Below are 51,348 nucleotides of genomic sequence, written 5' to 3' on the forward strand. Positions count from 1 at the left end.
ACCATTCAATTTATATATTAACGAAGCGTTATTGTATATATTAATGAACTGTATTGTATCAGTAACCGATCGTTTTTGAGTCACGAATAACGGTCCGTACATGCGACATCGAAGCTTACTAAACTTTTTTATAGCAACGCTTTTGTTTTACGTTTTGTAGATTGTACGTTTTGGTTGCATCGGATTAGTGGTATAAGGCCGCAGACCCCAACATCGTGACTTAAAATCCCAGGTCAGGTCAATAAAAAGTTGTTTAGTTTTTTCTGTAAGAAATTCTCAGTAGCAGCCCGGAGTCCAGAAGTTGGAAGTGTATACACTTTTTGAAATACTAACTAAGAACCTATTTTTAGTACAATTCATATTGATAAAATAATACAACTTAAAACAAATGACTTCCTTGCGAATTTGCGACAAATCGTTAGTACAATTGTTGGTGTTTGCTCTATCACTTATCACTAAATTGTCACAAATTAATTGCATTCTTAGAGACACTTGACCCTATTATTACATAATCGTTATATATAATAGTTTATTTATTTACTGATAGTATGAACTATATATAGACAATAATTACGTTATAAAAATATATATAGTTCAATTATTAATCATTTAATAACCAAGAGAAGTAAAGGTCAACTAGTTATAACACTAATTTTCCGATTCCGCAATGTCAATAAAGTATCTTTCCTGGCGCAAGGTTCTAGTCAAGTCTATTTATTACCTGCCTTACTTGTTGGCTTTTTTACACTCATCAGATATTCTTTCGCAAAACTTAAATTACTGTAGGTAGAGTTTTGTGCAAGCTCGTCTGAGTAGGTACCACCCACTCATCAGATATTCTACCGGAAAACAGCAGTACTTGGTATTTTTGTGTTCCGGTTTGAAGGGTGAGTGAGCCAGTGTAATTACAGGCACAAGAAACATAACATCTTAGTTCTCCAGGTTGGTGGCGCATTGGTAATGTAAGCTATGGTTAATATTTCTTACAATGCCAATGTCAATGGACGTTGACCATTTACCCTCAGGTGGTATGCTCGTCCACCTTCCTATTCTATATAATAAAATAGCTACACTTAGTACTGTTGTTTCGGTTTTTAGGGTGCACTCACCCTGAAAACCGAAAGCAAGCAAGTGTAACGGCATATAATATCTTAGTTCCCAAGCTTATCTTAGTTGATAGCGCATTGGCAATGTAATGTAAGGAATGGTTAGTATTTTTTCCAGCGCCAATATAGCAGTGACCACTTACCGCCCATTTGCTAGTCCACTAATATATTTACTAAATAAGGCAAAAATAAAAAAAACAAATAATTAAAACAAAACGCAAAAGCACGCACCTAACTAAGGTATATATAAACAAAGATCAACAAATCTGTTCTTTTACAATAATACCTAATAAATTTATCAACAAAAATCTATCCAAAGGGTGTCAATCTTGTAATCATTTAAGTATTTAATTTATATTTCATAATATCCTATCGATTAATTAAAATATTACAATTTTTATACGATTATAAGTTTTCCATTGCACGGTGACGTCACGTGATAGTCTCACGATGCGACCACGATTTAGGGTTGTGACGACCACGTGTCTGTCACTACGTGACCGATAACGGGTCGACTGTTATCAATGAGAGAAAGCAATTGATTTCTAATTGATGGATTATTGTATCCAAGTTACTATTCTATTTGATTATTAGTATAACTGTAATAATCACTATAAAAACATTGTGACATACTTGGCACTTTGTTTCAATGTGTGTTTGTGTGTAACGATCAAAATATTTTTTTTCTTGGATAAACTCGATCGATCGTCATGAAATTTTGCATACATGTTGTTAGGGCAACAGAAAAGTACATTAGGTACCAAAACTCCCCCTCCTTTCAGATGCCGCGTGCAGAAACTAGTTAAGTAATAGAAACAACAACGAGTTATTAAAAAACAAAATAAGCAATGATAGAACTGGTACGAGCCTGGATTCGCGACTTGAGAGTCCAGGTTACGAGAAACCATGAGTTCCAAGTGTTGGTTGCCTGGAAGAAATCACTATGTATCGATATGCTAATTATTAGATTGTATACATGTGTCATGGTTTTTTTTAAATCTTTGAACAAGAATATTCTATCTATTATGTATCTATCTGGCAACTGGTACATAATTCCTAATTGCATGCTAACCTTAACAAAATATCGTAGTTATTGTATGTTTTTTTGTTATTAAAGTGTTTCAGAGACTTCAGTCTCTTACAAAAATGACACGATATTTTGTATCGATAAAGATTAGAATAATAATTATTTTCATTGCCCTTGACAGTTTTCAAGGGCAGATTATCATCGTTTCGAGAAAGCACATGACAGTAGGTAATTTTTATCATCAAATAAAGGCTAATCACTTACATATTTTTACTGTTCATATGGGAACAAATAAAAGCTATGAAGTAGTGTCTCTTCAAATTATTGATTATTCACTTCCCGTCCCAGCTTCGCACCGGTAGAGTAAGAGGCTACGTGAAATGTTTATGTCATAATGCAACTATTAACTTACGAGCGCACGCGAGTCAGGCTCCCAGACGGCATGATCCTAAGCGACATCTTTATTTCAGACTACTTACGCAAAACCATAACGATTTATACATCTTAACCATACTTAGAAATACCTCTGTCCATTGGTGATATCCGTATGAAAATCATTTCGCTAGGTTTTGAGTTTATCACGTTCAAATAGACAGATAGATACGATAGGTAAACTTTTTTTTATATGGGATTTGATTAGATCTTTGACAGTACTCCAAAAGGCTATGGTAAAAGAGTAGGGTTTATGCCAGTTATCCTTATAGTAATTAAATCGTAATTAATTAAAATATATGCAAAACTATAGACTAATTGTAATAATAATACATATACGCTAGAAAACAACATCATTAGACTTTGGTCTAGAGGGCTTAATTACCAATTACCAACTTCAAATCCGTACTCGACCAAGATTTACCTCTATTTGTCCCATCGCTGGACTTAGACCTCCTTTCAACGTTCGTTGGCGAAAACATTTTTGATAGAATTTTATCCAACATCAGCGATTTTGTTATGATATTTTCCTACACCATCGAGAACGAAATGAATTCTGAGGACATGAAAAAACAATGGTGTCCAGCGTGTCCACACATTTCATAGTTTGTTTGTCCTGTCTACGCACAGCCAAAACCACTGAGTCTAGAAAGCTGAATTTGGAACCTTTTATTTTGTAATGTAAGCATCCGTTTAGAAAATATTTTTGGATCAACCAACTTTAAAGAGGGTAATGGCAGGGGTAACTTTGTATGATTTTTAACTGTACAAATTCAAAACAGACAGCGAGTTATAGTATATATATATTCAGAAAATGTTTGCGGGTAATTTGAAATTCAAATGTTATACAAATCTGACGTCAATTTTATTAAAACAAACATTTAAATTAATAAAAGACTGCAATACAAAATAACCTTATCTCCTTGAATACAAAATTCATTTCATTTTACAGATTAAATGTTCAGAGAATTTGTTCAATTGAATTTGAACTCTAAAACTCTATTGTAAAGTTGTTTTTTATTATAAGTATTTTATTGGACAGTTATCAATGCAACGCGTAAGGAAGTGCAGTGATAAAGTATACAGGCACATTGCAAATAAATTAGAGGTCATACATGAACACTTTTGATATTTTACTAAATAACAACTAATAAAATATTCCAATGGCAGAAGGAGTAGACATAAACAAGCTTTATATTTACATATTCCATTAATTTTATTAAAATATCTTCATTGACAATATAACACTTTTCCATTTAACTACACATAATTTCATTTTACTTGCAAAGTTTTAATAAAAACTTTTCTATGTCATTTCAAGTTCAAAATTGCTTATTTACATTAACTTTTACTATTTCAATGGACTATATCGCAATTTTTTTTATAGTATATGTTCGCGGACAAGCAAATAGGCCACCTGATGGTAAGTGGTCACCAACGCCCATAGACATTGGCATTGTAAGAAGTGTCAACCATCGCTTACATCGCCAATACGCCACCAACTTTGGGAACTAAAATGTTATGTCCCTAGTGCCTGTAATTACTCTGTCTCACTCACCCTTCAAACTGGAACACAACAATACCAAGTACTGCTGTTTTGCGGTAGAATATCTGATGAGTGGGTGGTACCTACCCGGACGAGCTTGCACAAAGCCCTACAATCAGTAGATAGTTATAGTAAGTGTTTAAAAACATTGTCATTTTAATTAATTTAAAATATAATTCAGCTTGAAAACGTTTATGAAATGAGAAAAAGTGATATGTGACATTCACAGTAATAATCATAACATTTCAAGAATACACGCATCAAAATAGTTTATTATGATAATATTCATTACTAGCTGTGCCCGCGGTTTCACCCGCGTATACAGTAACAGCCTGTGAATGTCCCACTGCTGGGCTAAGGCCTCCTCTCCCTTTTTTGAGGAGAAGGTTTGGAGCTTATTCCACCACGCTGCTCCAGTGTGGGTTGGTAGAATACACATGTGGCAGAATTTCGATGAAATTAGACACATGCAGGTTTCCTCACGATGTTTTCCTTCACCGAAAAGCACGAGATGATTTATAAACAGAAATTAAGCACATGTAAATTCAGAGGTGCTTGCCCGGGTTTGAACCCACGTTCATCGGTTAAGATTCACGCGTTCTTACCACTGGGCCATCTCGACTTGCACCCGCGTATATATTAAATAAATCTCTAAGAGCAGACTTATAATATTTCAATATATACAACATTTTTAGTTTTATTTTCGTGAGATATCAGTATTCTATTATCTATTTCGAAATACTTGAATCTTTTTCCCTGTGGTTTATTTATTGTAACTGCAAACGATACCTTCACAGGAAATCGTTTCCTTTTAAAACTAAAACGTAAATCTGTTTTTTTTAATAAGGACTTATTACCAACTAACTGATTAACTGGTTCATTTTTCGCCCAGAAAATCGGAACTGTGATTCAAAGGGGAAAGGGTACTAGCATTCTTGCCACCGTTCCACGCGGTCCCGATTTGTACAGAAACTATTTTTGATTTTTATTTATATATATTTAAGGATTTACTTCACTTGTCAAACTAACCGACTACGTATAAATTTAAATGAAAAACCATGAAAAAATATACATGCGACAACGAATTTAAATACCTACCTAACCTTTAAACTTTAACTTACAAAGTTATTTACAAACCGAAAATAAATACGTATGATGTATGAGTATTTTCAAACAACCTACTCAACTACCCGTTGAAATAATATGCCAAAACTATAAAAACTACTTAAAACTGTCTATGGTCTTATCTCGATATCTTTTATAAGAATTAATATTTTATAAAAACGACTGCAAATAATGCATTATTTAGAACAAATTTAATTACAATACAAAAGATTATAGTCAACCTTAAAAGAAAGACACATCTACGCATGGGCGAGTTAACCGACATATACCAGTGTAAGCTGAACCCTATTACGTTGATAAAAGCCCGAGGTAATAGTTTTACTCATATATCTTCCATGTACAGACAGCGATCAGTTACAGATTTATTATATGTATAGATGTAAGGTTACATTTCAACATTTTACGGGTACATAATGAAATGAGTTCTCACACTACTGAAGACATCGCCTCGGCTTTAGTAACTGGGGATCCCACAGAGATCAATTCTTGATCCGTTTCATTTTGTAATTTAAATTTAAATTGGCGTCATCATATATTTACAACAATATTATGTACAGCGCTATTGCGCTGATACCGAACGTTATTACGTTGATTGTTTTGATAGAATTAGTGACAACTATTATATAAACACGAGTAAGTAAATATAAACATTTAACACCAAGTTTCCGAACTTGTCAAAGTAAAGTAAGTAAATTTCCTCGGAATTATGTATATTTTTAATTTTACCAATTTATATTGTTAACAAATCAATAATAAAAAAAGCCACTTACTCAATTTTATCTACAGCTTAAATTACGTTTCAGATACGTTTAGAAATTACGTTCATTCTTTGTATTTTTAGTTTGTTAGACAAATTAACAAGTAACAAAGTGCATGTAAGGGTGAGTAAAACATCATCATATCAGCCGGAAGACGTCCACTGCTGGACAAAGGCCTCCTTCAAGGACTTCCACGTTGGCCGGTCTTGCGCTGCCCGCATATCGCGACTCGTTCTATGTCGTCGGTCCACCTTTTAGGGGGCCTGCCCAAAAGCAGGGCTGCCGGGGACAAGGGGCCGTGGTTTAGTTGTACGAATCATTGGGAGGATATGCCATAATCGCCACGCTTGCCAGACGGGTTGGCAATCGCAGTAAGTTGGTCATAGTACTCAGAGAGACGCTGCTTCCCGTTTTCTGGTGTATATATTCCGTCGGGTCGACTTCAACGCACCCCACGGGATGAGATGGAGTGGTGATATTCGTTGCCGTCACCACACGGCAGTGTAAAACATAGTCAGGTAGAAATCCCCAGCCAAAGCCTCAACCAAGAATAATAATTAGAAATGAGATAATATAAAACTAGAAAAAGCTTACATTTACAACCATCAGCGTATTATATTTGGAGATCTATCTTTCCCTTGTAAGTATGTATGTAACTAAAGCAAAAACTCTTACAAAATAGTTGTTAAATAATGATAACTTATTAAAATAATAATAAAAAGGTGCTAAGGGATTTGTCACTAGTTTTGTGTATATAATTTTTCAAATTATTACACAACTATTATTATTGTTACAAAAGATAATTATGTAAATTTGCTTAATGACTTTTTTTTTCTTTTTTTAATTTAAAAAAAAAGATTGTTTCATATATTAAAAGTGATTTTTAATTTTTTGTGGACATTTACAAAGTCATCGCCATGAACAAAAGAAATTATCATCAAATTTTATTTTTAGTATGTGTTATATACTTATATTCTGTACTGTTTATATACAAAGGTGCCCCCCGCGACCTGTTATCATAATCTTGTAATAATTATCTTATCTGTTATTGTTAACTCCTACTTCAAAACACATTATTGATGTTTTCAAAGCAATGCGATTATATCATATAATAGAGAATCCATTTTAAAATAAATATTCGAATTAAAATATAGTTCTTATATAATTTAAAAACAAATATATATATATTAAGATTTTAAATATAGAATGAGAGAGGGGGACAGTGGTTCGCTTAAATCAATAACATCATATTTTTCATATTAATATAACTTCAAACTTAGCAATACTTAGTTTTGTTACCAAGAAACACGGCATTGTATCCTCCGTGGTCCTTACTCTGACCTATTAGTGAAAAATTTTCGGTAGGAAAACCTTCGATATTGCAACGATCTAGAATTAATATCATCCCTCATATTGGGATAATTTTCGAAACTCATAATCTGTAAAATCAAAACCCTGTATTTAATGTGGTTATAAAAAGGGAAGAACTCGGTCTTCATCTAATAATGATTAAAAAAACAGGGGTTTCACCCCACCACTATAAGTGGATCGGGGTTACGTTGGGGTGGTGAGTGAGCCCTACATGTATACTACTCGTGTTATGATGCCCTCACATCCTCTCGTGCTGTAGCTGTAGAGCGTCATGCCTCTTTAAGCACCCAAAATGGTTTTGCCTCTTATGCTGAGTTGTTTAAGTGCCTGGCGAGCCGTTGTTGGTACTTTTTTTTAAAGGCAGCTATGATTTCTTCCTTCAATATCATTTGTAAGTCGGCATGAATTTTGTGTTTGTTATAAACTAAGGAACATCGGTAATGATGCGCAAAATGGCATTTTGTGTCCTTTCCATGATGGCTAATATATAGCCATGTTAAAAAAAATATTATTACGCTAAAATCATTTGTGGATTTTGGGATCAAGAAGAAGAACTTAGTATTCAATTTAACATTTAATATCAAAATCCTAAAACAATATTTTACATACAACTTATAAAAAATTGATATAAGACATTCTAAGAATATTACTAAATCATGGTAACTAGCACAAATATATATATTATATGTGTCTATGTATAAAGATGACGTTGATTAATTATTTCCTTTAATAAATTTTTATCTACCTGTATTAAAAATCGCCAAACAACACATTATACCCACAATGTTTCGATTACTTTAAAGCCTTATGATACGATCAGCTATCAACACTATAAAACGATTATTACAATTTACATGGTCATAGTGGCAACTATACTGTCAAGTCAGAAAATATACAGAACCAAAGCTAGAGATTGATTAAAAAACACCAGCAAAAAAAAATGTTTTTTTTTTTAACGAATAGGAAGGCAGACGAAGCATATGGGTAACCTGATAGTATGTGGTCACCAACGCTCATAGACATTGTCATTGTAAGAAATGTTAACCATCGCTTACATCACCAATGCGCCACCAACCTTGGGTATTAAGATGTTATGTCTCTTGTGCCTATAATTACACTGGCTCACTCATCCTTCAAACCGGAACACAACAATACCGAGTACTTCTGTTTTGCGGTAGACTATCTGATGAGTGGGTGGTACCTACCCAGACGAGTTTGCACAAAGCTCTACCACCAGTAATAGTGCTACGACTTTGAACAAACTCGTCTTGATAAGTTCAATTCACTTATCAGCTATACTACCGCCAAATACTTTTATGTATTTGAAGAGATATAACATTTTAGTTCCCTTGATTAGCGATGCCCATATGCTCGTCCGCCTTTCATATTATAAATTGATATATCCCTAAATAAGTCCTGTTAAAAAAATTGACATATTAAATACTAATGGTAATCAAGCGCTTTGACCCTTAGCTAGCTTAGCCAGACTTTTCTATAATATAATGCTACACTATATCAAGCAATAGTACCTACCTATTGGTCCGGAAGGTAGCGTTGCATATAGCGTTACAAGTTCATGCGACCAGCTGATGCATAACCCCCCCTTCACGATGCAGCTGATGATTATTTTCCAGCTCAGTATGATGTTAACTAGTCATGAGAAAAACAGGCGTACTATTACCTTTTTTTTCTTTTTTTACCATTTACCCGTTACATAATTAACATCAATAAGTTATACAAGACATGGAAATTTGATAATCGGATGCATTCGGAAATACAAAGATTTTTGAGACCCTTTACTAAATTAGTACCTAACACTAGTAATTCTTAATCGTTAAGCATTACTACATTTTAAATCGGAGAAAATTCTGCCACAAATTAGAGCAGCATGGAAGGCTACAAACTTCCCACTCCGTACCGGACTTCTCGACAAGGGAGACTTTTGTCCAATTTGACATATACTTTTTGATAACAATTTGTTCTAAAAATATTCGTCATCATATTTATTCACATCCATCCTTCAAAATATTATAATATTATGAGTTAATTTCTTACATAGTATTTCTTTATAATATTTTTTATGAATCTGTGAGAAGTATAAAGCTTTCATAACACATAACGAGACAGTTATAATATGTATTTAATTGAACGATTAAATAATATTTCAGTTTAGGAAAACTGGGTTTCATGATTATGATACTTTTGGGAGGGTTTAAAGCTCAGTGTTATTCCGCCTGTGTAAAAAAAGGCACTATCAATACTAATATATATTATAAATGCAAAAGTAAATCTATGTCTGTTACGCATTCACGTCGAAACCACTAATCCGGTTTTGATGAAATTTGATAGGTATAGAGCAAGCTTGGTCCCTTGTAACGCCAAGGAAACCCTTAGGCTACTTTTTATCTACTACCTGCCTTCCTCCCCCTATCGCGCGAACCAGGCTGCGCGCAAAAACTGGTGCTAAATTAAATGTAATTAATATATTCAAATTTAAATTAGGCACTTTCAAGCAAAGTGTTGTAGAAATTTCGATTTTATTACAGTAATAATATCATGGTAAAAATATCACCGAGGTCAGGACTGATCGTAAAAATTATATTTGACACATAAAAGGCAGTATTATGACTCATAATTTTGAAATTACACGAATGTGTTATATTTTTGACACATTGTATACATCTCAATCCATAAATACCTGCATAGATTATATAAACAGTTTAAAAAGTAATGTCTTAATTTTTTTTTAACTTTACTTTTTATATGAGTTCTGCTAAATACATATATTGAGTAATACAAAAACGTGGAATTAGTATTCGTCGATTTTCATACAGGATAAATAATAACTCAATTGTATATAACCTTTACCTAAATATTTTTTTAACTATCAGAAAACTAGTAACTACTGACTTTCTTGTTGGTTCTTCTCAGTAGAATCTACATTCTAAACTGGTGGTAAATTTAAATTAATCTTGTAAAATGATGATTCAATATTGCTCATAAGAGCCTTGTTGTTACTCTTTATTTATTAAGTTTTTTTATGACCAATTATATTATCTACAAAAACAAAACACATTTTTCAGTAAGATACATCTTTAATTTAACACATTAACATATCAACTATTAATTATCTATTAATTTTCTACGACTCTAATACCAGTACGACTTGGCAGGCACTCTGTCTTCTTTAATGCCCATCGATTCCATTATATCCATTTCAAAGGTGCATAGCTTTGGTTGAAATGTAATCTGAAAGAAATATACATATATAAAACCTAATAACTTCATCATTCTGACTTGGAAGTTGGATTGGTAACCAGAAAATCATGTGCAAGCTCGTCCTATACACACAAAAATATAATTTTGGATTCACAAGGTCTGTTAAGTTAAACTAATATATTTAATGTAGAAATTTTATATAATAATAAGGTAACATTGAGAAATTTAAAATTTCATCTTTTCTAATATCTCAGCCGGTGAGAATAAAATTATATAGATTTACAAATAGATAAAAACTTTAGAGTCAACTTTAATTTAAATAATAACTTTGATTGTAATGTTATTAAATCAACAATCAATTATATAAATTTTAATGTGTCAGTGTCTAAAAACCGCCAACATTTCAACTAACATTCAATATATTTATATCTCAAGTCTTAAAAATTCCGGTTTATTTTTATTAGTTCAGAATACAACATGCATGAATATTGGAATACCCATATCCATTCAATGTGAAAAATATTATGAAGAATAATTCCAATGCTACCAACATTATAAAATAATAGTTTGACAGTATTACACTGTATTGAATATTTTACTTTTTAGAGCATACCTTTGTAGCCTCTGCAGCTACTGTGTCCTTCGCTGGGTTTTCTACATACAGTTCCTTGCTCTTATAGTCGATGGTTTCCTCGGCTGCCTTTGGTAAGGGTATTATCCGACTACTACTTAAAGAAACACGAACCTTTGAAAATAAAAATAATTTTAATTACAATAATGGACATGAACAATGACAATGTTTCGTAAGAGATATAGACCTCTAATAATTTTTCAAATAAGTCAAATTCTATAACTTCATTTTTTCAATTAAATTGTTATACAATATCAGCAATGTAAGAGAAATATGCCTAAAAATAAATTACCTTCTCCCCTTCTTCCGTGTACCTCCATTCCACTTCTGTTGGCTTCAAGGTTTCAGGATCGACGAGCTTAACTCCCGTTGTGACCAGCAACGGTGCTTCCGATTGTATTGTTATTCCTGGAAAATCCTTATCCTTGCCCACCTATAATTTATAACAGTAAAGTTAGTTGTTCTGTGCCAATGACTATGGGTAGTGATGATCATTTACCATCAGGTTGCCTAGAAAATAATTAAAAATATATATATTTGAATCAAGTCTATAAAACAGAAAAATTTAAGTTATTGCCCTCAATCTTGGCCAATAAAACAAAAGCTATTTTCTTTATTTCACTAAAATTTAATGAACTGGTTTTTACCAGATTTCTTTCACTTGACGAATCATTTTTTAATTGTGTGTATTTAATTATTCTTTAAATAACTTCAAAACTTATGAAGCAGATCATGAAAATAAAATTGATAATGGAATTAAGCAAATTATACAACAAACAAAAGGATAGCAATAAATAAGAAAAAAACAATTTATAGTCTTCAATTTTTTAATAGTCTTTAATAAGTTCTTCAAATTTATTTATAGTCTCCAAATGCTGGTAGGATTCACCTATTATGGGTTTAATCCTAACAGGAGAAAATGTTACTAAGCTGTATAATTTTTACCTATTTGCATATTTATATATTAATTTTCTAACCATGATTTTATGTGAATTCGTTTATGTAAGATCATTCTATTTACCTAGTAAAAAAATAGTTTTTACAAAAGAAAAATACCATCTTACCACTCTCAAGTGTGTGTTCAGCCCTTCCACTATAACCCAGTTCCGTTCTTGTATGACCTGGCTCACAATACCCTGTTTTCCCTTGTCCTTACCAACCATTATTTCTACTCTATCCCCTCTGTAATAGAAAATATTATGATATTTATTAAAACAGTAGTAGTAGTTTTTAAATTAAGAAAGTTTTTCAATAATAAATAAACATAAATGGATAGTAATCTATAATAATATTCATCAATTTTACTTACTTGAAAAAGCTCCATTCTCCGACAGGTTCCAAAAAGACTTTTTTATTTAGTTTAGTGCGTTCATTTTGCCTGGCAAATTGCATAGTCCATGGCCTATTTGTTGTAAAACGGAACTTTTTACGAGCTACTTGTGCAGCGGAATATTGAGGATAACCCTTCGGATTCTTCCAATATACCTTTGAAAAAAAATATAATAATTGTAGGTTATGTTTTATTGTGTTCTTAAAATGAAATAAAAACTGCACCCACCTGCTCATAACTGCGTTTAATATACGATTCAGGTAAATTAGAATATTTAACAGTTAAGTCGCCTACTTTTTTGCATAAAAAGTTGTATAATCGCATTTTTATTTACTATTGAATTAACTTCGCAGAAACTTCAAAATAATTACATAGGTGTTAGGAAAAAATGACATACAATCAAGTTGACAACCTGAAAAATAAAACGTAGTGTTTGTGTATTCTGTGAAATAAAAAGAAAGACACAGATGACATAAGTCTAATAAAACGATATTTTTTTAAGATAATATTAAATGAAATAGACATATAATAATATTTATTGATGTTTAAAATATTTAACTATTTTCGAAACATTTAAAAATATGACTTAAATTTTAATATTATTTTTAATAGAAGCATTGCAACTGGCCTTCATAAATATTGACACACAAGAAAGTCATTAATTTTCATTTTTGATTAGCTTTAATGAAAGATTATCTTTTGTAAAGGAAATATTGTAAAAATAAAATTAAGTATACACAAGTATCATGAGGGTTTCTTAATTCAGTTTTAATTAACTGAATAATATCAATAAATTGAATACCATGTTCTTATAAAAGTTACCATTTCAAAACGCCATAGACAATTGACGTAAATCAGCTGTCCGTGTTCAATATTATTTGTTGTAGATGGCAGCACAGCATCAACCATCACGTGAATTTTCATGGCGGTGTTGTAGGGCTAGTCCCGTTTCGTCTTGTGATTTCACCAAAAAATTGCTGTTTCGAATATTTCTTGTTAAACAGCATTAAATTTTAAATACCGGGTAAGCATTATGACTTATTATGGCTGTATACGAGCGCCTTTATTGTGAAAGATGCTTTTGCGCGCGATTGTAAATTGTCAAAATTGTTGGTAAGGGTGCATAAGGGTGAATAGGGGTGTATTTTTGGGTGAGACGAATCGGGCGCCAGGATGTCTGACGTCCGAGCGAGCGCCGTTGGCCTGGACTCGATATTGATTCACTGCATCGTACTTATAGTGGGAAAATAACGTTAAAAATATCATACAGCGTCTTGCATCCATGGATGAAGGACTCGCAAAATCGATTATTCGAACAAGACATAGTTTTATTATTTTAATAGATATGTAAAGAGCGTGGTAGATACTTTAATTAGTCATAATTAGGACAAATATTTTTTATTAGTGGTTTTTAATGATAAAATTATGATATTTTAGTGATCAAGATGAGTGAATATTGGCTGATAAGTGCCCCTGGCGACAAGACCTGCCAGCAGACCTGGGACACCTTGAACAATGCCACCAAATCAGGCAACCTTAGTGCCAACTATAAATTTCCAATACCTGACCTAAAGGTAAGTAATTTAATTAAAGTTTTACAGTTTAAAGTATAAAAATAAAATACTAGATGTATTAGTTAAGATTTGGATTACTTTTTTTTTCCAATTGGAGACAAAATTTTCCTAAACATGAGAATACAAATCAGATCAATGACCTGTTCACACATTATAATTTATATTTTATAGCTCAGAAAATGTTAACTGTACAATAAAAAATAATAATTTATATTGGTTTTGTTTAATTATTATAATGCAACTTTTTCCTAGCTTAGTCCTTGGATTATTCAATTACATATAAATAATCTTCAGTGCTTTTTTTTTCTTGAAACTTCAGTTTGAACAAAATGTAATTAAAATACCTACAATTGGTAAATCACTTATTGCTATGATGTAAAAAAATGTACTAAAATTTATTGCTAAATGTGTATTGAACTAAATCTTTACTTCATAATATGGCATACAAAATGGGGGTACATAAAAAAAATTAATGAGTAAACCAACTCTATCAACTCTCGATTTAAATTTATTATCAAGAATCATTTCTTTTGACAAAAAATATCCATTTGGCAGTTAAAATTTAAGAAAACTACATATATTTATGCCAACCCATTGAAGTGCAAGATCTTTAACTTGCACTACAATAATTTGGCACAAATATATGGCCAGAGAACTGATCTCTTCATTGAATATTTGGTATTTATTTAGTTAAAGTGCCTTTTACATTTTATTTTGTCAAATAAATGTCTCCTATTATGTTTTCATTTAACTCTGAGCATGAAATGAATTCTTAAAATGAATAAAACACATGAAATTTCACACAATTTCCTATTTAAACCCTGAGTCATCCATTAAGGTTCACATTTCATATTTATGAAGCCTGGAATTATAAAAGACTTATTATTGATTGTCTAATAAATAAATGACCATAGTATTTCAAATAAAAATGTCACTTAATAGTTTTTTCTTAAAATATTTATGTATTTAATATATGAATCGAGACAGTATCAATTTGCACTTTTTCATACACTAATGTGATGGATGAGGAAGGTGAATGAGTCTGTATTGGTTTTGACATGTATATGTTAAATGCATGGATTTTAAATGTACTGTAGTGTAAAAATTTCTTTAAAAGTTTTTACATACACATTATGTAATGATGGACAACCAATTCTATGTTCATGATTCATAACTAACATTTGTTATAATGCATACTTTAAATGAAAATGTATTCATTTAAAGTGAAATTTCATAAATCAATGACAATATTACGACCTAGAAAAAAAGATTTGGTTCATATTTTAAAACTGTATTGGAATCTGGAAATTAATGTACAGTTTCCGGCTATAAAGGTTAAGATGATCTAATGCATCACCTATCCTTATTTTTAAGATTGCTGATGTGGTTTGTGGAACTCGCTGGTGTTTAAGATGCCTAATGCGCCCCAAACACCGGAATATCGACTAAAAAACCAGCAGTACCTCAGACATGTATCACCTCACCTGCCCTGCCTAAGCCATTGACAAAAATTATTTTTGATTTACAGTTCGAATGCAGAATGTTATTTTTGCATATTCATCATAACTTTCTGTCCTTCAGGTTGGTACACTGGATCAGTTGGTTGGGTTGTCAGATGATCTTGGCAAGCTCGACACCTTCGTCGAGGGTGTTACTAGGAAAGTCGCTCAGTACCTTGGCGAGGTGGGTTTTTGAGAATTATGCAACTTTTTCCTAGCTTAGTCGTTGGATTATTCAATTATATATAAATAATCTTCATAGTGTTATAGTGAAATTATGACAAGTCAACATGAACTAGAATTCTTTTTGAAGAAACTTTTGGTATTTAAATATTCGTTTAAACGTTTTTAATTGAAGTTATATTCACTTATTTACAAGTATTAATCATTTTAGGCATAACAGGAAAACTGATTAATTATAATTTTTTTAATCTATTATTAATGTAATATAAAAAAGTTTTACTAATAAATTTATTTCACCTTTAAAAATAATCGTTTAAAACTGTACAAACACTCGGTGATCTGTGATTAATTACCACCCACCATAATTATATACCGAATTTATTTTATTCATTATAAATTTTTAAGCATCAATTTTACTTTCGGCATTCGGTATTTACGTTTACAATTTTCAACAACTTTAGAATTTACGATCTTAATAATAAACAGGTAGCTGTAAATTTCAAACACTTAAACAACAGATTATAAATAGATGTTATTTAAAATGAAATCCTGTCCAGGAAGTCTTTAAACAAATAAATTTTTACTAATAAATTTAACCTTATTTGTTTTTTTTTTTTTACCAGGTACTCGAAGACCAACGCGACAAACTGCACGAAAATCTAATGGCGAACAACAGTAAGTCAATTTTTTTTATTTTTGTTTGAGATTATAAACTTGTGGCACTAAACATTTCATCATTTAATTATTATTTTTTTTCATTCACGTTCTCTCAAATATTTTGTTTAGTGCCATTTACGTCATGTTTGATGAAATAGTTAAATAAAATACATCATAGAGTTTAGTGTTAAAACTATTTTGAGAATTTTAAAATGCATGAGATTATTACAAATTATATACAGAATATAATCAGAAGCATGTTTGGGGAGATTAGAAAAAAATATATAAAGCAGTGGTTTATTACACGAAATGATGTTGCCAGCATGAAAACTATATTAATATAGAGATATGATGGATTTAAGGTAGAGGAATAATTCTTAAAAGCACAGAGTAGTGCGAAAAATATTAGCATGACGCTGAATTTCGGTGGTCGTTTTTATTTTATTTTTCTTATTTTTATTTCATTTTTATTTTTATTTTATAAGTTTAATTTATTTTATTATATACTTTGCATGTTTTATATTAATTTATTAATTACTTTAAAAAAATATTTATGAATTTATCGAAATATTTTTTTTATAAAATTCCCGTTTTATATTTATATATTATATATATCTGTAAATTTATTTGCAATTACACAAATTGCACTTGTATCAAATTAAATCTTTTAATTTTGTATGTACATACATATACTTTTAATTTAATGTCAAGCATCACACATTAACACATAACATTTTACTAGTAGACCTGATCACGTAATTAATTATCAGCATATATAATTATGTAATCAAACAATTGTAAAAAAAATCAGCGAATCCGGAAAATAGCCAATGAGGTAAATATACTATTTCAATATATTTTTTACTGGACTGTTTTAACTTTGAAAAAAGGTTTTAATATTAATGATTGTAAACAAGAAAATAATAAAGATTCGTTGATTTAAATTCGAGTTTAAGCTAAGAATGTTTAGTGGACAGTGTTCGTTTTTTTTTTTTTTTACTATTTGGTAACTGAAATTATTTTTAATATCGTGTGGTATGTAATTTTCATCTAAATGTTCGATTATAGTTTATTTACGTCAACACACATTATACGTCCATTGATTCCTTGAAATATTAGTCGTATCACGATACTTAGTATTGAATTTATAATAATTAAATATATAAAGCAATTTGATAGCACTTTGTATTGCATTATAGTAAATGATTACTATGTAATTCTCTCGAAATATTACTGTACATAATTATATTATTAAAGATATTTCATATATGTAATATATATATATTATATATATTTTTTTATTTTCATAGCTTTTTATGCATTTCACGGGCTGTTCTTATCACGTGTATTTTAGATGATATGATTATACACTTAGATTTTGTGAATGTTAGTTTTTGGAATTGCATTTCAGTGTCTGAAAAATGGAAAAAAGTTTGCGGAAGTGAGTAATTATTTGTATTGTATGTATTGGAGTGTATTATGTAATTCGCTTTTACGTAATAGAGCTTTGAAGATAAGTTCTTATTAATATATTATGTGTCTTATATTATAAAACATGCTATTCAGCCAGACATGTTAATTAAAAAATATATTAAAAATAATTATTATATTGCTTCTTATTATAGCTTTTTATTTTAGTATTATTATAATTTGTCTCATTTTACGCTAGATAATATTTGAATTATCTACCAGTTATAATGGGGCAATGTCATAGAGTTTACAAATAAGATTATAAATAAGGTAATTTTCTTTTTATATTCATAACAAATTGAGTGTAAAATTTATATCATGGACAGCGAAAAGACAGCAATTTGAATATGTAAAAAAAAAACCTGTGTACAGATTATTTCCAGCATAAGATAACTGATCGAACTAATCTTTTATCTGACATTGAATTGCGTAATTTAGTTACCGAATGTATGAACGTCGTTACAAAGAAATGTTTAATGTGTTAGTATATATTACTATGTTATATGATCACACACGATATGCGTCAATATTAATTTAAGCTCGTCGAACAAAACACCCATATTTATCGTTATAAATAGTATTGTAAGATATGCACAGGTTACTGGAATTTCATAATCATAGTGTAAAACAATGTGGAAATATTGACGTTGGCAACATTTTGTCTTAGTTTCCATTTTGTTTTAATTTTGAACACTCACGTCCGGTTACTATATTTATGAAACGATTCGTTTTGCTATACGGTAATAATTCAGAAGTTACTTACGGATACGAAGGCTACGAATAACGGAGGGTTGGGTGAATTTATGAATATGACAAAATGTCAATTAGGCAATTTGTAAGCAATGCGAATCGTTTTCTTTTATTATTAATATAGTAACAGGGCTTAAGGAATTATATTATATTGCAATTGTTTATTGATTATTATATAATATTAAACTTTTGCAAGAATTGGATGAATGAAGATTGTTTATTTTCGTACGATAGATCATCGCAATCACTGCCTCACATACATTCGTAGCTTAGTCATATGAAGCTTACATATTGTCCATGCTTTTCGCTTCTTATCTTTTTTATTTTTGTAATTAAGGTTTAGTTTATATTTATTTATTTTTATTATTTTATTTTCTTCGCTCCTTTCCTTTACTAATATCCTGTATATATTTTTGGTTTAATCCTAAGTTAATAAAAGCGAGAGGCGTTAACGATAGGGAAGCGTAAAGATTTAACATTTTGATGGATCATTTCGTGAATTACGATTCTAAATACGATACTTACGCGCAAGGATGGGCGTTTGAAATAACTTTATGGCCGATATTAAAACGGGATTTCGTGACGTGTAAGTTTAAATACGAACGTAATATTTTGCAGAGTTGGTAGAGAACTCGCAAAATCGAAGTTCGAAACGGCACGATCAATACAAAGTCGGCCAGATTTTTAATATCACTAAGTCAAAAATAAAGGAGGCTGCTCGATCAGCCTGTATGCCAACACCAACTCTGCCGAATCCAGGCATCGACTCTTACGCGGACCCCGGCGGGGGCGAGCCTCCCCCCACGCCGACGTCTCCGGTCTGCGACTCCGCTTACTCGGAACACCACGGCTGTTGGCCTTGCGAACATCGAGAACACTCCGATTGCGAGGCGTCTCACCCCTCGCAACCTTCCAGTGGGCGCAGCTCGCCGCGATGGGATGATGACGAGGAAGAAGACCGTCCGCATCACATCCTGACGCAAGGTTCAGGATCGAAAATCCACCCCTAACCCGTAATCCCTTGTCCTATTTGACCGGGATTTGAGGCTTTGCTTTAATCGAGCTTGAAGTTAACACTAACGCTACTATAAAATTGGTACATACATAAATCATTTGAGTCTCAAATACTGTTCAAAATGCTTATTAGACAATCGGTATGTCGTATGTTGGCTAGTTGTAAAGAGGTTTTGAGAATTAGCGCTAGCGCTACCTGTCTAGTATGTTTAATAGATCGAAATATATATTTTTGGTATTTAAAAATCGTGAGAGCAGTGGTTGCGAATTTGATAATTTTAGTAAACAAACATTTATTTTTTTTTACATTCCTACAGGTGGCGCTGGACGTTGTTCATTTTGAAAGCGCCATCCTGAATTTTATTTTCTCATACATTTGTGTTTTGAGAATTCATTAATTTGTTATAAAAATTGGAGTATCCGATGAAATAAACTATGTCTAAAGTTTAGGGTGACGCTCTGACGTAAATATTTAGGAAATCTTAATAAACAAAGAATTTTTGTGACGCACATCACTTTGTGAATGTTGCTTTTAACGGCTATCAAATTATAATATCGTTTATAAATACAAAGAGTTTAGAAAAATTATGCGATTGTGACTGTTTAAATGTTTAAAACATCGCGAAACGTGAATACGTTAATCCTAGTTGTCACTTACAAGTACATTTGAATCGACATTTTACAAGATACCACCACAATTTAGAACAAGCGGCAAGAACCGCCCTGATTCACTCTATTGAACCATAACCAAACATATGTTTGTTAATAAGATACAATTAAATTAATGTATATTACGTCTAAAAATGTCGGGTTAAGTGCTCATGATGAATGGTATTTCAATGCTTGTTTTGAGTTCGAAGATGTCAAACGAAATACACATCGTTCGTATTGTTTTTATGATAAAACGTATTCACGTCGAACAAAACGTTTTGTATTTATAAACTATTGTATAAATATGAATGTAATATCATTAATAACTTTGAGATTATTTACTTTCTCAGTATATGTGGTATAACTGTTAGGTTAACACGTGTTAAAAATATATATATATATTTTGGCTGTAGTATCCGTTTTAATTTTCAGTTGCAATGTTTGTACTATATTTTCGTTGCGTTTTATTTTTTTACAACACGATTGAAACTAAAAAAATTGTCTTATACCACTTTGCCGTATGCAGTGACCTCGATAATGTTCGCGTGTTTGTTTCCGATGTTTTATTTATTACATATCGTTCTCTCGCGAGCGTTTACATTTATCATATTTACACAAAACTAACTTACATCTTTGAAGTCCTTTTTTATTCTCACTATTATGTCAATAATTACGAATTTTCTTAAGATTATATCAGTTATGTCACGTGACCTCATCTCCGTCACCGGATAAAGTCCAATCTATTAAAAAAAAAAAGTAATTTTTTTTTTACCTTTTTTTTATAAATATTTTTCAAACCAAATGTTGCGATATTTTAAAGTGTTTTATATATAATTATTATTAATAAATTAATATTGATGTATGTCATTATTGAGCTTAGCGTACATTAGATTATGTTATTGATTTAATTTACTTATAAAATTTTATATATATATATGTGCATGATTTCTTACTGTATTATATGCATGCTTATATAATATATAAACAGCATCTGTCAAATTTATAAATCGTAGTACACATTCTCAAAATTAACGTGTAATTTTATGGATAATGCAAACGGAACCTAAATCTGAGTCTCCGCTGAATTTAGCAACTTTTATAATCTTTCGTTCTTCTTTTTAATTACCTTAAGTTGTTTCTTGACGAAAGTTACGTTTTAATCGATTTTCTGTTCAGATAAAAATGTCGGATAGAACACACGTGTTTGCAGGTATTTAGCGCTCTCGTTTCGTGATCACATTGAAATGGGAAATCATCTTTTTGCTGAAACCGCCAAGGCTTATTTTCAATTGGACAAATTGGAGACAAAGGTTACTTTCTGAAGAGGAAAGGTTGGAAATACGGAAGTTGCCAATTATTAAAAACGCAACTTCAGCTCGCAGACTATGGAATGTTATAATATATTTGACGGATGGTGTACATGTAGTGTAATGATAGTTCAAAGTGCCGTAATATAATGTCTGATGTGTACTTGCATGCGTGTGCGCATAGGATTAGTTACGTTAAGGTTATATTTAATCGTATGAATATTTGTTGGCTTCTTTTATTTTTTGTCAATTTTTGTTTCAGCACTTGTACAACAAAAAAAAAAAAATACTTTATGGTTAAATTAAAAAGTTAAAGAAAATTGTTTTTTCTTTTTTTTTATGTTTTGTATGTAAAATGTTTTCGCGATAACAGGTTTTATCACATCTCATAGATTTTTTTATTAACAAAATTTTAAAATTTGTTAAAGATTTTTAAAAAAATAAATTATTTTTATCGTTGTTTATGAGATGGAATAAAATTACTATGAAAAAATCATATTTTTTTATACTTTGTTGTTAACTCGTGTCATCTGGAGACACAGGGAGACCAATATAATTACAAAATAATAAATTATTTTACCGGTAATGCAATGTCGGTCTTCAAAACAATAATTATATAATAAAAAATATTAATCAAATATCGGTGTAACTTCACAGGTGACCTGCCCACATATTTGACTCGGTTCCAATGGGACATGGCGAAGTATCCCATCAAGCAGAGCCTCCGCAACATCGCCGATATCATCAGTAAACAGGTACATTCAAAAAATTACGTTTCTATTATACTAAATTTTTCGAATAACGATTATGACTTTCTTCTTAATTCAATTAATTCTATGTAGCATAAAAATTTACTATTTTTTTGTTATAAAGCCCGATACGTTTTTGAGTAAGAAAATGTTGCCATGTAAACAACAGATAAAAAAAAGTTCATTAATCTTGACAGCACCGATCAATAACCTACGTGTCTTCTCCAATCTTTGTGGAATTGACGATATAATCTGTGCTCTGCTGGCAAACCAAATACCCAAGCTTATGGATTGGATTCTTTTTTACTACTATATTTATTGATTGATTGACATTTTATCGCATGTTATAAAATGTGATGGGACAATTTAGCTGACCACCCGTCATCTAAATTGTCCATGTAGGCACAGCATCCACGTGTACGATAGCGGATCCAGATCATTGTAATAGTTTGATTGTTTATGTAATGCAGACTTGCATAAAAAAAACCAAAAATGGCTGATAGCCAAAAAAATATCAATGAATAGAAACTGAGACCATCACAATTGTCTTTATGTCGTTAATTACTAGTCACCCTCGCCAGTATTATTTATACTTTATATATATTGACGATATGTACTTTAATGTTCTAAACTGCAAAGCGTTATCGTTGTCGCTCAGGTGGGCCAGATCGACGCGGACCTGAAAGTGAAATCATCAGCTTACAATGCTCTCAAGGGTAACCTACAGAATTTGGAGAAGAAACAGACGTTAGTATGATCTCAACTCAACTTTATTTGCATTCATTGATTAGTATATATGGCCCTAGCAGTTGTCGAGGGTAGCCGAGGTCTATTAGTCTTTGTCATAAAATATTAGTAATTATATTATATGTATATTTTTATTTGGTGGTAGCGATTTGTGCGTGTCTGGATATTTACCACCCACTCATCAGATATTCTACCGCTAAACAGTAATGCTTATACTATTTTTGTGTTCCGGTTTGAAGGGTAAGCGAGCTGATAGCATCTTTGTTTCCAAGATTGGTGGCGCATTGGTGATGTAAGGAATATGTCTTACATCGCCAACATCTATTGGTGATCACTTAACATCAGGTGGCCCATTTGTCTGTCCGCCTACCTATAATATAAATATATATATATATAATTGAAACGAAAAGTAACTTGAAATTGAAGGTAAATTGTCCTTTCAGCGGAAGTCTCTTGACACGTAACTTGGCCGATTTGGTCAAGAAGGAGCATTTCATTTTGGACAGCGAATACTTAACGACGCTGCTCGTCATTGTGCCAAAGTGAGTTTTGTTATATACTTGCACACAGGCTTAGAATGTCCTCGAATACTTAAATGTTTTTTTGTTCACCAGTTTTTGTCAATAAGTAAATGTAACGCTTCTACATTGAATAAAGATGTTTGATTTTGAACCTCACATATAGGAATTAGTTTATTAAGAAACATAAAAGGTTGATACATATATTAAATTATATCTATTATAAATCCTGAACACTGAATTGATTAAATGCATGAAATATCAGTATTTTCAATGCTATTTAGTATCAAATAGACTCGAATCTCCTAACAAAACATAGTAGAACTTGTGAAGACATTTTTACATCTAGAATGTTCTCAATAGATCGATGTTCAACGATTGGAACGCAAATTACGAGAAGATCACGAACATGATCGTGCCTCGTTCAACTCAGCTGATCCACCAGGACAGCGACTACGGTCTCTTCAGCGTGACTCTCTTCAAGAAGGTAAGTTTAGACCATTGATAATGTTAAGATATTTTTTACAGAGTGTCCTATACTATGGGGAAGTATGGATACCGAAAAAATGTCTTCCGAAATCGATGAAATAGGGCTCCAAGTCTATCTTTCTCCCTCTAATTCTGTTCCACTCCACCAAGTGTCGGCGCGTTCTTTCAAGTTTCACCCTCTCGATCGAGTCATGTCACCTATATTTCATATATTTTGATGAACACTTTTCTACACTATCTTCTTCTTGTAAAAATGAAAAATGTTTATTACCAAAAAAACAACATTTACAAGTTTGTAATGCTACCGATGGTACCCACACTGGATATTCCCGTGCCGCAGGTGGTGGACGAGTTCAAGCTGCACGCTCGCGAGCGCAAATTCATCGTGCGCGAGTTCTCCTACAACGAGGCTGACCTCGCCGCCGGCAAGAACGAGATCACCAAGCTCGTCACCGACAAGAAGAAGCAGTTCGTGAGTACACTGCACGCACACACAGACACACACACAGCATACACACACACAGCATACACACTCATACACACACACAGCATACACACACATACAGACACACACCACTGCCCATAGACGCCGGCACTGTCAGATATATTAACGTCGCCAATGCGCCCCCAACCTTGGGAACAAAGATGTTGTCCCTTGTGTCTATAGTTACACTGACTCACTCACCCTTCAAACCGGAACACAATAATACCAAGTACTGCTGTTTTGTGGTAGAATATCTGATGAGTGGGTGGTGCCTACTCATACAGGCTTGCACAAAGCCTTACCACCAAGTGTCACCACTTAAGGATTTGTATAGTTCTCTTTTTGGGCGGCTTTATTAATTTTTTGCCATTCAGTTCTTTTCTTGTCAGGACAGGGTTTTAATTTACAAGTTATTGAATATATGAACATATTTATATCGTATTTTATCTCATTCCAGGGTCCCTTGGTGCGATGGTTAAAAGTGAACTTCTCCGAATGTTTCTGCGCCTGGATACACGTTAAGGCTTTAAGAGTGTTCGTCGAATCAGTTCTTAGGTAAGGTCGGCTTATTATTATTACATTGGTTCGACTAAATATTTCAATAACTAAATAATATTTAATATAAAACATACTTTTAACATGTGAATTTGATATACCTTATATTTGTAATTCCTAAGATTTGAATGGAATACAAAATCGAATTATAATGTATTAACGATACGAAATGTACATTTCGAAATGATAATCTCGTTTAGAACTCGAAAGCTTTCTAAAATTATTTAATTTAAACACTAATAAAAATATTTTTATTAGTCACTTGATAATTTCTATGACAGTATGATATGAAAAGTTAATATAATTTTTCATTTTATAGTGTATTTTATTGTACTGCTATGTTTCCAGATACGGTCTGCCGGTGAACTTCCAGGCCGTGGTCATGGTCCCCACGCGCAAGAGTATGAAGAAGCTGCGCGACGTGCTGCAGCAGCTCTACGCGCACCTCGACCACTCCGCCCAGACGCACGGCCAGAACGCGCAGGACGTGCGTACACACACGCACACACACACACAAAACATGCACGCACACTCACATCACATACACGCACGCACGCACACATTACATTCGCGCACGCACACATAGAAAATATACACGCAGACGCACCTACATACGCACGATTTGCACGAACTTAAACAAAATTACACGAGTACATTGACACACACACTAAACAAATGATTCATCATGTCCAGTTACTCAATTGAATGATTCACATTTCAAATTTGCTTTAATTATTACATAGCCACGTGAACTATATTCTATGTACTCGTATAGTGTATGTATACTTGCGTTAAACAAGATTTGAATTGCTGCCAATTATTTCATAAAGCTAACACAGTAATCATTTAACACATTGAACATCAGGACATCGTTTCATTATTCTGTCATATGAAAATGTGTTCTATGTTAATGGTCTTATGACATAAATTATGTATTTATATTCTGACAGACTGCGGAGTTAGCGGGTCTCGGGTTCGGTCAGTCCGAATACTTCCCGTACGTTTTCTATAAGATCAACATCGACATGGTGGAGAAAGCCTAAGATACCGTCAGCATTACAATTATTTATAGGTAAAAATGTTTATATGATTATAAATGAATATTTCTTTTTACACTATTTATTATATTTCACTTGATCATGGTGGGTGAACGCGTTCAAGAGCTATGTGCATATTAGCCATGATCAATAGACCGCGCAGAAAAAAAAAATGCTTAAAATTTCTGCGCCTCATTTTGTGGTCACTATCACTTTTAGGTATCTTTAATTGACTAGCATACAAATTTTTAAGTTTCTAAGTCAATGCGTTAAACCGTTATATAAGCAACAAAGTAGTACAGACTCGTAGAAAAGTTTAAGCTCAGGAATGTCATCTGTCGGCTAGTTCCAGCGACGTCACAAAACCAGCACATTGTAAAATTCTAAAGTGTATTTTTCTTATTCGTGTTAGCCTGTAAGTAACGAATATTTTAGCTCATACTTATATACTTTATTAAAAATTGCCATATTCAGTTTTAATAATATTTTTATCCTTAAATTCTTTGGTTGTTCAAAGTAACGTTGTACATTCAATTATGAAACTCAATCAGTCGAATCAATTCTCACAGCGGTTGGACATTAGCTAATGCCTGCCTTTTAATGACCCTTTAAGTATTTTTGTATACTGACGCGATACTTTATAATTGAAAGAAACCTTTGAGCAAATGCCAATATTAGTGATTTAGTACATCTAAATGCTTTCGTAGAAAAAGCTGTTACTAATAGTATTATTATTTTTTCCAGGTAATGTTACCAGGCGCTGCTGTATGTTTGTCCGAATAAGAGCTAGCAAGCAATAGTTACAATTATTCTTTAAAATTTTTAATAAACCTCTTTGGTTCTATATATAAATCAAGACGATAAATATTTCTACAATTTTATTTTTCTGTGTACAGTTTATTAATGAATTTTTGTGTGTTATAATAGATGCATGTTGATGCTGTACTATTTATATATTTAATTAATACTAAATATAACTATTTATGATGCCATTATAGAAGAAAAAAAAATTAAGAGCTTTGCCGCGTATTCCGTGTGACGGATGGGAATTTATTTTCGTAAACGCAACAATTTTATTTTCAGTATTAAAGTTGCGTTGTTATAGAGTAGCCTTATCTTTTTGCGACACTATAAAATAAATTGTTCAATAAATTATATTGGAGTTTATGAAAATGCTATGTAAATAAGAACATTCCTCATTATAACTTGTGTAGTACATAATAAAATATTATTCAAGTTACTGTTTCTGCTTGTTTTATTCAACCAAAATGTTTTATTTATTTAGTTTCAATTAAATATTAACTATCGACTTTTTGTTTTTTTTCGAGTAATGTCTTTTTTTTGTTTCCTAAAAGACTAGTCTCACACTCAACTGACTCCATAGTCCTGCATTTTGATCATGACGTCTGGAGACAAGCCACTGGAGATATTTAATCTTGCTAGAAATTTATGGTTTAAACTTCATAAATTTAAGCTAGATATATATATTTTTTCTAGCAAAGCAGTAACTATAATGGTAAGGGTCTTACGAGGTAATTTATAGTTATGGTTATAAAGAAAGAACGTGACCTGCAAGATTGTAGAATACTAATCTCTACCATACAATACCACCCTATAAGAATTACCATATTGCCAACGAAATAAATGGTAAGGAATTAAAAGGCCCTATTAGAATAACTCTGTCGAGCCTGGTAAAGGATATAGTGTCAACTTTGATACCAGATAATGAATGTTCCAATTTATTAATACTCACCAACCATAATAATATCTATGACAACAGTGCAATCAACCTTCATTCACCATGAACTTCATAGGCTTCAGGAAGTCCTTGTGGCTTTAATGATGACTGAAGTGTGACTGAAGAGGGAGACAATAGTAACACTTCGTCCCTAATCAAGTCTGCTTGCTAATAAAGAAAATAAAGATATGATGGCAATTATCAAAGCAATGCGAAACCAAGAGATATAGTACATTGAAAGTTTTTCATGGATTGAGTTGAAAAATAATGTGATATTTAGAATAGTCTGCACTAGCTCGCCTTTCTGGCCCTCACTATAGAAGTAGCGCTATAGAATCATTATGTTCTCACAAGAAGCACCCCGCTGGAGTAAATGAACCTAAGTATGAGCTTATTGTTTACAGAGTTAATTATAGAAACTAAAACTGTAGTGATAATGACACATATTAAAAAGTATCTAAAACTTATGTATGAGTCAAACTTTTATAATTGACAACATATTATTAGAAACAAAAACCATCACTTAATTATTGTTACAAATACTTTATTATAATATAGTATAAAAAGTCAGTAAATTTTGCAGTATTATTTAATCTTTCCACTCGTCACTGTCTTCTTCGTTATTATCCGGTTCTAACATTTTTTCCAGTACAGAATTACCGCCTTCGTTCATCCTGTTTAGAAGCGATGTTAATAACTTCTTATTTAAGTGATCAGTCTGACTTATTTCTCTTGTTGTTTGTTCCTGTATTTGTTCTTGTTTATTATCAACGATTTCCTCTGGAGCAGGCATGGTTTATATATCTCTAGATATTATAGTAATTCTATTTCCTTTATTAGTATCGACGTAGGTAACAATAAAAACAAGTTGTGAATCAGTTTTAAAATATGATATTATGATCTGACCGAATGAACTAGCGGCTTTAATACTGTCAATGCTATATATGATTATTATGTCGTTATTACAGATACCTAACTACTTTTTACTTTCGTCGTATTAACAAATCATCAAATTTTGACGTTGTCATTTTTATGACAATAATCAGCTGTTACTAAACAGATTGTAATATGGTTTTAAGTCTACGTTTTAATCGATTAGAAATAGGTAAACCCTCGCATGTAATTATAACTCATATAAAAATATCTATCGATAATGTTAACAAAAATAAATTACTAATTAGTCAGTAGCTCGTTTACACAAAATCTAACGTAAGAAACATTAGTGCGAAATATAATTAAAACTATTTACCTTCATGTAGTAGAGCTTAAATACATATTATAGAAAATTGTACCATTTAATTGACTTACCGTAACAGCCTGTGAATGTCCCACTGCTGGGCTAAAGGCCTCCTCTCCTCTTTTTGAGGAGAAGGTTTGGAGCTTATTCCACCACGCTGCTCCAATGCGGGTTGGTAGAATTCACATGTGGCAAAACTTCAGTGAAATTAGACACATGCAGGTTTCCTCACGATGTTTTCCTTCACCGTAAAGCACGAGATGAATTATAATCACAAATTAAGCACATGAAAATTCAGTGGTGCTTGCCCGGGTTTGAACCCATGATCATCGGTTAAGATTCACGCGTTCTTACCACAGGGCCATCTCGGCTTTTTAATTGACTTATATTTTATAAAAAAAAATTTATAGATATACTGTAATTAAAAAATTATAATTATAATAATTAAGTTGAGGTATGTCTTACTTTTACAAAAACAAAAAGAAAATGAAATCTATAATTAAACTAATATATGTAATAGGAACACAATGCAATATTTTTATTGAAGAATTTAATCTAATTTTATTTTTCAATTAATTTTTTTTACTGCTGACCTCCCCGTACGAACGAACGTCGTCGTCCTTCTGACCAGCGACATTATCATCGTCTGGTATACATAATTCGATCAAAAAAGTCCCATAAAAGTTAGTATTTGAGCTTGTTTTATAATTAATTTTAATATAACGTTACAATTATCACAGCTTATATTTGTAAGAAATATTAATTATTCATTATAAAGTGTCGGTCAAGATTGGAGTCTTACATAACTTAGCTACTTGATACATAACCTGTATTTTTTAATTTGATTTTGTGTTTAATTATCAATTATAGAGCCGTGAAAATGTTGGGCCGTTTTGCACCGGGTGTCTGCACCCAGGTGACCATGGGGGTCAACCAGCAGCAGAACCGTAACATGGCCACATTGAAAGCCATTTCTATGCGATTGAAGTCGGTAAAGAATATCCAGAAAATTACCCAGTCCATGAAGATGGTGTCAGCTGCTAAGTAAGTTTCGGTCAAATACATTATAAAAAAAAAAATAGTAATGTCAAATAATTGAATTTAGTATTAGTGCATGTTAATTTATAGTTCATTCTTATTTTCAACAAGTTGATGAAAATAATTTGTAACTGTCAACCACATAATTACTATTTTAAATTTTTTTTATTTAAAATTAATAATAAATGTAGTCCCGTCCCATATATTTTAATATTTTATATTGTAAGCGACAAATTTATCAATTCTTCTAAAATGTTCATTGCTGTGTTATCTGAAACATAGCTGAATGTATAGTGTACATATATATATATAGTTATAACGAAAGATGAATATAGAACAAGGTAACCGTACTGATTGCCATGGATGTAATATAAAATTTATATATAGGTGTTTTAATTTCACCTTTTATAATTTTATTTAAAAGCAAATTGTTATCTAAGATTAATTCTATTTTGTTCTCTAGATATACTCGCGCTGAGCGTGAATTGAAAGCTGCCCGTCCTTATGGTGAAGGTGCAGTGCAATTCTATGAAAAAGCTGAGGTAATTCGTTTAAATAATATCTTAAACCATAAACATTCATCATTGGCGTTACTTATCTATAATTCCAATTGTTGCATTTTAAAACTTGTTTTTCTATTGATCATTTATATATTGCCTGCTTCCAGAATTTTGTTAGTATCAAAGACTTATGTAATTTTTTCAGGTTGCCGCCCCTGAGGATGAGCCCAAGCAACTTTATATTGCCATGACATCTGACAGAGGTATAGTAAATGTGTAAAGTAAAAATTATTTTCATTCAAGAAATGAAAATGTATTTGCTTAAATAATTTAAATTAAATACTATGATTGATTATTATAATATCAGATTTGTTGCCGTTGTTACTCAGTTTGCAGTTTTATTAGATTGTAAGTTATACAATGTTATATTGCATATATAGCAGTTATAGATCGATTATTGATCTCAATCTTTTTAAACATTCATATTAAACACACCACGGGTATGTAAGGCACTCATATGAGCTAACTTTTGTGGTTCTATCATAGGTCTCTGTGGAGCTGTCCACACTGGTGTTTCTAAGGTCATTCGTGGCCGTCTCAGTGAGCCAGGAGCAGAGAACATCAAAGTTATCTGCGTTGGTGACAAGTCTCGCAATATCCTGCAACGCTTGTACGGGAAGCATATCATTGGTGTCGCTAATGAGGTGAAAGGAAAATATTTTTATACATTTTCTAGACCAATTATAATAATCATGTTTAGTTCTTGTTTTGAAGAAAACATTTTAATCTTATTCCAGTCTATTTTTTTTTTTAATAGAATAGGAAGGCAGACAAGCATATGGGCCACCTGATGGTATGTGGTCACCAAACGCCCATAGACATTGGCATTGTAAGAAATGTTAACCACCGCTTACATCACCAATGCACCACCAACCTTGGGAACTAGATGTTATGTCCCTTGTACCTGTAATTACGCTGGCTCACTCACCCTTCAAGCCGGAACACAACAATACCAAGTACTGCTGTTTTGTGGTAGAATATCTGATGAGTGGGTGGTACCTACTCATATGAGTTTCACAAAGCTCTACCACCAGTAAATCAATGTTTTCCACTGTAACCGCTGAGATCATTGTTTCGTTTTTAAACATTGGCCTGATATTTTAAATATCTATTGTATTAATTAATAAAATAAAAAACATTTGTGATGATCACATTGTAATATATAATAATTAATACATAATAAAAAGTATTAATGTCCTTGTAATGCACAAGGGGCAAAACTTCTTATTTCCTGTGGTTAGTGACCATTGGTGTTGTAAAAAATAATGAGTATTTCTTATAGCGCCAAGGTCTATAAGGTTTTATTGATAACTTATCACATGAGCTAAATATGCAAGTCAGCTATAATAAAAAAAAAAAATCGCATTTCTTTTGTGTTTAAGAATATGCAATGGACTTTTTCTTTTAATAAAGAAAAAGATAGTTTAATTTTATTATAAGAAAATGGTGGCTCGGAGTTGTGTCAATATAATTATAAACGAAATTTTGCCATTTAACTAAGGTCTGTTTAAGTGACATGTTTTAAAGATAATGTAGTAATTTTAATTGTTATACTATAATTTTCAGATTGGTCGTCTTCCCCCTACATTCCTGGACGCGGCTAAGATTGCCAACGCTATCATGACTTCCGGATATGACTTTGGTTCCGGCAAGATCATCTACAACAAGTTCAAGTCTGTGGTCTCTTACTCACAGGCTGACTTGCCGATGTTCAGTCAGAAGGCTATTGAGGTATGATATAATTATGAGGCAATATTCAACCTTATTACATACTTAGTAAATAGGATGTTACAAAATATAAATTATAAAATACAAAAATCAAGCACATAAAAAATTCAATAGTGTTAGTTTTATCCGCTAAATGTTTTTATCATACATCAATAGCAATAGCAAAAATGAATTATAAAAATAATAGAATTTTCATCAATGTTTAGAAAACTTGTGCCAAACATATTTTACATTATTTGCATCTCTGTTGGTTTGCAGATTAGAGAATGAGATATTTTTTTTATTTAGCCACACAAGAAAAAAAAACAAAGTATTTCATTCGTTATAGAAGAAAGAACAGGCCTTAACATTTCATTGTACATTCATTGTTTAACATATCAATATAATGAAATCATTTAAAATAATCAATTTTTAAAATATATCACAAAAAGTACAGCATACAGCCGAGAATACTATTGTATAAATATAGTTAAATTATTTGTACATTGGTAATCCAATAGCAGGTAAAAAAATTAATTGCAATAAATAAACATTATAACAGTAATGTCAAAAGACGATCATACTATATTATGTTTAGAATAACAATTTAACACAAGAAGACATAATAAATATTATATGTTTCGACTTTTGAAAATTATAAAAAAATAAATAAGGTGGCCTAAAGTGAATGTTGATTGCGAGGGTCGTTAAATATCAGAACAAACAATAATTTATGGATGTTATTGAGTAATTACCGCTAAATATTAAATGGAGGTATTGTTGCACCATTGAACGACCATCTGTATAATATTTTATGTATAGTTTTCTTATATAAGATTGTTTTTTTTTCAGAGCGCCCCGAAACTGTCTGTTTACGATTCATTGGACTCTGACGTCCTTCAGTCATACATGGAGTTTTCGCTTGCTTCTATGCTCTTCTACGCGATGAAGGAAGGCGCCTGCTCCGAACAGTCGGCCCGTATGACGGCCATGGACAACGCCTCCAAGAACGCCGGCGAGATGATCGACAAACTGACCCTGACCTTCAACAGAACCCGCCAAGCCGTCATCACCAGGGAACTTATCGAAATTATCTCTGGTGCTGCCGCTCTGGAATAAAAACATTATAGTTGAAGCGGTTGGCGACCGATCTGTCAGAATGCAACATAATTTATTTATAAAATTTAAAATGTACACGGAAATATTCATTATTTCGAATAGATTATTTTAAGTGTAATATGTTATTATTGATTAAAATGCAAAATGTTTTTTATATCTCATGGATGGAATCGGATTATAAATTACGCCATTTTGTCAACCGTTTTCGATATCGTCTTTATCCCGTTACTGCCGAGTTTTCAATAGCGAAATGTATGTTGCTGACATTCCCGAACGAGTGTTTTGGTTAGTTGTAAATTCACACGCAAATACATAACTGGCTTTTCTACCTTTACAAATGGTCAAACACTCGTTCGATTCCTTGGCTGAATGTTTATGAAATACTTATAAGGATCAAGTGGTGGTTAGCATTAAAGTATTGTTTAGATACCAAATTAGTTTTATTTACACCTACCACTATAAACGGATATGTCTATATGAGGGAATTTTAAACTATAAGAGATAGGGAGATTTCTGTTGATGAATCCCATTTTTTAAATTAAGAATGCATTAAAAAATAATTACATTAGAATTTTTTAGAAGTTGTCGATGCGAGTATAGGCGCTCCCACACAGCAGTTATATAACGTTTGAACCATTGTAGTTAGTAACAGCCTGTGAATGTCCCACTGCTAGGCCTCTCTCTTTTTGAGGAGAATGTTTGGAGCTTATTCCACCACGCTGCTACAATGCGGGTTGGTGTGGTTGAATACAGATGTGACAGAATTTAAGTGAAATTCGACACATGCAGGTTTCCTCACGATGTTTTCCTTCACCGTCAAGCACGATATGAATTATAAACACAAATTTAGCACATGAAAATTCAGTGGTCCTTGCCCGGGTTTGAACCCACGATCATCGGTTAAGATTTACGCGTTCTTACCATAGGCCATCTCGGCTTAAACATGGTGTAGCACGATAAATTTCATAACAATAAGATAACATATAAGTGTGTAACATTTAGCTGCAACATGTTAAGAATGTTATTAACTCTCCCGCAGTGGTTCAATTCGTTGTGTAACATCGTAACATTCTGTAACCATCAGTTGGCCTGCCTTTTGAAAAAGCTGGTAGTGGCTCTAAATGGAGGAAGTACTTATTGGTTTGGCTTTGATTTTTTGTTTGAAAAAACAAAAGGCGCTCCCACTGGATTTGCTATACCATGCTGTAATTAGTTGTATAATATTTTGTTACTTGAAGTTGTATAACATCACTAAAAATCTATAAATTTTGTTACTATTTGTTAAAAAAAGTTAGACAACAAATGTTATGCAACATTCTCTACGTTATATAACTGCTGTGTGGGAGCACCTTATGATTTATTATTTGTATAATAATATTATGATTTAATCTGGTTCATCTCATTAAATTATGTATAAATGCGATATGTAGATTTTATACATGAGTGAGACTACCAAAAAGCATTAAAAAATTTATTGAAAATAAAATTACGGGACTCGAAACATTATGATAATTTCACTATCACTCTCATTATGAGCCAGAATTTAACTTCTTATTATTTTATCTTTATGTAAAAAACACCAAGGAGAAATAAAAATCAACAAATTACTAAGTGTAATTTTTTTATTTCTAGGATACTCTCAAATAAAAGTCTTAATTAAAAAAAAATATAGGTTTGGCACGTGACATGCACGCAAACATTTATACAAATCAATATAATAATTTGAAATTTTGTTCAAGTCACATTGGTATTAAAATGTCCTTAACTATAAATTTTTTTTTTTTTTTATTATTATCATGGCGAAAGGAGTATAAAACTATTTTAACATGTTCCATATTTAAAATTCAAAATAATCTAAATATGTGTTAATTTAATTGTTTCCGTGTTTGTTTTGTTAATCAACATAAGATACCGTCACCCTGCATTTACGATTGCGTATAATGTTACTTTACTGATTATAAACAATATAAAGTTTAAATCGCGTAAAACATTTGTCGAACTTTGTTATAATATTCTAGTGTCTCTTTAGTATTCTTCAAATCATGACCATCATTGACTATTATCAACAATAGATGGCGTTAGAGATGCATATTCTTTGTGTTAATATGTTATTTGTACTGCAGGGCGAAGATATATTTAACCTTTACAAGGTTGTATCTTCGAGATATGCACATTATACAAAAGTTAATAACTTCTTATAAATTTTAATAACTTAAAATTAACTGTCAAACACTAAATATCTTATAGAGTACTAAAATTACTTTTATAAACTAACATAAATCTATTTGTCTATATATTAATATTCTATGGTGTCAAAAATTATAGATCAAGTTTTCGTGTGTAGTGCATTATACGTCGTCTAATTCAAAGCTACATTGTTATAAGAGTTATAAAGACAAATAAAAATAATTTTAACACCTTTAGTTCGCGTGTAAATTATTTCGCCATAGTATTTACCTAGTAAAAAGGGATTTAGTTAATTGTATAAACATTTAGTCTCATTTTCAGTGCAACGTTTGAGTGAGAGTTTAATCGAGATAGCCCTCATATTTTACTATAATTGTAGATGATACAACTTAACACGGGGAAAGTATCGAATATTTTTATTTTTTTGGATTAGGCAATCAGCTCGTTAGCCTAAGAGATATCTTTTCTTAAAAGTAATTCAAATTTGTATACAAAAAACAAAATTCACTTGACATGAAAGGCACACAGTACAATTATATATATATTTCCCTCAGCTATTTTTTCTAGTTTACTATATAATAAAGTTGATACTAACAAATAAATGTAAACAATAAAAATAAAACCAATATTAAATACGTTTATTGGGTGCAACAGTCAAGTCGAGTTCATGATCGCACTTATAACATAACACAGTAACACTGTTAATAAACATTACATTCGAATATTTACAGTTCGCCGCCAGCGACTCGTGTAGATATGTCTATGTATCTGAAACAAAAACAAAATAATAAGACGGCGAAATATTTATCACACGTTTATATTTTAGACAATACAGCTATTTACACTAGTGGTAAGGCTTTGTGCAAGCTCGTCTGGGTAGGTACCACCCACTCATCAGATATTCTACCGCAAAACAGCTGTACTTGATATCGTTGTGCTCCGGTTTGAAGGATGAGTGAGCCAGTGTAATTACAGGCACAAGGGACATAAAATCTTAGTTCCCGAGGTTGGTGGCGCTTTGGCTATGTAAACGATGGTTGACATTTCTTACAATGCCAATGTCTAAGGGCGTTTGGTGACCACTTACCATCAGGTGGCCCATATGCTGGTCCGCCTTCCTATTCTATAAAAAAAAAAAATTAATCTCTTCCCGAACGGTGTCTTGCGCTCACCTTCACTCCCACACGGCTGGCAACGGTCGCACGGGGCTGCGCCAGACGGCAGAGGAGGTTCGCTTGAGGCGGGCGCGCTCAATGTCCGGGAAGATTTCGCGCAGGTCTGGCGTGTGCGCGCGGACAGAGAACAGCCTGTCGACGTGCCGGCTGGCTATGCGCGCCTGGATTATCAGTTGTTGACGACGGGCCTGAATCGTAGAAAAGTTTTGAATTTTAGCTTTTGTAATAATTCATGAAAGTAAATGACAAATCATTAATGGAAGTCTATTTTATAATAAAAATTCTCGATTAAAATATTGAATGTACCTTTGATGTAGACCAGACGGGTGCAGGTCGTTCTGGGGGCTCTTCATCCTCATCAGAGTTCAGGTATTGGAAGCCATCTGCCATGTATACAGGATCCAGAGCAGGCGCGCTTTTTAATGGTGTCAGGACTGCGGAGATTATATTAATTATTACATAAACCATTTTATAATTATAATATCATTTATAATATCCTACATAAAAATAACAATCCTCGTAGCTTTGGTATAGTTAGTCAACAAGACAATAGTTATTTTATTTATCTGATAATATACCGTAACAACCAGTGAATGTCCCACTGCTGGGCTAAAGAATATCCTTCTCCTCAAAAGAGGAGAGGAGGCCTTTATATGATAATATAAATCGCTTACAAATTTTAGTAAATATCAGACATATCAAAAGATAATTTGATGGAATGATTGGTCATCTCTACTCTTACACATTACAACTATAGGAAGTGATACCATTCCTTACAACTTTATAGGTACTGTTTATGGGAAATAAAATGTCCCTCGCGTTTGTTACAATAGCTCATTTAATCTTCAAATCAAAACCATTGTAGAGGAAACTATACAACTTGCCTAAACATTATTAAAAAAAAACTTATTTTGTATAGATTGGATTTATTATACATTAAGGAATTATTCAAATGACTATAGTTTAAACTTACTTTTATCTCCGTCCATTCTCTGTTTCATCTTTTGTCTCTCCATGAACTCTTTTTGTCTCCTCTCGATTTCCTTAGCCATTATTGCGGCCTCTTTTTTCATTCTAAAATATTTACATTTCACTGTTTAGGTTGTTAGTGTATAAAAATTTATAACTCTTGGAAAAGAGATGGTAACAAAATATTTAAATAATAAGGTACAGTAAAGTCTAACATACCCCCCACTGTTCCCGTGGGGGAAAGCGTAATGCGTTTTTCCAGCGTTAAAAAAGGGGTCATTATTTAAAAAGCGCATATCACAGTTGTTCATGCATGAACAGTAAACATTATGCATAGAGCTCTTTGTTTTATTTCGTAAATATTACACCAATATATAATTATTTTAATATGTGAAGATCTCGCGTGATGTAAACACACTTCACTTAAATTGAATATTTTAAATGTTTATATACTTACGCTTCTGCTTCTTCCAATTGTTTTTTTCTCGCAGCTTCCGCTCGCCTCTGCTCATCGGCGAGCCGCTGCTGTCTCGCTTGCTCCTCGGCTTTCCGTCTCTCCTCTGTCTCTGCTACCTTACGTGCTAACTCGTGTTTTTTCTATAAATAACGTGAAAGAAGTTTTTTAAACAGATAAATTCGTCGAAGAAATGAGAAATATATAATATACATTTCTCTAAAGACATGTGGTTTGTATTCTTAGTGAATATTTGGATTAAAGTCTGTATGTTTGTATAAATATTTTAACAGTGCAGTTCTAGTATTTAACAGGAGATCAACACAAAAAATATAATATAGCAGTGGCTTGGTGGGAAGGCTTTGAGCAAGCCCACTTTGGTAGATACCACCCACTCATATACATATTCTACCACCAATTAGTAATACATAGTATTATTGTGTACCGGTTTGAACGGGTCAGTGAAATTACAGGGACGTAACATCTTAGTTCCCAAGTTGCTGACGCATTGGGGATGTAAGGAATAGTGAGTATTTTTTTACATCGTTGTTGTGTATGGACAGAGGTGATCGCTTGCCATGGGGTCACGCAAGGCCTGTCCACCTACCTATTGTATATATATGTATATATATGTCGCGGATTCAAATGGATTGCCATTTTAATGGCCGCCATTGTCGTCCAATATGTTGATTTTATTAAATCAGTCAGCGCGCGCACGTCCAGCGCAGGCGCTGTCCTGAGAGCAAGAGACCAAGGGTGTCGCTAGACGAACGATCACACGCGCTACTGACAGATACACAATTATATATTATATTTCCATTATTCGGCTGTACGATAAAATAGGCACCCGTCTTATATTTTCACAACTTCACGTCTCACAACCGACCAACCTACATGACATACATCACGTGGTGTGGTGTTCCTATTCTAATAAGTGACGTCGTATACCCGCTTAAATTTATTATCTCTGACATCTATATATATATATATATCATCTATATATATATATCAGTACGTGTCGCGTACCCGCTCGGCCTCCCGCTGCCGCTCCAGCTTGCCGAGGTCAGCGTGCGCCTGCTTCTCCTGCCGCTCCCGCGCGGCGGCCTGCAGCAGCGCGCGCCGCTCGCGCTCGGCCGCGCCGCGCGCCGCCGCCGCCGCCGCCATCTTCTCCTCGCGCCGCCTGACGGAGGGGGAAGGGGGTGGTCGTTACTTTACCGAGTTAACATTTCAACTTTTACCATGCCATTGCTATATAATGTCCGGCACAATTTCGGCCACGGCGGCCAATCTCAGGAGAGATTAGCCTAACTGCGCAGGACATATTATAGTATACAGGTGTGTGCGCAAACACTGGTTCACTCTCTATTCCCTCATAATTCGATGGGACGGCAAACTGACACGACAGCAGAGTGTTCTTGGCAAGTAACCCTCTCAATAGATGCATATATTGGGCAATTCCTCAGATGATGCAGGTGAAAATGTAATAAATAATCATTTATGTAATTCACATCTATTTAAAGGTTTTACTTTAAATAATTTATATAAAAGCATACAATATCATAATACGCAGTATGACTTGATACTAAAAAAATACTCACTTCTTCTGCAACTCTCTCTTTGCTTCCAGAAGTGCTTCCTTTTTACTTCTGGCATCTTCCTTTTCCTTTTTCTGGATCTCTTCTGCTTCTCTGGCTTTATTGATAGCACTTACTTTCGAAGTCGACGAAGGAATTTTGGTTGACGGCAAAGCGTTTGCACGTGGCTTTGTTGCAGAACTTGATATCTATAATGTTTTATATGCAATATAGTATTAAAATACACATTGCGCTATGTAAAAATCTGCTATAATCTAGCTATTGAATTGCATTTAACTCATGGATCATCAAAATCAATTAGTCTGGAAAACCTTTAATTATACATATATCTTACAAGTTAAATCATACTGTATATTTATTTAACTTAATTTGCCAATAGAGTTGTCACACGATTAAGATACTTGACTGTGACAGCCTGTGAATGTCCCACTACTGGGGCTAAAGGCCTCCTCTCCCCATTTGAGGAGAAGTTTGGAACTTATTCCACTAGGCTGCTCCAATGCAGGTTGGTGGAATACACATGCAGGTTTCCTCACGATGTTTTTCTTCACCGTAAAGCAATAGATGAATTACAATCACAAATTAAGCACATGAAAATTCAGTGGTGCTTGCCCGAGTTTGAACCCACGATCCCGATGATAGATTTAAGATTCACGTGTTATTACCACTGGGCCATCTCGGCTCCCTAAGATACTTGACACATAGCAATACAAAGAAATTTTACATAAATATAAGTGAGATGGCTTACTTGCGGTACTTTCCCGTTGAAGATCATACTGTTCATTTTAGTTAATGTCTCAGTCGAGAGAATAACTTTGGATACTTTGTCTGGAGGTGTGTGCTCTGTATTTTCCTCCTGGAAGAAAAAAAATATATATCATTCAAGCAATCACCATAAAAATTGGTATGTATAAACGAGCAGGACATCAGCTGGGTTTGTCCATATAATTTAAAAATCTCTACCTCTGCAATCAATTATTTGATATCTATTTTAACACTTTGACTTATGACTTGCATCCGACTCTCGTATCCAGAGTATTTCGTCTGGACCTCGACTGGTTCGTAACTATACGCAGCTTTAAATGACCTTACGCGATGCTAAGATAATTAATTGTTGTTTAAGAGTACATTAATCAGTTATACAGAATGATATAAAATTTAAATTATGAATGTTACTATAAATTTATAATATGCAAATAATTAAATTATTTGTTGAATTATTAATTTTAAAAATAAGTATACTAACAATATTCTTTTTTTATGAATGAAATAAACCTAATATTAAATATGAATTTATTGAGTACAGCTTGCGAATTAAGTAGTAAAATAAAGACAATGTGGTTTCTATTCTAGTATGTAATTTTAACAATGAGTCTTGCTGGTGAACCCTGTTCCGGGTACAATGGCATCGGTTGACCGTTACATGATCATCTAGCCTAGCCTAGCGAGTGTTTTGTGCATTCGTCAAATATGTATAAAATGATTTATAACTTTTCAAAGCATTATACATACCTTTTTAGCCATCGCTCTGGTCTTCGTTCTGGTGACTCTGGTAGCCATTTCTTCGAATTGCTGCACTTTTTCTTTAACAGCTGATCTGATATTTGTAAAACAAAATTAATAATAATCGTCAGATTTTATTTCATATTGAGAAACATTAATTAGTTATTACTTATACAAAAAGTAATATCTTCTAATAGTTCCATTGTTGGGCAAAAGTTTAACACAAATTAATCATCACATCATTTCATTCCAACGCTATCCAGATTTGATTCCATAATCCTTTAAGCCTGACTTATTTTAGCTACGGACCATTTCAGCAATTACTTTTGGTGTCTATAATACTTACGTTGGTTGCGGTAACGGTGGTATCTTAGGAGGTGTCTGGACTTCTATACTATCACTGTCATCCGTTAATAAAGAGTTATCTTCTGTTACATTTGTTACTTTCGGATCTGAAAATATTATATTATATTATATTCCAAATATGAAATAGGTCCTGTATATAAAATAATAATAAAAATATTATTTAATGTAATTATTTTATTGCCCATTTTAGTTTAAATGTTGCTAAATGCCTCCAAACTTTCATCAACAAACTGGGTACCACTATTTGTGAAGATATCGCTTTCAGAAAAAAATGCTTTTGCTGAGAATGTTAACTTCGGCTATTTTAATTGTTTTTATATAATCAACTATGAAACCTTTTTTACTGTGTTACAAGCTAAAAAACTTCTCAGAAAGCCTCAACAGGACGGTCAACTTAGATTGCGCGAATTTTAAACATTTCATTGCTCACCTTTATCAAGGACAACTGTGGCATCCATTATGGCATTTGTTTGTGGTTTGTCCAAAACTACCGTCTGATTACATGTTTCCAACACTACTGTCTCGTTCATTTGACGCTGGAATAAAAATATTTGAATTATAAATCTTATTTTCATATTATCTATGAAAAATTACTATACAAACATACAAACAAAAATTCTTTTGTTAGTGTCTAGCACACTCGGATCTACGTAGAACAACTCACGAAAGTTTCATCATAATCGGATCAATGGTTTAGAAATGTATAGAGGACAAACACGAACATTTACTTTTTTTATTATATATAAATACTTGACGGGCCGGTTGGCGTGGTTGGTAGATACTTTCACGCCGAAGGTTGTGGGTTCGATTCCCATCCAGGACAGACATTTGTGTGCATGAACATATCTGTTTGTCCTGAGTCTGGGTGTAATTATCTATATAAGTATGTATTTACAAAAGAAAAGTAGTATATGTAGTATATCAATCAGTTGTCTGGTTTCCATAGCACAAGCTTAATTTGGGATCAGATGGCTGTGTGTAAAAAAATGTCCCAGGATATTATTATAAATAGATTACTCACCACATTTTTGGGTGTAACCGGAGCATGGTTATACACGCCATTGGGAAGAACAACGGTTTTATCCATATCATTGGATATCACAACAGTTGCATTCATGGCTACACTTATCACTTTCGTTTTATCCAAGTTTATGTTATCCGTTTCATCATTGGCTGTTTCTGTATCTTTTTTATTTATTTCATTTATATTCTTCTGTGTGGTTTCATTTTCTAATTTTTTTATTATGTTGTCTTGTAATTTATGTTTTATGTCATTAGTTTTTTTGATCATTGGAAGTACGGGCGAATGGATTTCCTCGGGCTGTGATATCCTTTCTTCCTTCGGAGATATAATTTCTGGTGTTGGTTGCGGTTGAGCTTCTTCAATCTTTTCAGGTTCTTTTTCCCTGAAAGTATTATTAGTAGTTATTGATATTTTCACTGTTACTAATAATGAGCACCAAGCTTGACGAACAAATCTAATAATGTTTGATGGTTAAATTGATCAAATAAAAAAATAACATTGTGAGAAAATTTGCATGTGTCGGGTAAACTTCGGGCATGTCTACAAACATATAGAGAGTAGAGAGAGCAGAGTGGTGTAATAAGTATAAGAATAAGCCTTTGTCCATTAATGAGATATTTTAAGGCTGTTACTTATATATTTATATTAAAAAGAATGAAAACATTGTTGTCTCTGGGAGAGATTAAATAAATTTATTATTATTATATTAATATATAATTAAAATATGAAACATTAACACAGCTGAGTATATAGTTAATTTTCTAGTAATTTCTACAGTAAAAGTCCCGTTTCAGGTAGAATCACATGCAACAATAGTGACTGAAAATAAGCGTTTGTCTTTGCTCTTAAATTGTCGATATTGAACCGAATAAACGAAGTACAAAAATGTCGAACAAACGGACTGAGGGTCCATGGAACGTAAGACTATACTTACGCTTGCTTTTGGATTCGTCGTGTGCGTTTCGTTCTTGGCTTTTCAGCTGGTGACGCTGAAATTGAATTTTTTTGAATAAAGTAGTTGCTATTATTTTCGCCTTTGGAACAATAATATCTATTTTACAATTTAATTATATACATACTTGTCTCACTTTGTACTGGAGTTTCGCTTTCTTTTTCAGTGTCAGCTACTGTGGGCTCGGCGACCTAAGAAAATCATAATTTAAAAAAACATAAGTTTAAAAAGTATAAATTACATATGTTAATTTAAATAAATTTTCACAATATTTTTAAGTTTTTTTTTTATATGATGTTTACAAATCAACATTAAACAATAAGTTTATATAATATAAGGTTTTTTTTTATGTATTGTATATGTACACTTTTCATTGTTGCAGGGCTTCAGACATGAAATCCACTTTTTGTTCTAACTGTACAATTTGCCTGGTCAATATATTTTATTTTTGTGATTTCAATATAACTGCCTCTTTTTAGTTTCAAACGGCTATTTGCGAGTTACCAACATAAAAAAAACCACACAGCATTAAGCATGAACCACAAATTAAAAAGCAGCTAATGACATATATTGTTGATATGTTTTGTTAATAACAATATAATTTCATTTAAAAAAACAAATGTGATAATTGTAATTCATTGATGTATTATAAATTAAAATTAAATCATACATTACCAATAAAAAAATTAAGTAATAATTACTTTTTTAGCTCGAGTGCGCTTCGGTCTAGTCTCCGCAGGCTGAGTCTCTTCGTTGTCTGTTTGTTTTGTAGACCTGGAGCTGGCTCGTGTTGATCTATTTGATGCTAGAAAATAAATTAAACATTGATTAAGCAGTACAAGAACAAACGCATCCGAAACATTATTTATACTAGCGAAACAAATAGCTGTTGGATTTGAAAAGTGTATTCAATGTATGTAATTTAAAAGATTTCTTTTTATCCATGTTCTGAATATATGCTAGCCATTGATGATGCAAAAATATTTGTTTGTTTTTGTTAATCTATTTTCGAAAATATATACTCAACAACTGAAATATTTCATCTCTTTTAAAGATAATTTGAAATTTAAGAAAAATAAATAACAATGCTATATAGAATATCACGGAGTTACAATATCTGTTTGGACCAAACCTCACAACAGCGGCCATGTCTACCTGAATCTAACTATTCCATTTCATAAGAAGTTTTAAATTAAATATATATAATTCACACCAGGTTGTGGAGGCAGTGTGTCAGTTTGTTTCCGGGTCCGTGTGGTTCTTCGTCTCCTTGAAGTTTCTTCTTCTGGGACCTCCTCTGGTTTCTCTTTAGGTACGGCTTTACGTGGTTCTAGAATATTTTATTAATTGAAATAATTCAGTTATCAATAAAGATCAATTTCATAGCCTATGCTTATACAGAAATGACATGTAAATCACTCAAAATCACTCATTACAATTTCAGAAAACAATCTCGTTAAAACTTTATAATTGATGCTGTGATTTTTTAAACATTTTTTTTTTAATGTATTAAATCATAAACATAATCAGAAATTAAAAAAATTGGTATGATACTGGATTTTAAGTTTTTTTTTTTTTTTTTATAGAATAGGAAGGCGGACGAGCATATGGGCCACCTGATGGTAAGTGGTCACCAACGCTCTTAGACATTGGCATTGTAAGAAATGTCAACCATCGCTTACATATCCAATGCGCCACCAACCTTGGGAACTAAGATTTTATGTCCCTTGTGCCTGTAATTACACTGGCTCACTCACCCTTCAAACCGGAACACAACAATATCAAGTATTGCTGTTTTGCGGTAGAATAGCTGATGAGTGGGTGGTACCTACCCAGACGAGCTTGCACAAAGCCCTACCACCAGTGTAACAAGTTGCTCCCAAACAATGTTTTGCTCAGTGGACATGAGATTATTTAATAAAATGAAAGAACATGTAATTTAGTAGTGCTTGTCCAGAATAGAATTATTTCTCAGCACTGGCATACATTGTTAAGTTATTCCCAACACAGTAGCTGTACAATTAACATCTCTCATCTATAACTAGGATGTGATTCCACTAACTGGGTACGGGCGCGACGGGCGGCGGCATGGCCATCTCGTCCTTATCAACTTCTTGCTTGACTTCTACATTCAGCGGCAAACATTCCAGGTCCATCGGCTCGGGTGGCAGGGATATCTTCTCTTGTTTAACTGGAATTTTTACAATGATTTGAGATTATTTAATTCTGTATGTATTAAACATTATACATGAATTATATATTCGGCCATGGCAACTGTTCCCAAAAGAGTTGTGGGCTGCATAATATATCCATATTATAAAGCTATTGTGTGTGCAAAATATATAAGTGCACTTACTACCACACTCATAATGTACAGCAAGTTAATTTATTTGCAACCCGCAATAGTTTAGAGAACAATGGCCTTCCATGCTTTCTATATATGTACATAATATAAGAATATACAAATGTGCATTTATTTACGATAATTAAATAAATGGGCTCTTTTTTAGTCAAATTCACCCTACAAGGTACCAATATAAATGATAAGTATATTATAAAGTAAAAACTTTTACGAGAACTTGAGAAATTTTCTTATAAATAAAAATAAGAGAAGCTAGATGTAGTAAAAATATCTCTTTTCATGTTAAAATATAATAAAATTAAGTTGCCATCAAATAATGATAGCAAATTTGATAACGAAATGATTCAAGTTAAATGTATACAGTGCAGTACAGTAACAGCCTATGAATGTCCCACAGCTGGGCTAAGGCCTCCTCTCCTTTTTTTGAGAAGGTTTGGAGCTTATTCCACCACACTGCTTCAATGCAGGCTGGTGGTATCCACATGTGGCAGAATTTCAGTGAAATTTGACACATGCAGGTTTCCACACGATGTTTTCCTTCACCGTCAAGCACGAGATGAATTATAAACACAAATTAAGCACATGAAAATTCTGCTTGCCCGGGTTCGAACACACGATCATCGGTCAAGATTCACGTGTTCTAACCACTGGGCCTTCTCGGCAGTTAAATGTACAAAACCCTTATCATACTTTATGAATACATAAAATAAATTTTTACACGTGTAACTGGTGAAAATTAAAGAACTACTGAGTTTTGTTGTGGGTCTTCTTGGTAGAATTTACATTCGGAACTCACAATAGCTTTACAATAGGCTAAACTTTGTAAATTGTTTGCTTAATTAGAAAGTGCTTGTAAGAGCCTACATGGATAAAGTATATTTTAATTATTACCTTGTACGATTGGAAGGGGTTCTGCATTTTCCTTGTCATCCTCTTTCCCCCGACGACGGCTTCTACCAGACTTCTCTATCGAGTCCTCTCGACGAAGTTTCTGAGTTAAGTTTACATTCACCTATACAAACAATTAAATACATTTTAGAAGAAAATAAGATATATTAAATTTAAATGTATTATGTACGCTATTTAATTTGTACTCGAAACAAATAATAGCAGAAGCAATTGAAGGCCAAGAATGTGGAGACAAAATAAATGGCCGGTATATTAACAACATCAGATACGCTGACGATACAGTCCTAATACCATCATCTCCTGAAGAGCTGCAATTAATTATGTGCCGTGTTAATGAGTGCAGTGAAAACGTTGGTCTGAGGATGAACCTATCAAAAACGAAGATCATGGTGTTATCTAAACATAGCTTCGATGACATTGCTATCATTGTAGCAGGCCAAAAAATTGAGAGGGTGCGCAAGTACAAATATCTGGGGACATGGCTTAATTACACCTGGAGCTGTGAACAGGAGGTAAAGACTCGCATCGAAATAGCTCGAAGTGCCTTCTGCACGTTGAAAAAAGTACTCTGCAATCGCAGACTTAAGATCCCTGTGCGCTTACGACTCCTACATTGTTACATCTGGCCTATACTTCTTTACGGATGCGAGGCGTGGACAATTAAAGAAGACCTCAAAAAACGTATAGAAGCTTTCGAGATGTGGGCTTATAGACGTATGTTGGCCATAAGTTAGACTCAAAAGGTCTCGAACGTGGAAGTTCTGCGACGCGTCAACCAAAAACGGCAACTTTTGGAGACTGTCAAGAAGAGAAAAGTTGCATATCTCGAACACGTGCTTAGGCATGAAAGATATGAACTTTTGCAACTGATTATGATGGGAAAAGTTGCCGGAAGGAGAGCTGTTGGGCGCAGAAAAAAGTCTTGGCTGTGCAACATCCGTGAATGGACGGGAAAGGAGGAGTATTTAAAGCTGATTGCCAACCTTCGCTAGTCGGAGTGGCACTCGAAGAAGAAGAAGAAATTTAAATGATTGTATATATATTGAGCTTCAAGCCATTATACAGGACATAATTACGACAACATATTTATTATGAATTTGTATAATAGAAAGTGTATGGCTAAATCTGTGATAATTAATTTTGAACTATGATTGAATAAACAGCAACAGCCTGTTAATGTGTGGGACATTGCTGAGTTCAGGCCTTGAAGTTCAGACCTTCTCCTTTTTTAAGGAGGTTTGGAGTTTATTCCACCACGCTGCTCCAATACAGTTTGGTGGAATACACATGTGGCAGAATTTCAGTGAAATTAAACACATGCAGGTTTCCTCACAATGTTTTCCTTCACGGTCAAAAGCACGAAATGAATTAAAAACACATGTTTAGCATGTGAAAAATCAGTGATACTTGCCCGGGTTTGAACCTACAATCATCGGTTAAGATTCACCCGTTTTTAACACTGGGCCATCTCATCTCATGTAATTATATACTATTAAATAATACAGTTATCATATACCCGCACATGTAAAGTTTTTTTTTATTTTAACATTCATTAAATTATTTTGCAGAAGTCCTTATTTTATTTATGTTTATATAAAGTATACAATCTTTATTATTGTGTGTAATATTAAAAAGCATAAAATGTAAAATCTCTACTTTGAATAGTAGAAAACAAACATTGAATAGAAGTAGACAGTCATTGTGTAAAACCATGTATTCAACTCTACAAAATCAATAGATCCTTCCCGGGGAATGGTTTTCCTTCTCCCATAAAAATATATATATATATGTATTTAACACTCCCAACAAAAGACAAAAAAGTGAGAAAGTTGTAGTCTTTGATTTCCAATTTAAATTTATCCTGTAAAAATTTAACTGTATACATAGTTGTCTTTGTAAATATGTTTAAGAATAAATTTTTGGCAATTTTTTTTTATCTAATCTACTTTCCCAACTTATGGTAGCTTTGCACTCGATTTAATTTTGTAACATGACAGTTCCAAAATGCCTTAATGAGCCCATTTGAATAAATACCTCTGATTAATTTTACAAATTGCTTAATAAAATTTATTTCAAACCTGTTTACTAATAATGCTCTGTGCTTTGACTGAAGCATTCCTCTTCTGTCTTTTATCTTGTTCAGGGCTCTCCATACCGTCCACTTCATTTTTGCTACGTTTCTTGGAGCCTCTACGTTCATTGCTTTCGGTTGATGTACGATCATCGTTAGATTTAGAGCTGGATCTTTTTGATTTTTCTTCTGGTGCCTTTACTGAATCATCTAAACAAATATTTATACAATAAATGCATTATAATTGCAAAAGTATTTTTTTATTTTGCCGATGAATTAGATGCTTTCAGATGAAAATTGTGTTAATAAAAAAAAAAAAACTTGATGAAAGGTACTTCCGCAAAAATTTTAATGATATTTGAGTTGCTGGGATTTTGTTGAAATATTAAAAATAATTTATTTAACAATAAACTAAACATGACATAATTTTAACCTAATGCTGCTTATATTTTTTATACATGATATCAATTTACAGAATACAATATAATTCAGTTTTTTGTTTATTTATTTTTTTAACATGTACTTTTCGGTTAGTAGTTGCTTTTATGAATAAATCTTTTAATAAAAGTATTGGTTTTTTTTTTAAATCAAATATGTAGAAACTTTAACAAACGAATTAGAAAGAACATATGTTATTTTATAAATATTACAATTTCAAAGATGTATGTGTGTATTAAAGAATATAAATAGAATACAGAAATGTAATACATACCATCGTCTTCATTAATGCTCTGAAGGGTTGTTAAAGCGTTTTTATCCTTTTGAGTCTTGTCCCGCGTTCTGCTTTTGCCATTTTGAAATTCTTCTTCAAACTTATCAAAACACAGGAACGCCGCCTGAAAACGAATTTAGAGCACACACTTTATCACTAATCACTCTTTTTAACACACTTATGCACTATATATCTAAATTAATTGACAAAAATATCACGCGGAATTAAATTCCAAACTGTAGAATATTTGTATTTATAATTAAAATTAATCATTGAAACTACATTACCTTAAGGTCATCATTAAAGTTCTTTGTAAAAGCATTCGATATTTCACAGAGTTTGGGAAGCAATTCATTAAAAATTGACATAATTGGAAAAAGAACTTCACTTTCATAAAAGTTTCATAAATTTGACAAACGCTCTAAAACACTACACAATCGAAAACCGTTTGAAATTGAAAAACATTTGTACCAACACAACCAAAACCAATACAATGTTAAGGTTGGCTTTGGTTGCGTTCATTGACTGTACAGATAAAATATTGTTGAAATTTATACTGTAACTTTAAATAATAAATGTAATAGAAAAAAATATATATGAAAATACTATTTTGTTAAAAGAACGAATAATAAAATTTAATAGTAAGCTTAAATATTTTTTTGCTTTAAAATTCAAGACAAAATTCGTTTAAAGGCTATCCAATAGATGGCACTTTACAAGACAAATAAATTTATTTTCATTGATATTTTGTCTTATAATTTCGGTTTTGTTTAATTTATTAAATAATACAGGTATATTTCTCCATAATCAATAATCATTAAAAAATAAAAGTACATTTTATGTATAATAAAATAAAATCTAAAATATGTAGTTAAAAATTCATCAATGGTTGTATACTTGAAATTTTGGGACTTTAGAAAGTGATTTAAGGTAAGTAATGTAAGGTATAAGAGAATTATGACTTCATAATTGAATTGAATAACAGAATCAAAGGCCTATGCTCCCTATAGGATATAATTATAGGTTATAGTTTCGGTACTTTTCAAACACATTCCTACTATTTGAATTAAACAAATCGTACCTACACTATTTTATTGTTTCGTCGTCCTCATCATTATTATGATTATTTATAATTAGAACATCATTGTATTATAGATGTCTGCGTTGATAATTACTAAGCCCTCGATTCCTTTGCGTATTGTTTTCTTACCCTACGCCGGAGTTCTTGGGACTCGTTGGGAATTAAAACGGTACACACATTTGAAACAAACAAAAACCTATGATATTTGGAAATAATAGTTGAATTGTTAATATATATATATATGCCGTGGAGTACCGGCTTAGAATAGTACTCCCCCAATCTCATCCCGTGGGTGTCGTAAGAGGCGACTGAGGGACGGGGAAAAGGGGGGATGGGCAGCAGCGTCCCCCCTCCCATAAA

General features: G+C 32.5%; 4 protein-coding genes across 4 annotated transcripts; 2 read left to right on the plus strand and 2 right to left on the minus strand.

The window, feature by feature from the left end:
- Window positions 1–10,440: 10,440 nt before the first annotated feature.
- On the minus strand, window positions 10,441–12,939 carry LOC126777694 (probable 39S ribosomal protein L24, mitochondrial). The gene is made up of 6 exons (XM_050500833.1): window positions 12,774–12,939; window positions 12,525–12,700; window positions 12,280–12,397; window positions 11,508–11,648; window positions 11,198–11,329; window positions 10,441–10,614 (listed from the first exon to the last, which is right to left on the minus strand). Exons 1-6 carry the CDS (start codon window positions 12,867–12,869, stop codon window positions 10,516–10,518), a joined length of 762 nt encoding a protein of 253 aa, XP_050356790.1. The 5' UTR covers window positions 12,870–12,939; the 3' UTR covers window positions 10,441–10,515.
- A 464-nt stretch (window positions 12,940–13,403) lies between these two features.
- On the plus strand, window positions 13,404–27,474 carry LOC126777676 (V-type proton ATPase subunit C). The gene is made up of 13 exons (XM_050500801.1): window positions 13,404–13,569; window positions 13,983–14,119; window positions 15,701–15,802; window positions 16,425–16,476; window positions 22,308–22,405; window positions 23,058–23,146; window positions 23,590–23,688; window positions 24,028–24,151; window positions 24,494–24,625; window positions 25,095–25,192; window positions 25,541–25,679; window positions 26,143–26,264; window positions 26,974–27,474. The coding sequence occupies exons 2-12, from the start codon at window positions 13,991–13,993 to the stop codon at window positions 26,233–26,235; spliced, it is 1,155 nt and encodes a 384-aa protein (XP_050356758.1). The 5' UTR covers window positions 13,404–13,569; window positions 13,983–13,990; the 3' UTR covers window positions 26,236–26,264; window positions 26,974–27,474.
- Window positions 27,475–29,791: 2,317 nt separating this feature from the next.
- Window positions 29,792–34,062, plus strand: LOC126777685 (ATP synthase subunit gamma, mitochondrial). Its single transcript, XM_050500822.1, has 7 exons — window positions 29,792–29,887; window positions 30,075–30,248; window positions 30,706–30,784; window positions 30,948–31,005; window positions 31,289–31,446; window positions 32,369–32,533; window positions 33,362–34,062. The coding sequence occupies exons 2-7, from the start codon at window positions 30,085–30,087 to the stop codon at window positions 33,626–33,628; spliced, it is 891 nt and encodes a 296-aa protein (XP_050356779.1). The 5' UTR covers window positions 29,792–29,887; window positions 30,075–30,084; the 3' UTR covers window positions 33,629–34,062.
- A 1,370-nt stretch (window positions 34,063–35,432) lies between these two features.
- LOC126777623 (inner centromere protein) lies at window positions 35,433–50,331 on the minus strand. Its single transcript, XM_050500714.1, has 21 exons — window positions 50,195–50,331; window positions 49,908–50,031; window positions 49,203–49,405; window positions 47,107–47,227; window positions 45,916–46,044; window positions 45,067–45,183; window positions 44,555–44,658; window positions 43,981–44,044; window positions 43,836–43,890; window positions 42,899–43,283; window positions 42,308–42,413; window positions 41,858–41,963; window positions 41,521–41,605; window positions 40,757–40,864; window positions 40,012–40,196; window positions 39,440–39,593; window positions 38,417–38,556; window positions 37,964–38,064; window positions 37,297–37,424; window positions 36,988–37,178; window positions 35,433–36,583 (listed from the first exon to the last, which is right to left on the minus strand). Exons 1-20 carry the CDS (start codon window positions 50,273–50,275, stop codon window positions 36,990–36,992), a joined length of 2,685 nt encoding a protein of 894 aa, XP_050356671.1. The 5' UTR covers window positions 50,276–50,331; the 3' UTR covers window positions 35,433–36,583; window positions 36,988–36,989.
- Between the last annotated feature and the right edge of the window lie 1,017 nt (window positions 50,332–51,348).

Source organism: Nymphalis io, chromosome 23 (assembly GCF_905147045.1).
Source record: "Nymphalis io chromosome 23, ilAglIoxx1.1, whole genome shotgun sequence".
In the NCBI taxonomy this organism is placed as follows: Eukaryota; Metazoa; Arthropoda; class Insecta; order Lepidoptera; family Nymphalidae; genus Nymphalis; species Nymphalis io.

Excerpts from the sequence above, each read along its gene's own strand:
- LOC126777694 (XM_050500833.1), bottom strand. The coding sequence starts at position 12,869 with ATGCGATTATACAACTTTTTATGCAAAAAAGTAGGCGACTTAACTGTT. Across the intron at positions 12,701-12,773 it reads TTAAACGCAGTTATGAGCAG|GTATATTGGAAGAATCCGAA; the intron begins GTGGGTGCAGTT and ends TTTTTTTCAAAG. Across the intron at positions 10,615-11,197 it reads TAGCTGCAGAGGCTACAAAG|ATTACATTTCAACCAAAGCT; the intron begins GTATGCTCTAAA and ends TATTTCTTTCAG.
- LOC126777676 (XM_050500801.1), top strand. The coding sequence starts at position 13,991 with ATGAGTGAATATTGGCTGATAAGTGCCCCTGGCGACAAGACCTGCCAG. Across the intron at positions 24,626-25,094 it reads CCGACAAGAAGAAGCAGTTC|GGTCCCTTGGTGCGATGGTT; the intron begins GTGAGTACACTG and ends ATCTCATTCCAG. Across the intron at positions 25,193-25,540 it reads TTCGTCGAATCAGTTCTTAG|ATACGGTCTGCCGGTGAACT; the intron begins GTAAGGTCGGCT and ends CTATGTTTCCAG.
- LOC126777685 (XM_050500822.1), top strand. The coding sequence starts at position 30,085 with ATGTTGGGCCGTTTTGCACCGGGTGTCTGCACCCAGGTGACCATGGGG. Across the intron at positions 31,006-31,288 it reads TGCCATGACATCTGACAGAG|GTCTCTGTGGAGCTGTCCAC; the intron begins GTATAGTAAATG and ends GTTCTATCATAG. Across the intron at positions 32,534-33,361 it reads TCAGTCAGAAGGCTATTGAG|AGCGCCCCGAAACTGTCTGT; the intron begins GTATGATATAAT and ends TTTTTTTTTCAG.
- LOC126777623 (XM_050500714.1), bottom strand. The coding sequence starts at position 50,275 with ATGTCAATTTTTAATGAATTGCTTCCCAAACTCTGTGAAATATCGAAT. Across the intron at positions 50,032-50,194 it reads ACTTTAATGATGACCTTAAG|GCGGCGTTCCTGTGTTTTGA; the intron begins GTAATGTAGTTT and ends ATTCGTTTTCAG. Across the intron at positions 38,557-39,439 it reads GGCAGCGGGAGGCCGAGCGG|AAAAAACACGAGTTAGCACG; the intron begins GTACGCGACACG and ends CGTTATTTATAG.